General features: G+C 43.8%; 2 protein-coding genes across 2 annotated transcripts in view; both read left to right on the top strand.

The window, feature by feature from the left end:
- ndnf (neuron-derived neurotrophic factor) overlaps nucleotides 1–10,592 on the top strand; it is an 11,599-nt gene extending 1,007 nt beyond the window's left edge. The window contains exons 2-4 of the mRNA XM_085773484.1: nucleotides 5,386–5,580; nucleotides 6,024–6,148; nucleotides 8,436–10,592. Coding sequence (XP_085629610.1) covers nucleotides 5,387–5,580; nucleotides 6,024–6,148; nucleotides 8,436–9,832 — 1,716 coding nt within the window. The 5' untranslated portion in view covers nucleotide 5,386 and the 3' untranslated portion in view covers nucleotides 9,833–10,592. The remainder of the gene's footprint in view (nucleotides 1–5,385; nucleotides 5,581–6,023; nucleotides 6,149–8,435) is intronic.
- Nucleotides 10,593–21,176: 10,584 nt separating this feature from the next.
- Nucleotides 21,177–70,126, top strand: prdm5 (PR domain containing 5). Its single transcript, XM_085773483.1, has 16 exons — nucleotides 21,177–21,443; nucleotides 22,841–22,924; nucleotides 23,535–23,657; nucleotides 25,264–25,432; nucleotides 25,549–25,726; nucleotides 27,174–27,266; nucleotides 27,400–27,521; nucleotides 28,052–28,131; nucleotides 31,273–31,357; nucleotides 32,510–32,667; nucleotides 33,161–33,254; nucleotides 37,035–37,195; nucleotides 41,018–41,111; nucleotides 55,108–55,193; nucleotides 64,666–64,770; nucleotides 68,228–70,126. The coding sequence occupies exons 1-16, from the start codon at nucleotides 21,345–21,347 to the stop codon at nucleotides 68,390–68,392; spliced, it is 1,896 nt and encodes a 631-aa protein (XP_085629609.1). The 5' UTR covers nucleotides 21,177–21,344; the 3' UTR covers nucleotides 68,393–70,126.
- Nucleotides 70,127–72,089: the final 1,963 nt, after the last annotated feature.

Here is a 72,089-nt window from a genome sequence, read left to right as displayed (position 1 = left end):
ATAGAGGGGGAAAAGTGCAGGATAACTGTTGACATTATGAGAATTAGAATACATCTGCCCGACTTGTTTTAATTAAAGTGAAACTGCAGGCAGATTAATGACAGTTCGGTTCATGTTGGCAAGTTGATTCCCCCCCCCTTCATCCGGTCCATGTGAGCGCCGTGTTTTTCCTCTCAGTCGGCGTCTAATGAGAGACATACCCGGAGCGGGGATTTGAATAACTGTATTTAGTAGCGGGGGTGAAGCCACACTGCCTCCCTTCTTACTTTCTCAGGAGAATGAATCATGAACAAAAAAAAAAAAAAAAAAGTCTTAAAATGGGAAGGTCTGCGTCGCATACCGTAACTAAACCGTGATTTGCATATGAAAACTCTCCGGCTGAAAGAATTCCGCCAGTGTTGCTATAGGCCGTTTGCGTCCAGAGCGGTGACAGGCTTCAGCGGTGTATATACAGTCTCCTCCGCGCTGCCCCCTTTGTTGCACATCCAGAGTCACTGCTGGAAGATTAAGGACGCACGTTTTTTATTTCCTTGTTAAATTATTCATCATATCCACACCCCTTACACTCCCTGTCTCCAGGGCACATTCATTTTTTATTTTTTGTGTGCAAAGCCCCTCATTATGCTCCCCTCAGATGGACACAAGCAGAGGCAGGGCTGCTGAACAGGCTTTCTGTGCTTCCCCCCCCCTCTCCACCACCACCATCATCATAGCACAACAGATCCTGATTGACTTATTTCCTACCAAGCAGCCAGGGCATGTTGCATGTGTGCCCCCCGGATGATGGGGCGGCAGCGGTGGGTGGATGACTTTCCCATGGGGCATTTGCTGTTTTAATCTATAAAATCTACCCCCCCCCCCACCTCCTCTCCACAGCCACAATGCCAGCACATCAGTCAGAGCCACAGCCACCTCCGCGCCCGCCCGCCCTCGATTCTATTAGAAAATGCAAAAAAGCGGCCCTTGCGACCTGACCCTCCTTCATAGAGACATTCCAGGATGCGGTGCTGAATGCGAGCTCCAGAGATGGTCTATAGAGGAGGAGGCGGAGGAGGTGGATGGGTGGGGGGAGGTAGGGGAGGAGGAGGAGGAGGGTGAGAAGGGAAGGAAACTGGGCTCTCCTTCTCCCATCACGCTATTGTGCCAGCTTCGGTGGTTCTGATGATGTGGAGAGTTCAGAGACTCAAACTGTGAGTGATGTTGTGGATGGCGAGGAGACAGGTCCTGAGCGATGATTTTTAGACTCACACAAAGAGTGGAGCGGAGGAATGCCATGGTTTTGGACACACAGAGAAACATATGGACATACACACACCAGATAAAAATCTCCGTTGTTGGACCGGAGCCCTCACCACAGTCTCTACCAATTCATTAATGAGCTGTTTAGCTCTCCAAGAGCACCAGACCTGCTTTTGGTTTGGCCTGCCTATAGAACAGGTCCAGGTCCTGTGTGGTTCCATCCTTGGCTCTCAGCCCTTCATATACTCCACTCACTCCAATCCCCACATTGGCCCTGAAGTGACAGCAGTGATGGAGCTCTCTGCTGAGGACCCTCCATAAATCTGCCTTCAGACTTCCTTAAAGAAAACACACAGAGGCTTCAGGCCCTGCGCGCCGCTGCCAGGCGTCTTGTTGGGTGGAATCCGAAATGTCTCTTTATTTGTGTTGAAATTAAACTGTCTTTTATTCCCTCCCGTTCTGTTAATGAGCTCCATGTGGCAGCAGGCAGGAGGCTTATCCGTCCTGACAAGGAGCTGGAGGGAAGGAGAGGGAGCCCGGTTAAACAAAGTGAGGAGGGAGAGGAGGAAGGTCAGGGCGAGTTTGGCGCGCCCGTGCACGAGCATACACGTGCACACACGGGGGGATGTGGCGTGCGTGATCAGGTGGATGAAAATTGTTGCACGTAATTGATATTTGGTTGCTTTAATCATCGGTGGGTTGCGCATGATTTTCATTTTTGCAGCTGATTGATGTTGCTGAAAAGATTGCGTCCATCTGGGAGATGTAAAGACAATAGTGTGAACGTTTGTTTTTTTCCCTTTTGCACATGATTTGCTTGTAATGACCTCAAATTAGAGCGGGGTCAAAGCTGTTATTTGTAGAAATTGAAACGAGGGGACGCCATTCCTCAGATCAAACAACAATGGGGTCATTTTCTCATTTTTTTTCTTTCTTTTTCTGTGTAAGATTGATTCTGTGTGAGTCCAAGACAGCCATGGAAAAGAAGATTATCACTATTTAAACCACTCCATTCGCTCTTTCATGTCATGTCACACAGCTCTCCAGATCCCACAGCACTGCCAATTAGAATTTACAGGATGTTTTCCAACAAAATGCTTCATTAATTTCACTGAAAACTGAAACAACAACAACAACAAAAAAAAACTCTGAATATGTAGATAAAAAAGATAAAAAGCAACGGCAGACCAAAGTTGACAAGACTGTGGGTGACCTTGCCCTAAAATTATCCCTTCCTCAAATTGGGATCACACAGTCTTCCCCGTTCTAATTAAACATTCAATTTTATTTGTTCCAGATGTAGCTTTTTTTGATGTGTTTTTTTTGGTGAGGGAACTCGCCCGCATGTAAGAGCAGATCCGGTGTGAAGCTGTGTGACCGTGTCCATGCAGCTCCAGACCGGGGGGGGGAAACTGCAGTGTCCCCGCACAGCTCGGGCGTCCTCTCTCGGGCGGCGGTGGATGCTGACCGAGTGGCTGTATGGGTGCATGCTGAGTGGACTTCAGTCATAGGGTTTGAATCAGTAGTGTCACATGTGAGGAGCACATTGAAAGCACACATAAAATGTGCTAATGACAGTGGTGATAAAACCCATTCTGTGTGAGTGATAGGACACATTATGTGTAATGACATCAGTGTGGTGGACGCAGGCGGCCGGGGGGACGGGGGACAGGGGGACGGGGGGGGAGCGGATTGGCTGCGTCCGCGCCTGTGTGGTGTTTGGGGATGTTGGAATGAAAGACAGCTCTGAACAGCTCTGTACATACCACCTCAGAGCTGTCTTGAGTATTAATAGACATGTCTTTGTTCTGACTGACACGCTTCTGAAGTGGAATGAGACAAGCAGAGGCGATAAGGATCTCCACTCTCTGTGTGAGTCAAACCTCAAAGTACCACTTAGGCGGCTTTCCTTTTGCTCTCTGAAGTCTGGCAGTACAACGGGAGGCTGGTCCGAGACAGCAGCAGGGACAGAGACACTGACAGGAGCTGTCACGGGCCTTTCCCCTCCTCGCATGCGCTCATAAAGGCCCAGAAAGTAGAAATGAAGCCGTGTTTGCGGTGCGAAGGTCCACCCCTGGCCTCTGGTTTTACTTATCTAACTGTGTGCTTATGAAGGCTAACAGAGGAGAGAGGGTGTAATGAAGGAGTGAAGGGGAGGGCTCGGTGAGTACAAGTGCGAAAGAGAAAGGGATTATTTGTTGATGAAAAAGCCGTGATCAAGGGAAGGAGACAGACAAGGGAGGGTGAGCAGAGAAAGGGAGAGGGGGTCATTAAAAGGACACCATCTCGCTTGCAGTAAATGGCAGTAAAGTATCTGGCTAATCTGCCATCATTACACTGATTAAATCACCGGGGATTTGGCGTTCCCATCAGCTGCAATCAATGGGGCAAAATCAATAGACAGGGGATACGTGAGAGGCTCTCAGCCACGGTCAGCTGCACCTCGTCCCGAGCCACAGTTCCAACCACCAAACACTTTTATATTAGCGTCAATAAAATTTAAACGACATGGATTTGGGGATTTTTATGTTAAGCGCTTTATGAAATAGTGTGGTTCCCTGGAGCTCCGAGCAATGTCTTTTCCTTCACACGTCTGTGTCTGAATCTAATCCACCCCCTCCTCCTCCTCCCTGTGGCCTGGAGTTCTCATTCATTCTCCATTTACTTTTTGTCTCTCACTCATTGATTCGCGCACAGATGGTGTGCGGGTCGTCATCCAGGTTTAACGTGAGATGTTAATCGAGGTGAAAGCTTCAAGAAAAACAAGGGAGGAAAAAACATTTAAACATGACATAGCCTGTGTGAAATGTGTAAAGAAATTAAAGTGAGTGCTTCTTAAACACAGTGTAGATCTGCGGCCAAAAATAACTCATTAAGAACAATTTTTGTTTTTAGTCGAAAGGGAGAAAAAAAAAACAACGAAAAAAAGAAAAAGGCCATTCAGAATTTCCATGGCAAAACTGGATGTTTTGGCCACATAACTGTGGCTGATATGAGCCGTCAACACTGATTGCCATTACGCATTAAAAACAAAGCTGCTCTTGGTTGTTTTTGTGCTTGGAGTTTTATGAGAACTGATATCACTCTTTGGAAAATTGGAGTTGTTACAACCAGCGCTTGGTTAGCTGTGATTAGTATGTCACAAAGACTCAAAACAGGGACAAACAGTGACCCTTTACAGTCTGTTCTCATGGTTTCATTGAAAAGAAATAGACATGTTGGATAGGAGTCAATACCGCTCTCTTTCTGTTTGCTAAATAAGAAAACTAGCATTAGCTTGGCTTAGTAATAATAATAACTTCAATTTATATAGCGCCTTTCAAAAAATCCAAGGTCACCTGGGGAGAAAAAGAAAAAAAAGGAGAGAACTAGATGACCAATTAGCTAATTAGCATTAGCTTAGCATGCTGCCCGTCCAGATCCCCTAAAAGTTTCAGAAATACACAGATTAACCTAGAGCTAGGTAGGCTAATAATAATAATAATGGATTGGTTTTATATAGCGCCTTTCAAGATACCCAAAGCGCTTTACACAAACCATTATTCATTCATGCCAGTGGTGGTAAGCTAGGTCTGCAGCCACATTCACCTTCCCTTGGGCGGGCGCATGACGTCTGCCCGACTACCCATTTCTCCGACCATACATTTCTTTATTTTTGCGTCCATTAGTCCGACCTCCCACTTCTCCGACTTAAGTAGCCCTAACCCTTAACCTTACCCTAAACCTAACCTTAACACTGTAGAATGGGTAGTCGGAGAAATGAGCCGTCGGACTTTTGGGCAGTCGGACTGATGTATGCTCCTCCCCTTGGGCAGACTGAAAGAAGCGTCACCACCACCAAACATATTCATTCATACACATTCACACAAGGCAAGGTGGATAAGGTGTCTTGCCCAATGGCAACACTGGGGATGAAGTGGGACCTTCCGGTAATTGGCCAACCCTCTCTACCTCCTGCGCCACCGTCGTCCCACAAAAATAAAAAACGAATGATTCACCGATAGGAGGAAGGGGCAAGAAGTTAACCAAGGAGCAATATTTTGCCACAACTTGTAGCATATCACTCTGTAGTGATCATCTCAGCAACTGGACCTGAAATCCCACAACGAATGTGTTTGTTGATGCCATGTTTCTTTTATATTTCAGAATGAGGCTGTGTAAAGGCTGGAGCACGGTGCTGCTGGTGCTCCTGGGGCTGGGAGCCGTGGCCCAGAAGCTGCCCACGAGGGACGAAGGCCTCTTCCAGATGCAGATCAGAGACAAGACGCTGTTCCACGATTCCTCCATTATCCCAGACGGAGCCGAGATCAGCGGCTACCTCTTCAGGGACACGCCTAAAAAGTGAGTGCTCCTCAAGGCAACGGAGGCTCTAGAGTGAATCCTAGTCATTACAAACTGTTTACATGTTGTTAGCGGAGCAAATAGGGGTCAGTGGCCCCCATCTACTACTGACTGATCCATAGCATCGCTGAAGAAAACATGAAAGTTGCTGATGGCCACTTACTGTAAGCAGATAGGAAACATCAGATGTCGCTGTGTGTAACCTGATCTATTATGTTGATGCAAAAACTAAATAATAGATGAGAAAGTCGCAGGAGTGTAAATGAGCGTCTGTCAGCTCAGAGGGAGAGAGAGTCCAAGGTCAGCGGAACAATGGCAGAGCTGGACGCTTCGGTCTCAAACAGTCTGCTCCTGCCCATGCACACACATTATTTAGGATCACGTCTCACCGTGATGAAACATGGATTTTGTGGGGTTCATATCTAGCCCTGTCATTTCCACAGGTACTACTTTGTGGTGGAGGAAGACAACACACCCCTGTCTGTCACGGTGACACCTTGCGATGCTCCTCTGGAGTGGAAACTCACCCTGCAGGAGCTGCCGGAGGAGGCCAGCGCAGAGGGATCAGGTATAATTGACATCAGGCAGCAGTGGAAGAGGTTAATGACACGTTATGTGGAAATATCACTATCCCCCACACACAATTAACTGACGCAGTGATGTTAGGCTTTGTGTTTTGGTGGGTTTTAATTAAGTCACAGTCGCAGTGTCTAGTCTGACCACTTATGATGTCTGACTCGGCCCAAGCTGACGTCTATAATTTTAGAGGAGGGCTCCACTCTAGTCAACCTACTGAATCAAAGCCATTACATCCCTTTACTTAAGCCGTCTTGGTCTTCTAAAGGTAAATCCTGCTGCTCTCCGTCTGTCTGTCTGTCTGTCTTCCTTCCTCTTTTCCTTTTCCATCTTTCTCTCTTTTTTTCCCCTCTCCACTCTTTCTGCCTCACATTAAAACTTTCTCCATCTGGAGGTTGCCCTGTCAGCACAGCAGATCCTGCCAGATGACTAAAGCAGCGGTTTTGAGTGTAGATGTGTGATGTGAGCATACATTTGAATGTCAATACAATGAGCACCTGCGTATGTGTCTGTGCTCTTGTCAAATCCAATGTTACAAAAATGATTTATTGGGTAGTTAGGCCGCTGGAGGCTGCCCCTCAAGAGGAAAGAATTCATCCCGAGCCGAGAGAGTAACGGCAAAATCCGGACCCGACGCAGCGGTAGAAGTGCGACTTAAGTTCAGTTGGGTGAACTTCCTCCCGTCCTTGCTGCTCTTTTTAGCGAAATGTCTCTGGTGGGAGTAGATCTTTGAGCATTAATTTTTAGTACATCACTGAGCACACTCTGGTCGACAAACATAATATTATGGTTTCTGGCTCAGGCTGCAGTAAGAGCTCAGACTGTCTCTCTCTCAGCGAAGCTACAAGGCTCCTCTTTTTTAGCAGAGCTTCACCGGAAAGGCCGAGTGAATACTGGCCTGTGATCTTTGGGGATGTTTGGAGTGAAAACATGGCTGCAGCGCGAGGGGGGGCTGGCTAATCGTCCGTGAGGCTTGCAGAGCTTCATCGTGACCTCACAGCAACAACATGTTAAGATTTCTTTTTAGTGTGGGTGGAAATTACTTTGCATGAAAGCCACAAAAGAAAAAGAAACAAGGTAGAAAAATACAGTAAAAGGTCACGACTAAACATCTCAACATATTCGGAATTGTAAGAAAAAAAAAAGTTGGATGCAATGTGGAGCATAGAGCTTACGTACGGAAGCGTATTGCATTCACTTTATTTTTTGGTTTGTTTTTCGGGGTAATTATTTCTGTTTTTCTGACTATTTTTTCTGTTTCTCGTGGTCATTTTTTTCCTCTTGTTTTTCTGACTAATTTTTTTCTGACTTCACGAGATTTCAAAATCCCGCGAGAAGCTCCCACCTGCAAGTAACGTTTAACCGCTGCAGTCAAGCCTGCACTTCATCATGGATCTATCACATCTTAGATCCATGAGACACATTGTTAAGGATTTTTATTCAAACTCCACTTTGGTACAGGTTCCACTATTGCTTTATTTTCCAGACTGACGGCTCGAACACAAGCATCAACACACTTTTCCCGGGGCAAGCTACACACGTCACATCCGGGAGCATATAACAAACATCCTTTAAAATAAAAATACTACTCATAACACAATGAGTAAAGGTGCTTTCTTTTACATTGCTTAAAGCAGAAGTAAGCGATCCGGTCGTTTTGGCTAACTTTTTGTCAGCCAATGGAGTTAGCAGTCCCCGCCCTCGTCATGGATCTATTGGTCCTCGTCCCTACGTCACCACATTCACGTGCATCCCTTGGCTGCACACACAGCCCTTCATGCCGTTCTCTCTCCTCATTGGATAAAGCTTGTAGGATACAAGGAAGTATACAAGTAGTTTTCTCCTCGGCTTACAGCAGAGCAGAATGACTGACAGACCCGTGTTTCGGACCAAACACTCTACGTAAGTGATTGCTGTCGGAAGATATAACTATTTAAGACTTATATTAACACAAACATTCCACTTACTTCTGCTTTAACATACATCCATGGATATGCTCCACAAAAAATACAGTCTTATTTTTCACTGTGTTCCAAGTAAATTCAGATTTATATTGAAAGGAAACTGCAGTCTGATGTAGCACCTTTATTTTAAAATCAATACGTTACTTGCAGGTGGGAGCTTCTCACGCGATTTAAAAATCTTGAAAATACGTCAGAAAAAAATGACCACGAAAAACAGAAAATAATTACTTAGAAAAACAGGATTTTTAAATTATTATTCAAGTGAATGCAATACGCTTCCATACTTACGTTGTGCGTGTTGGGTTTTTTTTCCAGGAGAGCCCGAACCTCTGGAGCAGCAGAAGCAGCAGGTGACGGTGGACGAGGGGACGGAGCTCTTCAACTACAAGGGGAACGACGTGGAGTCCTACGTGGCCACCAGCACGCCCTCGGGCCTGTACCAGCTGGAGCTGCTGTCCACCGAGAAAGACAGCAACTTCAAGGTGTACGCCACCACCACTCCGGAGTCTGACCAGCCGTACCCGGAGCTGCCCTACGACCCCCGCGTGGACGTGACCGCCCTGGGCCGCACCACCGTCACCCTGGCCTGGAAGCCCACGCCTACCGGCTCTCTGATGGGCCAGCCCGTCCAGTACTGTGTGGTCATCAACAAGGAGCACAACTTCAAGAGCATGTGCGCCGCCGAAGCTAAGATCAACAACGACGACGCCTTCATGCAGGCTCCGAAGCCCGGCAGAGACTTCAGCCCGTTCGACTTCATGCACTTTGGCTTCGTTCCCTCCGACAACGGTTACGGCAAAGACCGGGGCCTCACCAGTAACAAGATCTCCCGAGCGTACGCGGCCAAGCCCAGAGCGTCGGACATCCAGAAAGTCTGCATCGGCAATAAGAACATTTTCACCGTGTCAGACCTGAAACCGGACACGCAGTACTACTTCGACGTGTTCGCCGTCAACTCCGCCACCAACACCAGCACGGCGTACGTGGGGACTTTCGCCCGCACCAAAGAGGAGGCTCGTCAGAAAACGGTGGAGCTGAAAGACGGCAAAGTGTCCGACGTCTTCATCAAGAGAAAGGGCAGCAAGTTCCTGCGCTTCGCTCCCGTGTCGTCCCACCAGAGGGTCACCCTGTTCGTCCACACGTGCCTGGACGCCGTGCAGGTGCAGGTGAGGCGCGACGGCAAGCTGCAGCTCTCGCAGAACGTGGAGGGGGTGCGGCAGTTCCAGCTGCGGGGGAAGCCCAAGGCCAAGTACCTGATCCGGTTGCGGGGCAGCAGGAAAGGAGCCTCCACCCTGAAGGTCCTGGCCACCACGCGGCCCAGCAGCAAGCAGCCTTTCCCCTCGCTCCCGGAGGACACGCGCATCAAGGCCTTCGACAAGCTGCGCACCTGCTCCTCCGCCACCGTGGCCTGGCTGGGCACGCAGGACCGCAACAAATACTGCATTTACCGCAAGGAGGTGGCCGATAATTACGGCGAGGAGCAGAGACGCCGGGAACAGAACCAGTGCGCCGGGCCCGAGACCCGCAGGAAGTCTGAAAAGGTCCTGTGCAAGTACTTCCACAGCCCGAACCTGCAGAAAGCTGTGACCACAGAGACCATCACGGGTCTGGAGCCTGGCAAGACCTACCTGCTGGACGTTTACGTAGTGGGACACAGTGGCCACTCGGTGAAATACCAGAGCAAACTGGTGAAAACAAGGAAATACTGCTAAATGACTCTGCAAAGAATAAATCTATTATAAATATATATATTAAATAAGTTTATTTAACTCTAAGTGATATTCTACTAAGGAGTGTATACAGACTGACTACTCACACAGCTGATGGGCCTGTGGCAGTGACTGAACTGTTTGTAGAGAGAGATATCAACCTGTATATTTATGTTTACATTTCATTGTGGCACGTCTGGGTGGCCCATGGTGTGAGCTGCTTTGTTACCAGGCTTGTCGTCATCGTGTCGCCCCCCCCCCAGGGGGAAGGCAGAGCTTCAAAGAGAATCATCTTTCACGTTGTATGTTTTCTTTGTTTTTCTGCATGACATTTCGCTTTTGTCCGTCCGTTATTTGTCCGTCGCTTCGGTTTTTTCTTCCAATCACGTGGAGCGGAGGAGATACAGTAGCCGCCTGTATTATATTATATAAATCTCCCACTGCATATTCATCACATGTTTTTTTTTTAGGAAGAATTTAAATTATTTTATACTTTTTCGTCTCTTCTTTTCGATCATCTGCTTTTGTTGATGACAAATAATAACTGTTGCGAGGAAATTCCAGTTTTACGAGGAAGTTGTCGTAGTCCAGACATTCCCTTGTTATGTATCTCAGCCAGTGTTTGCTCTAGAGCCCATCTTGTAAATGTGTTCTGTGCTGCAGATCTGTGTTATTATCACTGTATCGCTGTGTGTGTGTGTCACATGTACAGAGTTGTCCTGCCAATATTCATGTACATAAACACTAAATATAGAACAAGTAATCCCTGTGTCACCCTGGGTGTCATGTTCTTTTGCCAAGCCGTTAACATCACAATCATGGCTCAGAGATGAAAGACCACACTGCGTATTGGGTTTATAGACTCAGACACCCATTAGGGTATGAACATATGAGCAGGACTTGATACTTGGGAGTGATTTTATAATGATAACCTGAGCCCCGAGGAATTATATGCAACATGACAACAGAGGATGAACTCTTTCCAGGAAATACCCTTGAACTTCTTCTCCCAGATCAAACAAATGGTGGTTATTGCTCCACGAGAAAAAAGAAAAAGAAAAAAAAAGTTACCTCTTGACAACCTTGCTTGCGGTCGAGTCTCTTTCAGAAGGTGTACAGTAATAAATCAGTGCGTCTTTGCAAGATGGTCCATGTTCTCTTTGTTCCCTACAGATTCTGTGGCGTCCTTGCGCAATCTAAAGACATGTGGTCTAATTGGTGACACCAGTAGTTTAGGTGTGAGCATGAATGGGTTTTGTCTCTTTGTGTCTCTTCCAGCGCCAGCTCTGATTGGCTCCTGTTTCAATGGATAAGCAATTTGGCTAATTCTAAACATTCATAGTGCATTTCTTTATCTCTGCTAGAGGAGATAAAGGGGTTTTAGCACTCTACCTAGAGCAGCTCCCGCATATGAAACTTAAACCATGCTATATGTTTCAGCTCTTTACAGTTTAAAGAGTGTAGACCATCTGTTTCCCATGGTCCCCTTGTGATCTCAGTTTTTCTATTAAAACAGTCATGATGGTTGCTGCTCTGAGCACAGATCTCCCTAAAGATGGAATACAAATGTTATTGATTTGGAAATTTGCATTTCATACATGGGATCCTGGGTTGATCTCAGGATCACAATAAGAAGGAACAGGTCTGATAAAAGTCACATGTTTGATTTAAGAGTCAGGGCACACATCATTGAAATAACTCTTATCGGGATTTGCAGATATAATGTGACATACATCATACATATATATTGTAACAAATTTAACAAATAATTTTCTTATGTATAGCTTTTTTTATATGTAACTTTTCCGACAAGAGAAAATATAACCTGTCCTCTTTAAATGACAAACATCAGGGCTTTGCTGCTATAGCCAGTAGTCTATTGTTGTGTAACTGATTAATGTGTAATAGTAGTGTTTTATTTCAATGATAAAACCACTGTAATTAACATTTAAACAATGTTATGAAGCCAGTGATCTAATTCATTAGCTAGAGGATTGTCAAGATAATGTTTGCTTATATGGTTTGTTTTGTTTTTCCTATACTTAAATTGAAGAATTAGATCTTTCCTCATTATAATTGTCAGTCTTGTTTTAAACCAAATCAGGCTGAATGATGTCACACTAATCAGAATAGCTCAGTGATTGCACAACTTATGGAAAGCTTTTGAAATGATACCATCTCAGAGTAGGGGAAAAAAGCAGGTGACACTGAACAGGCCGCAATCTCCACAGCAATCTCCCTGTTCACCTCACCTTATGTTATTTTAAGTGCATATACTTAAAAAACAGGTACCAAATTTGGAAGAAATGGGTGACTTGCGATACTATTTAACCATTAGACTCAGTTAACCACAAATAAGCAAGGAGAAAAGCCAGACACACATCAGTGCACATATCCACACGTTCCAATTAGGAGCAGTCTCAGGTGAATGGAAATGCTCTCTCTGTTGTGGCCAAGAAAAGCAGCTGTTGCTCGTGAATTGCCGTGTTTCCATTCCTGACCTTGATTTCGGGTAGCAGCGGTCCGATTCATCGCCGCGACTCACTGTCAATCAAGTGCTCCTGGTCAGAGGAAATGCAGCGAGGCTCCACCTGGCTCCCATTAACCTGCTGTTGCCCTGGAATAATGTGGAGGGGCTTCCACCGAGCTGTGGGAGCGTCGTGGATCTCCCTGTAAACCGCCTCTAATAAAGCTGGTCCGGCTCTGCCTAACATGTTATCCTGCATGTGTGAATGTGATCTGCCATGAAGCACTTGACTTTTTTTTTTTTTTTTAAGAGTCTCCTGCTCTTTGGTCAATTCAAGAGGTCTTGGATGGAAAAAATGTGGAGACATTTCTGTTTTTACCAGCATGCTCCAGGAGATCTCCTCATAAACACTCACGCAAACATACACATACTGTACAGAGAAGCCTCTATGCCAGAGCGAACCATCTGCAGGGCTGTCCGTGTTTATCTTCTGCGTGGTAATGAGTCAGTGCTTTGATGTATGAGTTTTGTATATGTGTGTGTACATGGAGCGGTGTAAGGAGTGCAGACAGACATGTTGTGGGTTGGTAAGTGCTTCATCTGTCTCACCAATCATTAGATTCCGGCTGATGTGAGCCCTCGTTAAAGACCAGGGCCTGAACAAATAAAACACATGGTGCTTATCACGCCTAACTGAGGCTGAAAAATAATCACATTTATATATACATCTCATTATGTTTATACACACTTTACTTAATTATAAAAAAAAATCAGTGGATTATGGAAAAACAGCTCTAACCATGTCAGAGATCTAATTACGTTACAGTTTATTAATGTGGGAATACTGTTGACTCTCTTGTGGAGATTTTGATTTTTTGAGAGGACTGATACCACTGTCAGAGGCAATACAGGAAGGAGCAAAGATGGAGGAAAGAGACTGTTAGCTCAGCTTGGAATCAGATGGAAACAAGTAGCCCTGCTCTGTCCATATAGCAGGACCAAATCATTCAAACAAACAACACATTGTGGTTATATGGGGAGTTATGTACCACACCAGTTACTTCGGTTATATAAATGAATGAATGAATTTTTATTTTCGTGTCATGCCACCATTGTGGCCCATCCCATATGGGATTACAATACACATTTACTGACAAATCAAAAACTAGACAGTCCTTCCTGTTGGTATTACCTGCCACACAAGTGTGACACATAGTAAATAAACAATTTAAGATTACTTTCACTCATCTTTGTCTCATTGCCCAGACCTTTTCAAGAAATAAAGAAAATGCAAATATTTTAAATTGAAAAAGATGTTTTAGCTTCTCAGCATCGTCCAACCACACAAATTTGTTATTTAGATCTACCTTACTAAACAGTTTTTGTCTTAAGTCATAGAAAGGACAGTATAACACGCAATGCATTTCATTTTCCACCTCTTGGATGTCACAAAGTACAAATTCTATGTTATATATTGTATGAGAATACAAAACAAGGCCATGATTTGAAAATACAGCGATTAATATCTGCACCAAAGACAAGCACCACAGTTGCAGCTGAAACTGTTGCTAACCTACAGTATATCAATCGTTAGACTAATATGAGGAATTTAAGAATCAGAGTATGATAATTGAGAAAAGGGAAAATTATTGTCAACAGAAGGCATACATTTTGGCGCTTTCATCTTGGCAGGAAGTGGATCACCATGGAAACAACCTGCATGTTTAAGGTTCATCCAATAGAGGAATCTTCTCCTGGAGTCTTAACACTGGTGTTGGTGATGAGAAATGAAGTGTAATGATGGGATGCATGCCTTCATCAGGAAAACTTATATCAACTTTAAGCAAACAAGATATAACTCTAAACACTATTAAAAAGCTGGGACATGGGATTTTTGAAAACCGAACCTCGTTGTTTTTTTTTTTCTTTTCACATTTGCAGTCTTTGAGCTGCTCTGGGTGACAGATTCTACTGTGTGACCTGTTTTAAAAAAGAAAAATGATGGTTTAAACCATCCAGAGTTGAACTTCTACCAAAGGTAAAAATGAAGCCTAGCAGCATCCTGAAGCTCAGTAATTAACATGCTGTATTTTGCTTGTTTGATCTTATCTTTTATTTTGTAGGTTTTTGTTAATTAGTCAGCCTTTGGGGTGCTGGTAGGTAGATTGTTTTATGTTTGGAAAGAGACAAGCTAGCTGTTCCCTATATTCCACATTTCATGTTATGCTAAGCTAACAATAGCTTCATATGCTACATATAGGAAAGCAAATAGCGTAAGTGTAGTCCCCAAAACATGAAATTCCTGGATGTTAAAAACTTTCACCACTTTCATAAAATAGACGTGGAGCATTGAGAGAAAGATGAACTGTTGACATTTCTTTCAGGAGGAGGAGCCCTCATTTTGCAAAGGACTGTAGAAACTTGGCATTTGTCAGCATGCTTTGTGCATGTTTGTGTGAATGCACTTGCTGCTCAACTTAGAGCTGAGTGACACTTTTGGACAGGGATTGTGAAAAGGGAGCAGACGCTCCAACAGAATCCAAACAGAGATGAACAGCAAACAGACAGACACGCCGGTCGGGAGGGGGGGGGGGCTTTGAGTGTGACGCCTGTGGCGGAGAGAAGTAGTGAAACGCTGTTATGTGTAAAATGAAGGGCTCCTGCCATCTACCAGGTTGGTATGAGACTTGAGGGCAGTTAAATTAAATGATTCAGCCATACACTGGTGGCACTGTCTCAGAAATCTCCAAAGTAAACACTGAGTAATGAAATTATGACGCTTTGAAATTTCACACACGCACAAAGAGAGGGAGCCCCGGCTGGGAAGCAGAGAGGAGCAGACCGCGATGAAAATGACTCCACTTCAGCGGCTCCAGGGATAGATCATTGTTGAGGCTCAGGTCCAAACCAGCTCTACATAACTCTCTTTTAGCAGAGGGACACGCAGGAATCGGAGGCTTTCTTCCAAACCCATCCTGACCAAAAGCCCATTCCCAGGAAGGGTGGAGAGAGGGACCAGTGGCCCTCGGGCATTGCCCGTCTCAGCCGATCTCCATTAGGATAACTCAGGCAGTGAAAAAAAACAATGGCTGGCTCCTGAAAAGGGCTTTCATTTAATCCTGTTGTATATTCAACAGTAAGGTCAGTTATATTAGCAGACATGGATACGACAGCTATTTCCATATCCTCTGCACTTAAGGATGTCTAGATAGCATAGCCTTGTGTGTTTGTGTACTTGTGTACTATACGCTGCCATCACCCCCTCTCTCCGGAGCTGTAGGGGTGGTCCCCCTGCTCTCTTGTGCTCATGAAATCGCTTCTAAGTGCCTGTAATTTCTCACGCTTCATCAGCACTGTAATTTCAAAAGGGTTCCCTCTGAAGACCCTCCTTTAGCGGCGACCTGGGGTTGTCAAATGAAAACATTATTTATCCAGTGACCTCGGAGCTTCAGGAAATGGTTTGCTGGCTATTCAGCGACAGCCTTGAAATAGGGAGCTGCGGTGAGGGACTGCAGGGTTTGTGAAACATGAAACAAAAGGTGGTCTGGCCCCTCAATCTACAGTATCAGGTTTGGGAGATTTGAGAAAAATGCACACACATCCATTTGGAAAATCTTGTATGGAACCATTTGTGTGTTTGCCAAACTGAGGTTTTCCTCCAGTGAAAATATTTACTTTGAAAAAAAAAAGAAACTCTGAAAGTATTTATTTCAATGCAATCCATTCCTTCACCATGTCCTAAATGTGGTTTCTGTAGTTTTTGGCCCAACTGGCGGTCCAGCCACTGAGTGGCTCCGCTCCATGACTGGGTACTTTCAGGTTCAAAGTCACGCTCCTGTGGGGATGATGAGCTAAACGTCTTGAAGAGAAATCTTTATCGCGGTTGATGCTAGTCCACAATACGTCATTGTCTGCTGTTGCCGCTGCCGGTTTGTGCGTGTGGAGGCGTTGTCATCAGTTGGTAAGGCGAGCGAGTCATGGAAAGCTTCTTTCACTCACACATGTGTAGAAGTGAGAAATGGTGGAAGAAGAATAAGCAGAGCTGGAGATGCTGCTCGCTGGTGTCTGAGGGGATTACTGCATGTCTGGAAGAAATCTGTAGCCACAATAGCTGAGCAGCTCTGTGGATGCTGACGGCCTGTCGGTGGTTCACTGTGAAGTCACCCTGACATTTTACACGGGTAGAAAAAAAACATGTTTTTGCGGAGAGCAAACTTGTGCGTAGTTCTGTCTGACTCAATCAGCTGATCTGCATAGTTATACTGAGAACTTGTGTGTAGGAATAAAAGGATGAAATGTTTCAAAAAATTAATTAATTAATTTTTCATGAGGACATTTCTTAGTTTGGTTGTTTTTTTCCAGCATTTTTTGGATCTTTTTATGCCTTTAATTGACAGGACAGTCAAAGAGAGACAGAAACTGGTGAGACAGAGAGAGGGAATGACATTCAGCAAAGGGCTGCCAGGGGAATCGAACTGGGGCCACTGCACATGGGGTGCTTGCTCAACCCAGTGAGCTATATGGGATGCCCCTCTTTTCTTAAATTTTATTGGGAGACCCCGTCCACAGCAGCCCATCACTACCTAACATGAATGACCGTTTTACTTTTTATCCAGTGCTATCATCAGAACAAAATGTCAATTTGTCCATTGGTTTTGCTTCCAGCCTGCACAATGACACTCCATCATCCTCATCCATCCATCATCTCCTTTTAATACCAATTAGTGTGCTGCTGACACAGATGTAAAACCCAAATGTTATGACAGTCATTGTGAGCATGTTGCTGTGCTGATGTTAGAATTTATTTAATACCGCCATGCAGAGAGCAGGGGAGACTGGGGACAGTTGCAACACTTTTTACATTTCTCTCAGTTACTCAGATATGTGGACTATAGGCTCAACTTTTATAGATCAAACATACATGTGTCTGCTAATTAGCCATGCCATTTAAAGATGGTTACATATGACACATCAATCAAAATATTTATTTGAATGGAAGAATCCAGACGTTGCAACTGACCCCAAACGTGGGGACAGTTACAACACAGATCAGGGATGGTTGCAACATATTAAACATACATGACATTTCACTAATTAACTTTTGATTTTTGTCTCAATAAGCATAGTATTCCCTAAAATATGCCTTGTCTTACAATATATTTATAGTATTATTTATTTATTTAGTAATATTAATCAAAGAACAGTTGGAGTTTTGTTTTGCGTAGAAGAACATACGCTTTGAGTCAACGTGCAGAAGTTACCAGTGGTATTAAAACTCAATAGCTCAGTATGAGACCAGAAGAATGGAACAATTTGCAATACAAAAAACTTTTCTTAAACACGTAGGCTACTCTACTTTTGGATAATTTATTCACTATATGACATCAAATAAATTGACTTTTCTCCAATTTTCATAAGAAAGTATGTGGTTAGTTTCCTCCTATATAACAACAGATAGAACCATAATTGAGTATTTCACTATCAACAAGTTATTTGGGGAATTATTTATCTTTAGCATTAGTCTCTCATGGTTTAATATAATTGGCTGTTCTGTTCATCCTGAGGAATAAAATGGATACATTGTGCCTGTTTTAAGATACCAATGTTTCATTTTATACATTGTGTTTGCAAATGCCCTTCCATATAATTAAATGCTAACCATATCATTTAATAGTCAACAAAACAGTGATTCAAACTAGGTAGGTTTGGATTCACTCATACAAAAGGTCAGGACAGTGACAAAAATACAGCTCATGAAAAAAGCTACTTTACCTCCAAAACAACTTTGCCTCAGTACAAGCAGGAGTAGATGCTGAATATGTCTTCTCTATTCTTGGTGTGAAGAGGGTCTAACTGTGCATGTGCAGTGTGAGTCTCATCACATGCATCACTCATCAGCATTTCTGATTTGAGAAATAAGGCTTGTTACAACTGTCCCTTGTTGTAACTGTCCCCAGTCTCCCCTATGTGAGAGTTTGAAGCCTTAAAATCCACAAACACCAAAGACCATGATGCATCTTTGCAGACCAACACAGACTGTCTACAATCTAAAAAAAAAGGCCAAATCTGTGCTATCATCCTGCCTTGTATTGAATTTCCTTGTTGAGCAGATGACTCCCTTTGTGTGTGTATGTGTGTGTGTGTGTGTGTGTCCTTTGTGCAGGTGTTGGAGATCAGAGCAGGTCTGGAAAACCCAGGGATCTTAGTGAAAGCTGAGTGAAAGTTAATGGGTTGGAGGGTCCTCTGAGGGCACAGGGGGGAAAAAAGGGGTCGTGACATTTAATCGTCCTGCCCCGACAGGCCAAGGCTCTGACAGAGAGGTCAGGGGAGACAGAAATGGACCAAGGAGGACATGGGTGGGGTGGACACACACAAAGGTCCTCTCAGTCTAGTGATCAGGCCTGTCACCCAGTAAGTCTCCCTGTAACCCTCTCTCATGGCTTAACACAAATACGCCTGGAACATGACTCCCAGCCGCCGATGACACCATCTCAACAACAGGGGCTGGTTGGTGGGAGTCCCTGCTGAAGTTCTGATATATGGACTCTCCTTTATAAACAGCAGCCTGACAAAATCCTTGGAAACACCATCTCACTGACTCTGATGTAAACATACTCATCATGGTTTAGTCTTTGCCATAATTGTCAGCTTTAAGTCTGGACCGGTCCTGAAGTCGCTCAGCACAGGACAACAGGAAGCCACTGGCATAAACACCAGCTATAAACAGGATAAACAAAAGCTACGTAATGCTGACACTGCTGATTAAAGGGGGGGACACGTTTGTCGAAGAGGTGTCCAAAACAGATACACACAAACAGTGGGTGATTAGAGATAATGCTAATCTCTCTGTACAAGGTGAAAGTCAACAAATCAAGGGGAGTCAAGATAAAAGAATGTATAACGTGAGTTGTGCAGGAGGCTAGATGGTTTCAGCATCATCTCACAACTATGTGAACCCAGATTCTCATCTGAAGCACTCTGGATACTGTTCTTTCTAAAGTTTTTGAGATTTTAATTTCTCAAAATAACCTAGTTTGGCATAGTTCTCAATTATTATGGAGTTATGGATAAAGACACATGGAAACCTCTGCAGAAGAGATCAACAGATGAAACAAAAACACTGCATTTTGTGATATTATATTAAAAGGATAGTTCAACATTTTGGCAAATTGGCCCATTGCCATAATCCCTATAGTTTTAGGAGTAGGTTTGTTACCTTTAATTGACAGTGCAAGCTATTTTTAGAAGGGCGGAGCAGAGCCGCAAGCTGCTTGGAGCTACGCTGCAGAGGCTAATGGGATTTCTTGGTTTTCCTCATCAAACTCATCAAATACACAATCCAACAACTTCAAAACGCTCTGGTGGACAAGCTGTGACCTGCACATTCACCACACTATGAGATGATAACAGAACGTTACAAGACAGAGTTGTTTTCGAGGTGAATTCATGCAAAACCACAGATGCGAATTCGGGGGCAGTTTTCCAGCAAGCAGTCTCTGCATTTGCCTCGAAAACAAACAACTCTTGCACCGGCAATTAAAGGTAACGTACCTACTGCTAAGACTATATGAATAATGCATGTCAATGGGGAATTTTGCCAAAATGTTGAACTATCCCTTTAAACATTTTTATTATTTTGGGGGTCTGGCATTATGAAATGTTGACCGGCGTCAGTGCTTTGACTAAGTTTGAGCACCGACTCGTATAATAAACGTGGTGCCAAACTTACTGGGATAAGTTGATGTATACATGTCTACATCCTGTTTTGTTTTATTTACATATAGTCTGCCTTGATTTAAGGTTCAGCCTGGAGGGTTTGGTTCTGATGGTTGTGGAGCAGCTGGCTCCAGACCAGAAGAACCATCTGTTCAAGCAGCTCAAGATTGTTGGTAAATTGTGGTTTCTGGCCTGCTGAGCAGAAAGGGTCAGTCAGATCTCTGATCCACAGTGGTTTCTGAATTAGACAGAAAGACAAGTTTGAGCCAAAACACAACATATTCTGAAGTTTTGGTGATTAGTGGTGAAGAATGAGTGTTTTACAGAGAAATTTGAAATTTTTCACTTCACACAGACTATGAAAAAAACACTAGTAAAAGTGTAATGACAATGGAAGAAATGAAAACAAGATGGCCTAAGAAGCTTGTGAATAGGGGTCCAGTCACCACATGCAATAATACGATTTCAGCCACAAGAATTTTTAAAACTCTGATTTCTAATCCAAAGTTATACTGAAACTCCCCAAAAATGACATGAATGACAAAAATGACAACATACAAAAACATCTATCCCATCCACTCAAATCTGAATTACTACATACAATAATAAATTGTAAATGAAAATAGTGGCCTATGTGTATTTGTATGTGCCTATATATTTTAATGAAAAAAATACAGAGATAGTGACATATTTCTGTTAAATGTATGTCTTAACCTTTTCAAGCTGATTTATTATAATCTTAAATGTGAACAGATCAGAAGATATGACACTCAGTAAGTAAAGTGAAACACTGGAAAAGTGGGTCATTATATTGGTGTTAATACATGACTTTTTTCCCCCTGTCAAATCAGTATTTCAAGTAGAGTCATTATTGTTGTGATGATATCATTCATTCATTCTTTAATCAGCACTCAACTCATGGGGGCTCCATAGGATGGGGAGGGGGGAATCGACAAACTGAAGAAAATCCCCTTAAACTGAAATGTTAGTCATCCAGTGTACAGTTCCTTACATTACACGTGTTGTTACTTGAATACAACTACAGTAACCACTGCTGCGTCGCCGTGCCCCTGTACTGTACAGGCTGGGAGAGCAGCCTGAATGAAACACAGGCTGGAGTGTAGCGCCACAGTAAAGGTAGCTTCTGGTTACAAACTTTGGACCAATCAGGACGCCGCTCCGCTTCCCTGCTGCAGGAACTACACAAGTTTAACCTGGACCGCTCCACGAAGAGACTCTATCTGCTCTAAATTCAAACCGACCATGCTAATTCCCTCCCGCTGACACATTCGGTAGTCAACTCATTGTCATTGACGGAAACGTTTCCGAGTAATGACAATGTTGGGTATGTATGTGCCAGACAGATTTTCCCTGAAATCGTCAAAGGTCCAGGATGGAATCGGTCTGTACACGGCGAGGCGAGTCAAAAAGGTTTGTTTGTTTCTGGCTGGGCGACTTTGTAACCGAGTGTACACGCGGGAGGCGTTTAATGTTGCTTTTAAGACTTTTCTAACCGTTGTAAAGACGTTTTCTGTTCGCCTCGTTCCTCATAGTCGCTGTCAAAGTCTCAGCTTGAAGCCAAGGCTCCTCTGACGTGAAGTGCCACGTAGCTGCACTTACTCCAGTTGTTTCTCTCGCTCACTGCTCCACTGTGTATTCAAATAATGTATAGTGCGAACACACACTATATATGACGGTTACATTCACGTAACAGCTCGCGACTTTAAAAAAAAACGCATTTTGGCTAAAGTGAATACATTCCGCTGTCAACACATATGGACAGGTCATATACAGAGGTATACTGTAGTGACACGTCCCTGAGTATGCGTTCACGTTCAGGAGGTTATTGTCAGTTAAATCAGAGGCGCTGTAGTAAAACATGATGAGAATGGACGTGAACACAACATTTTGACCACGCCCCCTGACATTTTTTTTGGCAATTCTGGAGAGTCAGAGAGAAAAACATTATCCTATAACAAGGAATCTCACATTAAAGGGATAGTTCAACATTTTTGGAAAATTCGCCTATTGCCATAATCTCTTATAGTTATAGGGGTAGGTTCCTTACCTTTAATTATCGGTGCATGTTGTTTTGAGATTCACGAGTGAAGAGATGCGAGCTGCTCCGTGAACACAATGGAGGTGAATGGTACAAGGTCCCCTGTTCATCAAAACTCATCAAGTACATAATCCAATAACTCAAAAACATCCTCGTGGACAAGTTGTGACCTGCACATTCGCCACGCTATGAAATAATCATGTATTATTATGTGATAATACAAAACATGAAGGAAATACTTGCGCTTCTGAAATCACTCTGCCCAGCAGCCCTGTCTGAAATGCAGTTGCGGCTATGCATTTGCCTTGAAAACAAGTCTGTCTCGTAATGTTACATTATTACTTCATAGTGTGGTGAATGTGCAGGTCACAACTTGTCAATGAGAGCGTTTTGGAGTTGTTGGATTGTGTATTTGATGAGTTTTGAGGGACAGAGGACCTGCACCGTTCACCTCCATTGTGTTTGCTGAGCAGCTCGTGTCTCTGCCCCGCTGATCTCAAAACAACATGCACCGATAATTAAAGGTAATGAACCTGCTCCTATGACCATAGGATTATGGCAGTAGACAATTTTGCCAAAATGTTGAACTCCTATCCCCTTATAAGAGGAGTAGACCTACCCACCAGCCATCCACCATTTATCTGTCCACAGTGTACAACACCCACTGGAATCATGTATCATGTTTTTAATATAATTCATTTTTGCCTGCTAGTTTGTTTCACAGTGAGTGTCCTGATTTGAAAGGTGTCTCCGTCTCTTTGTTTTCAAGGGAGAAAAGTTTGGCCCGTTCGCAGGTGAGAAAAAGCTGCCCAGTGAGCTGGATGAAAGCTCCGACACCAGGCTGATGTGGGAGGTGAATGCACACACACACCCTGCCCTGTTTCTGCAGCACTGTACACATGTGACAGTTCAGGTTTTAAAGGTCAAAGTGAGTGCACCGTAAATACTGGTTTCTATAGATGAGAAGGACATAAATCATGACACTAATGTTTAACATATAGTTCTGTATCAATTATGTTTTGTATTTAATAACAGAGTAATAGTCTCTTTGCAGATTGTGTTGCAGTGTTAGACACATCCTTTATCACTGGACAGCTGTAAGAGAGACACAGCTACTTGCATACGTGTCCAAATGCATTCCTCATTTTTCTCTGGTATAAAAAAACAATGACTTATGTTGCAGATCAATTAAGCACACTGTTTAATTTAAACTGTCTCTCATGTTGCTGGGAGCCATTGATGGTAAGCGCTTAAAACAGATGCTGTGATGTAGTTATCTGTGGCTGCCACATTGGGAGGTACAGACCTGCGCACATGATAAGGTGTTCATACGTCAGGGCCAAACACACTTTGATGTACAGAAGACGAACCATGAAAGCAACAAGAAGAGAAGAAGGATCAGCGTTTTACTTCTGTCAACTCACACAGTCATTGTTTGTTTGGTTTTTTCCCCCCTCTCTCAGGTCCGTGGTAGTAAAGGAGACGTGCTGTATATTCTGGATGCCAGTAACCCACGCCATGCCAACTGGCTGCGGTTTGTCCATCAGGCGCCTTCACAAGAGCAGAAGAACTTGGCAGCCATACAGGTAGATTTCCTCTCAGTGGACAATGAATCCCTCACACTTCCTTAGAAGAAAGAGGATGAGATATTTTAAAGACTTAAGACGTTTGTGGGGGCGGGCTAATTATTATTGGCTGGGATTACAGATGAGTCTTTGTCTTTTATATAGCTGTTTGATGATGTCACAGTTGTAAGCTCACGATGTGACCAACTAGGTGTTCCTGGTCTTGGTCTTACTTAAGTATGGCTGTAAAGAACAAGCAGCCCGAAAGACCAGGTCAAAAGAGCTGGTGAGTTTTTTACTCTGTACCATGCCCCAGATAAAGGGTTTAATCTCATAGATAATATAACTATGAAATATGTTATAATATAATGAGGGTGGTCTTACATGGGTAAGACAAATGTGCCAAAATACCAACTGAACTGAGGGAATTCTTTATTTCTAGAACTTAAATACTTAAAAAAAAAAGATGTACATCACATATCACTTTGGTTGCAAGTCTGTTTTTATCCAGATGTTTAAACAAAATAATAATAATAATACATTTGATTTATAACGCGCTTTTACAAGTGCTCAAAGATGCTTACATAAAAATAACGACACAATTAAAATACAGAAACAATGAAGAATAACAACACAATTAAAATACAAAAAGAATGTGGAAGATCAAAAGGAGATATTAAATCAGATATTGGTAAAGTGTTGTATTAACTGGTAAACTGGTAAAGTATTTGTATTATTGGTACAAATATGAATTGTGTGTAAAATTGGACAAAGACATACTCACTTTTCTGTTTTGTGTATTTATATGTACCGTATGTATTTTAGAGACACAATGTTTGTGATTGTTAATTATTGTAGATCATTTCTTTGTCAATTTGTTAATTACAAAGGCCTCAAATGCAGTTAAAAAGCTCATGATAAAAAGTATTATAGTGAACAATAATGCATTGGTAGCTGAAGTAATCTAATACAGTATATAAAAAGTATAAGTATACAGACACATATTCACACACACTGACACGTGAACACAACCTTAGTGCATTTTGCTCCAGTTGATTTACCTCTTGCTTGTGCAAAAGATTAAAAAAAACTGTTCTGTCATGGCTGAAGAAAAATAGAGGTGGAATGAGGGGAAGATGAACATTTAAGGTTGCAGGGCCAAGTTACCTCCATTAATACACACATGCTCGCAGTGATTGGTTGTTTAAAGGTCATCTATGTGGGTTAAAGCTCTGTGTTCCATCAGCAGTGACATTTATTGTGCAGCTTTCCTCTTGTTAATCATTATTTATGTATATTTAGAATCCCATAGGTAAAACAAAATGACGGTTTGATTTTATTAGCGTGACCTTTAAGAACAGCCGAGTTAATGACAACATTTTTAAGGGTTTGAGCTTTTGACCTGTGGCCTCGATCAGGTCATAACAGACTTTTGTCTGGGTGTAATGAGTTCAGCCTTCACTTACTCACTGTGCATTGCCGTAAATAGCTCAACTTGCACTGAGCAAGAATACTTTCCTCGTTAGCTGCATTCCTGTCAAATTTGTGAGGTGCAGTCCTGCCACTGCTCCATGTCATCGTTAGCTTTGTGTTATTACTCAACATCAGCCCTGTTGTTATCTCTCAGGACGGAGAAAACATCTTCTACCTGGCTGTAGATGACATCGAGACAGACACGGAGCTCCTAATAGGCTACCTGGACAGTGATATGGAGGAAGAGGAGGAGGAAGAAGAGGAGGAGATCATCAAGGATGAGGACGAAAATAGTAAAGACAACAAGCACATTGTTGAAATGGGTAAAGTCAAATGAGGTCTCCTCATTTCAATGTTATGAAATCACAATCGCAGCTAATACTGATAAGTCACAGGAGTTATAGGAGATGTTTGCCATGTGTACCACCTCTCTCTCCAGAACTGGTTACAAAGAAGGAGGACCACCCCTGCCTGCTGTGTGAGAGCAGTTTTCCCAGTGAGGAGATCCTGGCTGCCCACCTTCAGAGCCTGCACCAGAGGCCCAGCACTGAGGAGAAGGAGTTCAAATGCAGAAACTGTGGCAAGAAGTTCCCCATCAAACAGGCTCTGCAGCGCCAGTGGGTTCACAGCTCTGCTCCTTTACTGGCCACGGAGCTGTTTAATCTTACTTTCAGTTTCTCTGTAAGCTTAAAGCTCAGGTTATTAAAAAGTGGAAGAATCAGTTCAGTAAAAAAATATGATCTAACACTATGAGTTAATTTGAAAAAGCAGTTTAATGATATTCTTGATTGTTCGATATTCTTGATTATTCGTTTTAATTCAGAATGAGTAAACTAGTTTTGGGAAATAGTTTTTTTTCCGACATCACCACACTGACGCTAAGTTGAACTTAGTCTGTTCACTGTTTTTTTTTTTTAAAGTCCATTTTTTTTGGCTTTATTTGATAGCTCATAGTGAGATAGACAGGAAAGGGGGAGGCAGAGAGAGGGGGAATGACATGCAGGAAAGGTCTGCCCGATGCGGGATTCGAACCTGCATTACCCCCTAGTCTGTTCATTGTTAAGTTGGGGGCTGTAGTCCATTAGCTTAGCTCAGGCTAGCCTAGCTCTCCATCTGCTAGCACCTCTAATTAATGAAAATCTATGATGCAGGGCTCCAGACTGCCCCTAAATGGGGTCAAAAAAAATATCATCTACTCATGCATGTGCAACCAGTAAATTTGCTATTTTTCTTTTTAACACTGGTGAAACGTGAAAGGGGTAATCCAACTGGAAGGGGGTCATCCCTATGTTCCCTGGGTCCTATGTTCCCCACTTTGTATGTGACCGGGGAACATAGAACCTTTTTTTAGAAAAAGGGTTTTATGTTCCCCGCTTTTCATATTTTTATCTATTTTTGAGTGAGAAGTGTAATTGTCCCATTGGTTGGGTTTAGGCAATGGGAAAGGAGTTGGTTAAGTAAAAAGTTAGTAAAAAAGACCAGCTAGAGGCCAGACAGGCCAGACAGGCCAGATAGATAGAGTCCAGATAAGTAGAGAGGGAACATAGGTACGCTCCTGGCTCAAAGAATCTGGAATCTGTCTTTACTCTGTCAGGCCAACGTGTGTCAGGATCATGAGTGAAAAGGTGAATAATGAGAGAAATATGAATATTTGCACCCCTAAATTTGCTGTTTGCACTCCTAAAATTTTAGGAGGGAAGGGGTAACTGTGCTCTTAGTATAAAAAGTTAGTCTGGAGCCCTGTGATTTGTCCTGGTTCAGTTGTTTTGTTGTCACCAGACTACTACTCACTGCATTTGGTGAATAAGTGGTCGACACATAACCTCTCTCATTTACACTTTGGATGAAACAAAGTAGATTTTGTTCCATTTGCACAGAGCCAGCTAAGATAATCTAAGATTAGATAAACTAATACAATCACCTTCTGCCTGTAGGGTTTACATACTTGCATATGGGAGTAGTATCAGTATCACTCACTAACTTCAATCCAGACAGGCCATCACCTTGATGTGTTTCATTTCCTGCTCGGTCCCTAATTTGTTTTCATTTTGAATCCTTCCTCAGTGTTTTGCATTGTTCTGAGTCACTGGATCCATCTGCTGACTCTAAAGCTCATCAGTGCTCCCTGTGCCACAACACATTCAGCTCAGAGTCCAGGTAACATACAGTCCAGAATGGGCATTTGTACCCAAACAAGGTTCCTAATATAGTACACATCTTTTTTGTCATTTGAAATGATTATAAAAACGTAACTCTGACTCCTTTCTTCTTCTGAATCCTGTGTGTGCAGTTTTGAACAGCATAAAGAAGCCTGTAGAGGAGACGCCAGGTTCATCTGTAAAGCCGAGAGCTGCGGTAAAAGATTCAAGAGCAAGGACGCGCTGAAAAAGCATAAAGGAAACGTTCACACAGGTTGGAGTCTCTCTTTTCCCTTCCACATATTCCTGTTTTGCGTAACATCATGTAACAGAGTTTATTGTCCATTAGCCTCAGCCCTGGAGGAGGCGCAGCATCACTACATGATGACCTCGATCAGTTAGAAATCTCTGCAATATTGAGACGCATCTCTAATTACTCGCGCTCCATAATTGCTGACCTGTGTGTTCTGGGGCTGCTCGCTCTTTCAGATAATTGGACTTCCATAGCTATTTATGATGGGATGTAGGGCAGTGGGGATCTGCACAGCTTCACACGTGAATCAAGTATCAACCCGAGATTAAGACATTCAGGAGTTCATATCTGGGCCTGTGTTTTACCAGTGTGTGTGTGTGTGTGTGGTCGCTGGATGTATGTCGAAGAGAAACCTTTATCCTGTGAAACTTTTGATGTGTATCTGCGCTGCGTGATGATTGTCATGAAATTGTCGAGGTGATTGCCCGCCCTCGACATCCGCTCCGAAGTTCAGGCGTGGTAATTTTCTTCTAGTTGTTTTTCTTTTATAGGAAGCTCACGGCAGAAACTCACATGCACCATATGCAACAGAAAGTGCTCCTCCTCCCTGAATCTACAAGAACACAGAAAGGTGAGACTCGACATGAACATCCTGCCTGTGCATTTCACACTATCACACCCGGATCCTCTGCACCGGCTCTGAGAGGATTTAACTCCACTAAGCTAGTTTTGCATGATCCATTTTTTAAGGCGATGCGTCTTTATTGCCGTACAGTGGAATCCATCACACTGTTTCTATAACCTAGACTCACCTCTTAATCTCTCCAGAGTTCACTTTGTTGAGCTACTCCCTCTCCATGTGAGGGTGTCTTTATGATCAAGTTGTTACAAATTTATTCTGGGTGACACCGAGCGCAGGGCTGGTTTCTTTTTCACTGGCTCATCCCACAGGTCCTGTGAAATTTAAGAGCCTGTGTTGGCAGACAATACGGTTTTAGCCTTGGCGTCGGGGATTCTCTCTCTTACTGATGGATTACAGATTTAAATGGGACTGTTTAAATACGACTTTAAAACATTTTCATACAAATATATATTTATATTTTGTTAATGTGAATTTCCAGTAAAAACATATGTTCGGTTCATGAAACCTTCTACAATTACCGTTGTAAATATCTATGAGGCGGCAGCTCCTTCCAGGTTAAATAAGTCTAATTTGTTCCATTTCAATGTGTGATTTCATTGTAAATACGTCCTGTAATATTGATTAATTATAATTATTAGCACAGTCAGTACGTGTGAGACCAAAAACAACAGGTTGTGTTGGTGGGAGGTGTTGTTTAAGGTACCGTTGAGACAATGAAATACAATCAGTTGGTCCAGTTGGAGCAACAGAGTGTGTTTAAACACTTATCAGATGTAAAAGTCACAGGCAGAATTTTTACAACCCTGGAAAGTTGTCAAGTCTCCCATTGACTTCTACTGAAGCTCGGACCAAGGAGAAACTCAAGCATGTGTTTCCTGTTGTGCCGCGAATCCCCAGACATCACAGGTCAGAGTTATGACTGAGGGAATTCACTTTAATTTCACTCACTTAGAAACAGATCAGGAATTAACTGTGTTTTGGAAGTAGAGATGTTATTTCTGTAGTGCATTTTCTTACTTCATTTAGTAGATAATTGCTCCACCAGAATTCTGAATCTGCAATCTGTGATCTCACTGTAACATAATATCACACTATTCGTTTGTTTCTTGTATCAGAAGCATGATATCATAGTTGGTGCAGAACCTCGCTTGATGATGTCACGATGATTCTAAAAGGCGTTTTCACACCAGGAAAGTCCGTTAGTTTTCTCGCTTTGGTCCGGACCAAATGCAATGTTTTTTGGATTTTTTTGTTGTTTGGTGCGCTTTGCTTTCACATTGCACTTTTTGCATGTGGATCAGAATTTGTAAAGAAATCCACATGTATGCTGAGGTCGTTCAATCATTGGTCAGAAACATCTGGGGCTGGGAAAGCAGGATGGAAGTAAACGATCATTGAGAGCTTGCTCGGGCTTGTTCTGATATATATATTTTTTCATAAATTTGTTTATCGAAACACATCACATTATGTTACATATATATATATTTACAAATAGATGTTCGATTTTTATTAAAGGAAACAAACAACAAACAGACATACACAACCAGTACAGTGAGCAAGAGCATTTAATACAACGTCAGTTTTACGATGGTGTTCTTATGATTTTTAATGAAGAAGACCTGCTGCAAGACGGCTGAAGAGAGCATATTCTCATGTGCGCCTACCATGGCATAACAATTATATGATTTATAATTATTATATATAATTCTAGTCATAATTAATTCCCACAATTCCTGACTATTAGAAGGCGTATGCTTTTTGCAACTGTGTCGGACCGCGGTCGGACCGCTTTCAGGGTTCGTTTGGAACCGCACCCAGCCGGGTCTCAGTCCGCTTGTTTGGTCCACACCTGAGTTGGATGGCTGTGTTGTATTCACACCTGGCCAAAAGGTCCACACCAAAGGGAGAAATGAATTTGAGTTTGTTTAAAGCGAACCATACAAGGCAGGTGTGAAAACGCCTCCAGCCTCAGTTTCTGAGTACAGGCTTTGATAGTTTCACAGTAATGATATAGAACCGAGACCTGATTTTCAATCACACTACACATGGACATCAACCTTTATACTGAATGGGAACTTTAAGGATTTCAGGTGATTGAGCTGTGAACAAATTGTTTGTGTCTTTTAGAAAAAGAAAGAATTCCAAGAATTTTTCTTTACATGTTTGTTTTGTTCTATTTAGGAGTTGTTGACTTTAGATCATGTACACTGTATTCTATAATTATTTCTAAGTTTACCATCACCTGTGTATGGTTTCACCCCAGGGAACACACTTTGGCTAATGGTCGGGCACTTGATTAGTGCACAGGTTGTCTCATTCAGTTTGTCTCATTGGTCGTCATTACATCGTTAGTCATTACATTCTTCATTCATTATCCCTGCTGGTAATTGTGACATTTCATTTTCTCCCGTCAACATCGATCATCCACATTAATGAATATTTCTGTCACATTATTTATCACCGGGGCTGCAACCGCAAACTGTTCAACACTTTACAGTCACCTGGACGCTGACACAGTTCTGCAGTTTCACATCTCCAGGGAGTTTTAAAATAGAAGTATGGAATATTCCTGAGTGGCCTCCTTGTGTCTCCATGTGCCAGTTCTGCTATTATGTGGCTCTTATAGTTGTGTTTTCCAATCTCGCTCTATTGTGTAAATTTAGGCCAGCGTTACATTACATTTGGAAGAGCTGAGTCCCGTTGAAACAAAGTGTTATTATAAACACGGCATAAATATCTAGTGTGTTCATACAGCCTCAATCAAAGACACTGGAACAGTCACTATTATTCAAGCCAAAGACCAATCAAACTTTCCGTAGTGACACATTTGTTCCAAAGCAGCTTAGAACTGCCATTATCACCATTTAGCCGAACAAGCTTTCGCAGGCGCAGCTGTGACAAGAGGAGCTGCTTTGAATTAGCATAGACTATTGTAGCTGAACGCCAGGGCAGCGATTGGATTTGAAAATGAAGGAGTTTAACACTGAAGCAGAAAAGGGATTGAAACTTTTCATCACTCAGCCGTAATAGTTGTTCTTCTGTCTTGAATGAAAACTGATGGTGATCTTTTTTTTCATGTCCCAAAGACCAAAACTTTTAAACCCCCTCTTCGCTGCTCTTTTGTCCAAGGTTCATGAAATATTCGACTGCCACGCGTGCAATAAGAAGTTCATCTCTACAAACCAGCTTAAACGCCACATGATCACACACTCAGGTAGGAAGACGCCGCACTGAAAACGTTCCGCTGTAACTTCATGCACCGTCTCTGTTTACCATGATGTATCTCCCTTAAAGGGATAGTTCAACATTTTGGCAAATTGACCCATTGCCCTAAATCCCTATAGTTTTAGGAGTAGGTTCGTTACTTTTAATTGTCGGTGCAAGCTGTTTTTAGAACGGCGGAGCAGAGCCGCAAGCTACGCTACAGAGGCTAATGGGATTTCTTGGTTTCCCTCACCAAACACATCAAATACACAATCCAACAACTCCAAAACGCTCTCGTGGACAAGTTGTGACCTGCACATTCACCACGCTTTTTGTTGTTTTTGAGGTAAATTCATGCAAACCGCAGTTTTTCGGCAAGCAGTCTCTGTATTTACCTCGAAAACAACTTTATTATCACGTTATTATCTCATAACGTGGTGAATGTGCAGGTCACAACTATTGTTGGATTGTGTATTTGATGAGTTTGATGAGGGAAACAAAGAAATTCCATGAGCCTCCATAGTGTAGCTCTAAACAGCTTGTGGCTCTGCTCCGCCGTTCTAAAAATAGCTTGCACCGACAATTAAAGGTAACAAACCTACTGCTATGACTATAGGGATTATGGAAATGGGCCAATTTGCCAGAATGTTGAACTATCCCTTTAATGTTTCTTTCTTTCTTTCTTCCTTTTTTTTTTTTTTTTTTACACATTACAGGACAGTTAGACAAGTACAGAACAGCATGGGACAAGGGGCAACAGAATAAATAAACAAACAAACTAGGACAGAACAAAACAAAGAGGGGAAGGGACTGAGCAGGCATTCTGGGGGATGTTGAAATAAGAAGAGAGTAGAAAAATATATAATAATAATAAAAAAGAAATAAGAAAAAGGGATGAACAGTGTAGAGTAGTGCTTGGGGGGATCAGCTCTGGATAAATTGTATAAATGGGGACCAGGTGTTGTTGTAGAAGGTGATATTGTCTTTTATGGTGATTGTAAGTTTTTCCAGATTTGAGTATTCAGTTAGCAGATTGAACCAATGTTTTATTATTAGTTTTGTTCTATCTTTCCAATTGAGTAAGATTATTTTTTTGGCAATGGTTGTGTAGATGAGGATGAATGTTTGAAGATGTTTCTCCCTTAATGTTTGTGTTGGGCAGAGAAGCGACCGTACACCTGTGAGATCTGCAGCCGCTCCTTCAAGCGCCTGGATCAGGTGACGGCTCACAAAATCATCCACAGCGAGGACAAACCTTACAAATGCAAGCTGTGCGGGAAGGAGTTTGCTCACCGCAACGTCTACAAGAATCACAAGAAGGTGATCACATGATAATCCACCAGTGAGCTAATTGTGTGTGGCATTGTTTTTTCTTTATATTCATCTGATTGGGATTTGATGTGGAGAGATATTCATTCATTCAAAGACACTTCAGATTTGGAATTGTTAGTCTGTCTGTCTGGGGTGTCAGTGGTGGTGGTGGTTATCTGTGGGGTCTCTGGCCTCCTCCACCCCAGAGGTTGGCTGTGTTTACCTTCGGGATTGAGGTGTCACTCAGATAGATGGGGATGGGGACGGATTTGGGAGGGGAGGGGGGGTCAGAAAAACAGAAGCACTTTGAACTTTAAGCCCTTTGAGCTGCTTGTCCTCATCAGGTCAACAAACCAAATAGGCTGTGGAGCCATACCCATGATCCTCTCACATCAACATCCACACAGTGAGGCAGGAAGCCCACCCCTCAACACACACACACACACACACACACACACACACATACGTTATAGACACTGAGGCCTCTCTGCTCTCTCTGCAGACCCACTCTGAGGAAAGACCCTTCCAGTGTGAGGAGTGTAAAGCGCTGTTCCGCACGCCTTTCTCGCTACAGCGTCATCTACTCATCCACAACAGTAAGTATGAGTGTGAGTCCACTGGTGTTTGTTTTTTATAGGTCAGTGATTCATCAGTTTATGGACAATGAAATAAATATTCAAAACAGTTCCACACAAAGTTAATGTATTCTTAGTTGGATCGTTTTGCAGTTGTTGGATTGTGTATTTGATGAGTTTGATGAGGGAAACCAAGAAATCCCATGAGCCTCCATAGTGTAGCTCTGAGCAGCTCGTGGCTCTGCTCCACCGTTCTAAAAATAGCTTGCACCGACAATTAAAGGTAATGAACCTACTCCTAAAGGTGTGTTCACACCAGACTTTTTATTTTTGTCGCTGTCGCTCGTATCGCTCCGAAAAAACGCTCCAACGCTCAGCTGCAGTCGCTCGTCAATTTGGCGCAGAGCCACAGACTCGCATTTTCGCTTTGATGACGTCATGCCCACTGCCATGTGTCTCTGTTTACACCGGCACCACCGGAATTACGGCAGCCAATCAGCGCTGAGCGACGAGCGACTGACGGCCGGAGAGTTGGGATTTCTCATCTTGAGCGTCGCTCCGAGCCCCAGCGTTTTTTCGCCTGGGCGATTAAACGCTCAATCGCTCGTTTGCATTGACTTAAAGTAACATTGCGGAGTTTTTCGGCCTTAAAATAATGTTTCCAGACTCACTGCAATGGTAGCCTGGGCCGGGTCGCGTCGGCTGAAACTGCACTATGTAACTTCCCTGCACGGGTACGAATCACCGCCCCCCTCCTCTCCCCTCCCCTCTGCGTCGGAGAGAGACGTGGTGGGTAAAAGCCACACAGTCTCCTTGCATGTGGGAAATACTGTCCTTTATTAATGGGAATAAACGCTGGATGCGCTGGCTGATAAGTTTCGTTTTCGTTAAGTTTCGTTTTTCCCACCAGATGGTGGAAGCACTGAGCTGAAACTCCGCAATGTTGCTTTAACATGTAAACTCGTCGCTTGTTCTAAAAACAAAAGGTCCGGTGTGAACGCAGTTTAAGACTATATGGATTATGGCAACGAGCCAATTTGCCAAAATGTTGAACTATCCCTTTAAGTGATATTCTCCCTTTATATCTCTTGAGAAAATCACCCACTTGTTGTGTGTCATAAATTTTCATTAGCGTCCAAATCATCCTCACATCTGTGGACATTTCCGTTTACCATACAGACCATAACTCTATCAAACATCTCAACAAGGACACATTAAAGTTGGACAGGTCGTCCCAGGTGCTCCGGTCTGACTGAAACCCTCTCCTCAGACGGCCCAGCCTCAGCAGGACGCAGCGCCGCTCCTCAAAACGGAGACAGATAACAAAGAGATTGTACAGCTCAAGGCATTTCCTGCCTCTGTCTCCGGAGGCAGGCCATATAATACCGGCACTCGTATGAAGTATCGAGTTCTGGAGTATGTGGGGCGGGAGGATTGAGTATGAGATTTCATTGTACTGCAGGTGAGAAAATGGCCACATGCCATGGAATAAGTGTGTCTGTCTTTGTGCGTTAGCGTTGGGAACAGGAGTTGGCTCTGTAGCGATGGCCCACGGTGAGAAGATGAAGCACAGCTGTTGTGAAATGTTCAGGTGAAATCAAATCAGAACCCTTGAGTTCAGGAAAGAACATTCTTCCATTTAAAAGAAAAAAATCTGTCTGCACGCGTTCCCAGTCAGTTTCATCAAACTGTTACCATAGTGTAAAAAGAAGAATTTCACATCACAAACAATGTAACAATCAGTGGTCAGATTAGAGGACCTGAATAAATCAGGTTCAGATAATTAGTACAGTAAACAGCGGGGTTTAAAATCGAATTTCAGATCCTGAGAAAAAAAAATCCTGAGATTGATCTTTTAATGTATGCCATTTCCTGTTTCCTGTGTTAGTCGGCCGAAATCACAGACCAGCATGATCACAAATCTTGCACACGATCTGTGATCACGCTGCTGTTTACATTTTGTTGTATCCATTCACTGCTGAAATATGCACGTTGACTGCAGTACTAGAATTATCACCCACAACTGTACTGAAGAGTCACACTGTTTTGCCGTTAGAAGTGTGCATTAATGTAGCTGCTTTTGTGTCATTTTTTAATGTAATTATACATTTTTTTTTATAAAGCACCAGGTTAGAGAGTTCCATCTTTGTACATTTGCAACATCAGTTCTGTGAGAATCTCTTTCATAACCAAGCAAAATTGTTATTATTATTATGTAGAAACAGAAACATCTTCAAATAAATCAATATCAAATCAATATCGAATCGAATCGGGACCTTGTGAATCAAAGTTGAATAGATTCAGTAAATCCGTAGCGATACCCAGCTCAGTTTGTTTCATTATAATTGAACAGAAAGAAGAAGACAAATTGCTCTGCTGATTAGAACTTTAATTATGGCCTCATAATTCTTACTTTAAATAAGCCTATCTCTAGTCAGCTGACGGACAAGGACCATTACTGAAGTCACTGTTGAAGAAAATCTGAAGACCTACATCAACTGAGGTTGATCCCATAATTGAACTGGGATCAAATGTCAGTTGGACAAGTCTTTAAATAATAGTATGATCCTGTGTGAGTGTGTGAATCTTTAGTATGTGTGTTAGTGCTCACCACTGATTTCCTGAATCGATTCATTCATGAGGTCCCGGTATGATTCAGTTTGGATTGTTGGAGATATTTCAGGTTCTTCTAACTTGGTGTAGTATTATAAATATCCATGTTTACATGATGAGTGGTGACATGATAAGTTGCATTTGCATTTTTTATTTTATTTTCCATGACCAACAGTTTACACATGCATCTCAGGAAATAATAGACAGAGCAATAATAAAGCTTTGCTCTTGTCCAGCTCTTTACTGTCGTCATAGTTTATAAATCCTAAATGCAGCCGCTCATTCGTCTTTAGACCTGAACCCCTGGTGGAAACACATCTGCCATGTTTTTTCTCACATGACCAGATCTAGTTGTAAAAGACTAAAAAGGGGTCACAGCTTCACACATCCACAGGAAACTGTAAAAGACCTGAAAAGATCAATCTCAGGAGTATATGGATATTGGATTATTCAGATGAAGATTGATGCGAGTCAGAGATCAGATCACAGTTTCCCACCGGGCCCTACAACGTGTCCTAATGCCAGACTTCACTGCAGCACCGTTCCAGCTCTCACAGTGAACCTCAGTGTTTTCTCCTAAGCTGACCATCATCGGCCTTGGTAACAGGAGAACGGGGCGAAAAAGCTCGTAACCACTTGCTCCCACACCGAAACACGCAGTCTCTCCAAATTACTGTGTGGAAATGGAATGATCTCCATATAATGGAAACAACCACTCTTCAACAATAGAGGCTGTTGTATGGAGGCAGAGAGCAGAGGCGTTAAGGGAAAACATCAAGCTGCACTCTGAGAACAGCTGAGACTGTCTGAGTGCTGTCTGTCTGCCGCTTTCGCAGCTTTTCAGGGGAATGATTAATAAAATAGGACATTTTTCTTTTACTGTAAATGCGGCAAACCATTTATTGTGGAGAGGAAACATACGGCGGCGGAGTTTGTTTTACCAGTTGCCCCTGAGATGTATTCACCTACAGGTACATGATAAAAGACTTTTGTTTAGCAGACCGCCGTTTGGAGCTTGTCTGCCGCAATGAAACACCCTCTTTTGTGTTTTCCCCCCTGCCCACACAATCGTCCCCCGGTGAAATTGGGTCCCCACTTGCTGTGCGTGATGACTGTGTGTTTAGAGGCACAACAATAGATAACTGGAAATGGCTCTCACAAACAGACCTCTATCTCCCCCGGCTGCAGGTGAGAGGACGTTCAAGTGCGACCAGTGCGACGCCACTTTCAAGAGGAAGGACACGCTCAACGTCCACATCCAGGTGGTGCACGACGGCCACAAGAAGTACAAGTGCGACCTGTGCGAGAAGGCCTTTGTCACGCCGTCCGTCCTCAAGAGCCACAAGAAGGTGAACGGAAAAAATAAAAACCTCTCTGTTCGTTTTGTTTGACTGTTCCAAAATAATTGATGAACCCTGAACCCTGTGTATTGCTGACAAAATGATTTTGACCATCTGCATGAATATAATTCCTATGGTCATGCTTTGTCATTTTAGAAACAAATAAGTTATATTTCCTGAATTGATTATAGATTTAATATCTTTGGGGTTTGGACTGTTGGTTGAAAAAAACAAACGACCTATTGTAGCCTGTACATTGAGTTCTCATAAACTGTGGTGAATGTTCCTGTTTTTACAGGACAGTGATTCATCAGTTTATGGACAATGAAATAAATATTCAAAACAGTTCCACACAAAGTTAAAGGGGAACTATGCAAGTCCGCTCGCTTTTCCGCTGTTTTGGTTACGCTCCTCTCGCCCATGTGCATCTGTTTACAACGAAGCCGGCGAAAAATCAATAAATGGAGCAGTGGATAACATGAACAATGTTACGGCGTGTATGTTTGTGTAGTCTTAAGCTGGTGGCCAGGTACTACACTGATGTTGCAAGGTTGGTTTTCAGCCATGAGACGCCAGGTGGAAGACAGGGATGGTCCGTTCTCACTAGTAACAAGTCACAAGTCATGTAGTTAACTATCAGAATTACTCTGGAGCTTTTTAATTAAGGCAAAAATGTAGCATAGCCACGGGAGAAATCCTCCTTAGTTCCTTTTTAATGTATTTTTAGTTGGATCATTTTTAAAGCACTTTTGGCAGAAATTGCATTCAAGAGTTTACATTTAAAGGGATAGTTCAACATTTTGGCAAATTGGCCCATTGCCATAATAGGTCCGTTACCTTTAATTGTCGTTGCAAGCTGTTTTTAGAACGGTGGAGCAGAGCCGCGAGCTGCTCAGAGTGTGCGACCTGTGTAAGGAAGGCCTTTGTCACGCCATCCGTCCTCAAGAGCCACAAGAAGGTGAACGAAAAAAAAAAAAAAACCTCTCTGTTGGTTTCGTTTGACTTTTCCAAAATAATTGATGAAACCCTGAAAAATTATCTTCTGTATATTGCTGACAAAATGATTTTGACGATCTGCATGAATATACTTCCTCTGCGTTTCGAGTTAAAGCCGCAAGTAAATTGCACTAAATTACAGCATTTTCCATCATCAATCTTCAGCTATCAAACTAGATTTAGACGGGGGAGAAATGACAGGCCAGCGTTTACTTTGCTAACATGTTTCCATTGTTTCACATCCAGTCTTATAAAGTGATGCAGCTAACGTCTTGGAAAGTCAAACCTGGCGGAGACATCCATCTTGAGCGTTCCTGCACTCGAAGGCTCGGAAATCAATTCCAATGTTGATTAGAAATGGCAGTTAGTCCATTAGCTCCGCAGGGTTTCAAAGCCCCAAACAGATCTCGCTGCAGATTACCAGCCCTAAATCTGACAACGTCCGGTGTGGTTATGGATCAAGATTGAAATGAAACAGCTTCTTGGCACAGGGCAAAAGAAAAAAGTCTCGGAGGTTGCCTCAGAACAGTAGGGCCGAAGACAGGCATGTTGAACCGTCTCGCTGCTCATGGGGTCTGGAGGCTGCTGGGAGATCTGGCCTTGATCAAAGTCAGGTTGCAGAGGAGAGAACAACTTAGTGGCTGTGTTTACATGTGCTGCGTAACCCTGCTCTTGGTAATACTGTTGTCCAAGTCGTATTTAATCTCCATTTTCATTCTCAGCAACTGTTTGTCTGTGCGAACTTCTACCCTGGAATATTCACAAACCCTCCTCATGGTCATGTTTGAAACTGAAACACAGCTCTGTGCACAGTCATGACTTCTTATCTAGACATCTAGAATCCAGACCGATCCTGTATTTTATTTATTTTTTAAATTTTGTATTATGATGCCTATGATGCCTTTTTAGGTCTGAAGTGATTTACACTCTTGATCAATCTTCTCTTTAGGTTTTCAGTTTTGGAGCTGTATAGTGAGCTTGAGGTGACACTAGTGACACTAGTTATAGTTTGTTTCATTCAAATCTAAATCCATAACATAAAGATAAGGAAAAACAAACTCAAAAACAAGTTAAACAGCCTTCGATATTTGTTTGAATTTCAAATGGATCATACAGATGAGTCCACTGAGCCTGAATGGAGAGAACTTATGTATGATTTTCTATTGAAAGGTTGGAAGCTGAATGACATGTTGTTGTTATTTTCGTTGTTGTTGTTGTTGTTGTTGTTCTTCTTCTTCTTCTTTTTCTTCTTTTTCTTCTACTTCCTCCTTTTCTTCCATAGATATATATACTGTCAGTATATATATAGTATATATACATCTATGCTTTTATTCGTCTTCCTTTTCTTCTTCTTCTATTTCTTCCTTTTCTTCTTATTCTACTTCTTCCTTTTCTTCGTCTTCTTCTATTTCTTCCTTTTCTTCTACCTCTTCTTTATCTTCTTCTATTTCTCAGCAGTGGCTGATGATGAACAGTGATGCTCTACATATCTGGGCCTGAGTTGTTCATTGAGAGCTTTTGTGTTACAGCGAATGCTCTCTCTTCAGTCGGCCTGGATTTGTGTTAATGTGAGAGGGGGTGTGTGTGTGTGTGTGTGTGTGAGTGTGAGCATGTATGTGCATGCATTGTATGTCTTGCTCGTCTCACCTCAGTCGGTGCTGAGAGAGAAGAATTCACGATGAATGAAAATTACAGGGTTGGTTCTGACTCGTTATAGACGTACTCTATTTATTCAGCCATGTATAAAACTTGTGAAAGCTGCACACAACTCCCAATAAACTGCTCAGGTATGATGTGGGCCGGGATGTTCCTGTGTGAAAACGATACATACCCTGTGGCTGTTTGGTGGAATACAAAACAAGGCTCTCGCTCTCCTACAATTAGCGAAACACGGCTCGGTCTGCGACACACGTGTTCATGCAAGTGGATTTATTTGTAGGATTTGAGTGCGTAAGCATGTGTTTGTTTGTTAAAATGTGTACATATGTGTGCGTGAGTGTGTGTGTGTGTGTGCGCGTGAACGGTGGACGGAGCCTTTGTAACTGAACACCCGAGGTGTCAGAGTCACACAGCGGGGTGATGGAGGGACGGATGGGGGCCCGGTGAGGAGGTGTTCCTGTATTGTTGTACTTGCTGTCGAAACTGTTGCTTTAACTTTGAGCTTTTCACACTCACACTTATTTCTGGGCATTTACGACGGGCCGGGAGGTGGAATTCAGAGTTTCAAAAAGGGAGAAGAGGGGGGGGCGGGGGAGGCAGCAGCATACTCTTTCCACATGCTCTTCTTTCCCCGCTTGCATGTGCACCCCAGAAGACGAAGAGGGAGGAGGAGGAGGAGGAAGAGGAGGAGGAGGAGGGGATGGGGCGGTGGATGCATGTGTGCACCCTGGCCTTTCTGCTCCTCGGGGCCTCGGACCCTGGTTTAACTTGGATGGTCTGTGGTCTTTGATCCTGCCTTCAGGGCAGCTCATTGGATCAACTGTCACGTGAACATGTGCATCTCCATTTACTGAGTCCATCACTAGTTTGTGGTGCATTATGGGGGGATAGTATATGGTTTGCTCTTTACCCAATTAAGAAAATCTACTAAAGTGGCCCTTTAAATCAGAGCGTAGATGCTGCAGTTGTTTTGAATTAACAAAAAAAAAAGGACCAAAGTCGTTTGAAGAGACAATGTGATGAAGCTGGTTAAGGTTAACGGGATGAGTGTATGTCCCGACATGGAAGTCCAGCTTTCACCAGTGATCACATTTACCCTGAAATGTAGTGAGGATGAATGCTACAAATACTTTTCCTAATCAACCACACATGTGCTTTATCATTTCTCTCCTCCAGACACACACAGGAGAGAAGGAGAAGATCTGCCCGTACTGCGGACAGAAGTTTGCCAGCAATGGTACGCTGAGGGTCCACATCCGCAGCCACACAGGTCAGTGGTCCCGTCTATGACGTGTGTGCATGTTGGTTTCAAAGGGTATACACCAATCAGGTATAACATTCTGAGCACCAACAGGTGAAATGAATAACATTGAATAACACTTAATGATTTCACCTGTTAGTGGGTGGGATATATTAGGCAGCAGGTGAACAAAGTTGATGTGTTAGAAGCAGAAAAATGGGCAGTGTAAGGATCTGATCCAGTTCTCCAAGGACGACTGGGTCTCTTTCATGTGGGCTGTTCCCGGTCTGCAGTGGTCAGGATCTATCAAGAGTTGGTCCAAGGAAGGAACAGCTGGCTGCAACAGCACAGTCTGTAACCATGTCTCCATCCACTTGTCGATCGAATTATCTTGAAATCGATAAAGATATTAATGTGAATAACGCCGGCTCAAGTGTGTTTCCATCTCAGACCTTAAACCGAATAAAAAGTAATGACGTCTGTTTTGCGATCATATTGCTGCATCGAATTGTTTTCTTGCAATTTAAGGTGTTTCCATTCATTTTTTATACTAAATCGCAAAATAAAAAGACATCCATCCTTCATCTTTAACCGATTGTCTGAGGTCAGGCTGTGCACAGGCCCAGTGTGATGAGCAGCTGGGGTCGTTGCCTGGAGACCACTGAGCCATACGCACGCCGGCCAAGTTAAGTTGGTAAATAGGCAAGTTCTAGGCTATAGGCTGGTGCTTATAATGCAGCATGCTTGACATCTAAACACCACTTCGATGCAGATGCACTGCATGTTAAATGGAGGCGGTGGTTTGTGATCGGCAGCGCTTTCAACAGTTCTGGGAGATGGTGACACTTCACATGAAGCCAGTCTGTCGCCTGTTCACCTGCATCTTTGTTTACTCCTGTTGTGTTGATGAACAGCTGGAATACGTAGAAGAATTTACAGAATTTACATAAAACATAAACGCAACTCACATTTATCTGACACAGAACTGTTTCCATCAGCATCTGTCGCATTAACTTTGTATCGATCAAGAGAAAATCCGATGAGATCGACCATATTAACTTTTTATTGATATTCACAACATTTAATCGAGTTTTACTGTTTCCATAAGGCATTTTGAATTCCATATTGCTTAATGTGAATACAAACGTGTGGATGGAAACATGGTTTGCGTTTCGTATTCTCGTCTGTCGGGTTGGTTAAAATGTCTATTTAATGTTATACGGACGGACTGTGGAAACAAATTTCCCTGCAGGACGGTAGAATGAATCTGTTGAAGTGGCCACAGGCTCATTGATACACTTTGGAGAGAGAAGGCTGGAGTTCTGATAGAAGCTGTCAGAACACACAGTGCATCACAGTTTGTTGCATAATGTTATGCCTGATCGGTGTATAACCAGTTCGCATTGGATCAGTCAACTCAACTGTTAGACAAACTTTATGAGCAGTTATGTTGCAGCACTAAGCAGCAGGTGAGTGAACACAAGAGGTTTGCAACACAGACAGGGGTCAAGCTAAGCTAAGAGGCTATTTCCATTTCATGTTCAGTGTACATGCATCACAGATGTAGAAAATGTCAGAAGAGTGGAGGATGAATGAGAGGAAGCTTTCCCTCTTTTCATTAGTAATTAACAGTTTAATTACTTCGACAGCTCAGACACTTTTGACGTTTGGAAATCACGTTAGCTCTCTGCATGAAAAACACTGTAGTGATGCTTTAACCTTGAAGCTTTTATAATGTAGAAAACAATCAGTTGGATTGTGTAGTTATAGTGCATCTGTTTTGTTTTATCACTTGGAGAAAAGTATGAGAGCTTCATTCCCAGCAGCTCTGGCAGCGCTACACCTGCACTTATTTGTTGTTTGGCCCGGAGTTTCACCAGAGGATTAATATACACGTCTGTTAGCTAATTAGCTCGACATAGCAGCGTCTTACATCAAACAAATGGGCGAAGGTCATTTTAATGTTAGAGAAATCCGACAGGTTGCAGCGCTGCCTGTGCCAGTCTTTGCTCAGCACACAGAAATAGAGCCCTGAATGTTCATTAAACTGCCTTAAAGTAGAAAGCAACACATTCCTGCGCGTCTCCCTACCAACAGACTGCTGCAGAGCCCTGGCACGGCCACACACACACTTCTTGGCCTTTAAACTTGGTCGCTGGGTCTTTCTTTCTCTCCGTCTCTCTGGCCTGTTCCTGGCTGCCTCCCTCTTTTCCTCACTCCCACTTACACTTCATCTCCCTTTCCTCGCCTTTTTCCCCTCTCCTGTTGTTTTTTTGGAGTAGAATGCCTCAGTTTCCTCTGCTGCTTTTCTGGCAACTCACACATACACACACACACCTGGAGATGGGATTTTTTTTTTTAGTTTTTTATTTGGATTGTTTAGTCCAGGTGTAGTTGTTTCATTAGCTGCAATAGTTCCACACCTTTGGGCTCCTCCACACTCTCCAAATAAAAATGGAATTAAAAACTTTAGCCGTATTTGAAGTAGAGCTGCAACAATTGATTGGTTAATCGCACAATAATCGATTATTAAACTAATCGTCAATTAATTAATAATCATTCAAATCAAAAATTTTTTTTTTTAAAAAGAAAAATAGTCAAAATTCTCTAATTTCAGCTTCTTAAATGTGAATATTTCTGTTTTCTTTATTCCTTTATGACAATAAACTGAGTATCTCTTTGGTTTGTGGACAAAACAAGACATTTGAGGATGTCATTGTGGGTTGCGCAACACCGATTGACATTTTTCAACATTTTTTACAAATTTTCTAACAACTAATCGATCATGAAACGTTGAAATAATCGACAGATTAATCGCTAATGAAAATAAAGGTTAGTTGCATCCCTAATTCGAAACCTCTCAAACTCTCCCTGCAGGTGTAGGTTTGTGCGTTCATTTGAGTGGTGCTGGTGGGTGGACGGTCCATTTACAAGCCCATACCTCACTTTGTCAACAGTGTCCTGTGTAATCGTGTGTGAGCTGTGAGCCTGTATGTGTGTATGTGTTGTTGTACATGTGTATGTGAGGAGGAGCGACCGACAGAAAAGGGAGAATGTATACCAGTGTGAGCGGCGGAGCAGTCTGATTGTATTTATATAGAATAAACAAAAGGGAGGAATGCTGGGGGAGGGGTGGGAGCCGAGGGGACACCTCAAAGAAAAGAAAGGAGCAAAGAGAGAAAAGACCACTCCAAGAAAGCATCCAGCCGGACGACCCTTGACCCTGACTGGCTGTAAATCTGTCCCCTCATTCTATGGGCCGGGGTTTGTTTGTTTGTTGTTTTCCGTGGGAGGGGGGGAAATGAGCTCTTGTGAACAGTGTGAATTTCTTTTTTCTAACCTGACAAAACTCTTTGTCATTTTGTTCTCATGTAGCTCATCTGTGCATGTGTCAAATGTGACATGTGTAAATCATATAAGAGCCCCGTTAACGTGAGGATAACTTTAAAGAGGGCTAGTTTTTCTGTCAGTGAGCTCTTTAAAAAAAGCCCACCAGTCGGGGGTGGGCTGGGGGGGGGCTTTAAATCGACAGCTTCTCCCGAAGGCAGACAGGAAAGCTTCATCTTGTTTGTCTTCCTGCTTCTCAGGAACAAGTCTGCATTGATTATTTACCTGCCAAACACGGGGGACTTTGTCGGGGATTCCTCAGAGATTTCCTCTCCCTCATCAATTTACCATCGGACACCGCGGGGCATTATGGGAGAAACGGGGCGAGGTGTGAAAGGATTAAAGAAGAATTTGAAAACATCAAACTGAAAAATATTGAGTAGCTGGTGAGAGGTGTACTGTATATTTGGCTTGGGTTTGGTTTCACTTTAATTTGGTTAGAACATCATGTAGAGCTCAAACAAATTAGGCAGGCGTCATCTTCTCGGAGAGCAGGCTTTATGAGTTCACCGACGACCCGTAAAATGTGAGCCGTCAAAAAAAAAAAAAAAAAAAAAAACTTGGATGAGACTCTCGTTTTGAGTTTTTGGACCTCGGCAGTTATGATGGATGTTTCTATCATTTTCTAAATTGTTCTTTTTGGCCGTGCGATGGAGCAAATGCGTCCTTCTCCACATCAGAGCTCAGTGAGAGCAGACTTTCCCACCATGTGTGCCACGATGTGGTAAATAACCGTGGTGGGGTCATGAAAATTATTTGTGCCAAGGGAAATGTTGACAGAACCCAGTGCCTGGCTGTCACACTGACATCATAGCACATGTCATGTTTGGGCACGGCGATAAGTGTAAACCCATGAGCTATGTTACAGCTAATTGTTGTGGGACTTTAACCCTTAATGCTGATTTAGTGTTTATGTTACACCATGATTCAAACCTCCACATTCAGACTTTCCTACATGCGGATAAACAATGGAGCATTTGTCATGAACGGAGTTAGTCGTCGATAATCTTCCTCATAACCAACAAAGCGAGGCTGTCATTTTTAACAAGCAGAGACACGAGGCAAAGCAAAACAAAGAAGCAGCAGCAGCAGCAGCTGTTTTTCGATGTTCAAGACATTATATGTTGAATTTAAGCGATAAAAGCAGCACATAGACAGCACCCATTTTCACTTTGGCTGTCTCCTTTTTACGAGAGATGCTATAAAAAAGGTAATCTCTGGCTTTAATGAGCCACTAAAGCAATTTTAGTACAGCGCTTCCATTCAGTCAGCACACTTACAAGACATGGATAAAAAGAGAAAAGTCGAGACTGAGGCAGGACGCTGAGATTTCTACATTTTTTATCTGAAGTTTAGATTGAGTTTCCACCGGATTTAAACAGAAAGATGAGTAAATAAATGATATACATTAAACAGATATCAGGGGAACAGCTGGCGGTGCTTATTTTAGCCTCGGTCGCTATAAATCACAACAAAGTGATGTCATTTAAAGGGCGGAAATTAAACCTCAGACTAATGAAAGCAGCGTGAGCAACACGTAAAAGGAGTACGATTTATGTTTGTTTATCGTTTGTAATTTGTGTACTTCCAGTGGAGTGGATGCGTTAATGCACTTTGAAGTTGATTTAAGATTGTTTCCTTTACACTTTGCCACATCATTCTTTTAGCGCTTTTGCCAAATTTTCCACCTCAGATGTTTCTTTTGTTATTAAATATGAACAAGTGGAAAATGTGCACAAATCCTACATTTCCCATAGTGCAACTCGATAGTCTGGAATGTGCATTATCTAAACAAACACCCCCCTCCCCTCCAATTCAGAACAAGTCCAAGTTCTCACTGACCCACATCACTGGCTAACCATTATTTTATTGTGGGGTTATTATACACAGCAGGTCATTTACATACAGGCCAAAACCCACACTCTGGTTTTCCTCACAGAGGTGGAGGAGGGAGTCGGTTTGTAACTTTTGGACGACCGACGACAAGTAAAATAGATCTGCCTCTCCGAGCTGATGGCTTGTGTTACAACATGTAGTATTTTAACATCAGTAAATCACTGAAACACAATTCACAGTGTAATCCAACGAAATTACTTAATTACTTAATTTAATGACCGTGCTGGGAAACACACAGTCAAGGTGCATTATCTAAATTGCTGTAACTGCGATTGCTCTCTGGCACTGTTCTTTGTGAGAATATGTTTTTCAGCGAGACAACCAATAAAATGCAGGCCATAATAATCAATACCTCTATTTTTAGTGTATAAGGCACTGTTTTTCAACCTTGGGGTCGGGACCCCATGTGGGGTCGCCTGGAATTCAAATGGGGTCACCGGAAATGTCTAGTAATTGATAAAAATATTTAACTAATTATTATTCTTTTTAAATTTAAGATTAAAAACACCACACATAATCTTCAACAACTGTATTCTATGCTTTCACTTTCTCAACAATAAATCGGGTTCAAATAAAATGTAGCATATAAAAATATCTGAGCTGATGCATGATTGACGGCTGCGATCACGTGACTGCATGTGATCGGGGGTCGCCAGAAATTCGTGGCGTCAAAATGGGGTCATGAGCCAAAAAAGGTTGGGAACCACTGGTACAGGGAAAGAGAAAACAGACAGTCAGGATACTAATTGTATGAACATGATACAACCGTGATTTCACAAGAGCAACTGCCCCAAAATAGAAACACCAAATCTGTGTACGCACTGATGACTTTGTGTCGGTCATACAATCTTGTAAAGCAAAATCATAATTCTTTTTTTGGGCGCGGTGCATATGCCTCATTTGGACTGAGGATTGTGTCAGGTTCTGCATGTGTGGTAAGGCTCGGTGCATAGACTTGTCTGATACAGGCACCTTCACATGGGCGAGTTGAGGAGAATCGTTTGAGGAAGTGGAGAAATCTACTGAGACCGAGGGCCACGATGGAAAGGTCAAGTGTAAAAGTTGTTGGGCGTTCCTACTGCATCATCAAAGGCGATCCCTTATCATCTCCCGCGCCGCTGCTATCACGTTACCCCCGGCAGGGCCTCTGTCGGCATGCGGCACAGGGACGGAGAGCGGAGAGGGCCACTGTTTGGCTCGAACCGGAGGAAGCCAGGAATTAATTTCTGACGGACTACACTAATGTCTTTCAGACCCCGGAGCCCCCGAAGCTACAAAGCGCTCTCCGTAACACGAACGCTTTTGCGCGGCATGGGCAAGAACGACAAAAAGCCGACCATCTGCTAACCAGACACACGGGGCCGTACGCACACACATACAACACACAAGGGGTGCCAAACGGATCGATTAGCAGACGAGGAGTGTGAGGGCCACAGCGGGGGGGGAGACACCAGGGGTCAAAGAGATGGTGTACTGTTTCAGCACATGCTAAATCAGTTACCATCTCCACACACATAAAGCCCTGGCTCAGTGGTGCAGCCACCCCTCATAATCCCCAAACAATCTGGCTCAATCTGGAGTGGAGGTTTCTAGTTACAGTCACACTCAGCAGAACAGACACTAAGCCCCTCGCATGAATAACACACACCCATGTTGCAACACTGTTACTACTTAGGTTTCTAAGTAGTATTTGTTTATTTCCTGTTTCGCTAAGGGATTGAGTTGCTCTCCTTTTATTATGTGCAGGTTCAACCAAAAGGAAAATCAGTGAGTGGGAACTATACATGTTGATATTTATGAATGACCTCTTTCAGAACATACTTTTTTTTTTTGTTTTTTTTGCATTTTACCAGATGAGGCACACAGATCCAAACCAAGAGTGTGTACAGTAGGTTAAGTAGGTGAGAGCACTCACTGTTAGCCCAGTCTGCTAGCTAGCTAGGTGTGGTTTTCCACGCTGCGTATTAGCTGACAATAGCCAGCTCCTGGGAGGGATGTGATCCAAGCCACAGAAGTACATTGGCACACTGCGCTCCGGCGCTATTAGCACACTAATACCTTCTCCAGGGCTCCCCGAGGCTAACGCCGGCCCTTAACCTGATACCACACATGCTACACAAAACATAGGAGTCGCTCTCATCCGTCTCAAGACACATCTGGGACTCAGATTTTTCCTGTTTGTCAACAAAAGGCCTTCCTAGAGGCTGAAGAAGCTACAGTACGGAGGGGGATTTTGGGCACATGTCTCAGTGTGTGTAATCAGTCCACATATGTCACATTAACCCTTCCTACGCCAATGCGAGGTAATGCGTTTTATGACTTTGTGTCATAGCACTGCTCTGAAACCCTCTTGTGTTGGGGGGGGGGGTTATGGTGGGTTTACACATGGACTTGTCTGTGTATCTTCTACATAACAGCTGTCGTAGCCACAGGCTCTCTGGACATGAATAACTGTTGTAGCTGTTTGACAATTGAAATTTGGAGCAGTGGTCAAGCCTGAGGTACCAGGGTCAGCTCCAGCCTGTATGCCCTTGACCATCTGTTTCCACAACGTAACTTTTAATGAAATACATAAAACGGTCATTAAATTTGTACCTAACACCTCCAGTGTAGCCTTCACATCTCTATCTGACCACACTTGGATTTAGAGAAAGAGAAGAGAAATATTCCTCCAACACCGTTGATGATATTACTCGTCTCTCATATTCCCCAGATGGATTTTCTGATGTAATAAGCATTTTGCATTTTGAATCCCAAGGAAACACAGCTAATTAACCTTATTACTTAAAGGGGCAAAACATCTCCCCCATCAATAAAAATGACTTGCTCGCCTGTTTCGACAATTAGTCTCTGAAGAGAGATTATGTGACTATGAAGCAGATAAAAAATGAGATTATTGCACTGAAAGGAGCAGACACAAATGTGTAGCTGCAGTTTTCATTAAAATATACCGTGTGTACTTGAAGGCACATATTCAGAGGAGAGTAATAGCTAATATCATTTAATCCCCTGCTCTATTTTTAGTTTTCTGGACACAGGAAGTGTATTGAGTTTGTTCTAGTTTCCTGATAAACGGTGCGGCTATGAAATAAATTATAAATTAATATTAAACCCAGGTTGTTTTTTTTCTCTTTCATACTGTACTTCATCGTCTGAATCTTTCATTTCAGCGTGGTTATATAGGTTACCTCATATCTCTTCTGTAGATTAGTAATCAACTGCGGTGATCCTATCTGGCCCGGTAAGCAGATCCATGTGTCAGCCGACCGGTTGACTGACAGCCTGTCACTTCCTCTTCGTCATCAGCGGCGCACGCTCAGATAGGATCTGTAGGAGTTTTGGCTGGACTGCTTTTGATCCAACTGGGATAAGCCACATCGCCTCTGATGTGCTCCTAAGCTGTTGGCCAGTCGTAGCTCAGATATCAGGCCACGAGCCGCGGCCAACACAAGCTTTGCTCTGCAGTGGAAAGTCAGCGCACATCAGAAAATGAACGACTCGGGTCGGAGCGGTAGCCAGGTCCGATGTGCATCAGAGCAGGGAGGATGATGTACTGTACCTGTGAGGTGGAGCAGAGTCATACCTCAGAGCAAGGGCGTAACTTTGGGTTAATCATTGAGGAGGGGGGGTAAAATCTCTGCCTATATAAGGATTTTTTTAAAGCAAAAAAAGTCAGTGTATACAGTATGTGTCCTAATTATTAAACCTTTATTTTAACTTGAGTGCCATTCTAGTAGGGATGAAAAGTATGAGGGCTGCTTACCAATAAGGGCCTTGAAAATAAACATATACCACTGTGGGGAAGAGTGCAAAATCATTAAAGGAGACATACTATGCTCCCTTTCCACAAATTAAAATAGTCCCCAGGTGTCTTAAAGACATGTCTGTGACACGCTTTGGTCAAAATACCTCAAGGATCAAACATCACAGCTCTTTTCATCCTCTCAAAACAACCCTGTTCAGAACAGCTGGTTTCAGTGCCTGTCCCTTTAAATGCAAATGAGCCACTGCTTGCCCCGCCCCTTCTACTGGTACCAGGTAGGGGTGGTATTATGCAAATTTGAAACCTAGTTACATCACTGGAAGACAACTGAGGGAACAGCTCATAAAACCACATGGATTTCAACCTAGGGAGCCTGAACATTACAGATTATTTGTCAATATTCACATTTTGGTGGCCAGAAGGCAAGACAAACACCCAAATATATGTTAAAGAGCCTTCAAAAAGTGATATTTCCATAATATGTCCCCTTTAACTCTGATAAAGGACAAGGCTAATTTACCTCTTTATTTTGGTATTCTCATATTCATTACAGTAGTAAAAGCAGGGCTGTAAACTAACGGTCGCCACTCGCCAAATGCGACTAAAATATTCCCCTGGCGACTTAAATTTGGAGGGCTACACGCCACGGGGGCGGGTAGATGTTTGTCCTGCTTGTCCCGTGTTGTTGTTGTTGTGTCGCACTGAAGTAGCTCCCCCGATGACCCCGCTGTAGAAAACAGTTTCCCTCAGAAGCAACATAGCCTCACGCCAGTGTCACACGCGGACACCACGGAAGCGCTACAGCGCCGCGCTCCGCGTGAGCCGGAGCCCTCCCTTCCACACCAGACGTGCATTTCTCCGCGCCGGTTGACAGCGCTTTTGCCCCGCAACTGTGTGTGTGTGTGTGTGTGTGCGTGCGTGCCTATCTCTCTCGCGCTCACGGAGCTATGGACCAGAGATGAGGACTCAGTTTGCGACTCGAACTCGAGTTGCATACACAGAGACTTCAGACTTGACTAGTTGGACTCGTGTTTTGGGACTCGTGAACAATCATTATTATTATTTTTGGCTCGTGCCAGAGTGCAGCCAAACACAAGAGAGAGTGGGACAGCAGCTCCTCTGACAGCGCAGTCAGCTGCGAGTGAGTGACAGGTGACTGTGAATCGGCTTTTTTTTTTTTTTTTTAATAGCCTAGCCGCACCGTCCGTACAGATGAGGCACAACGTCTGTTGTCTGGCCCTCCTTCACGGGGACTAGCTGCTGCATAACTGGTCTGGCACATATCAGGCTACTGTAGGATAAGTTGTTGTTGTTTTTTTGCTGCGAAATATGACTGAAGGCCCGTATGGAAGTCTGCACGGGTCGACACGCCCCCACGAGTTGACTGAGCTAATTAAAAAATAATAATAACAGCAGTTCATCTGTCAGACACATGCAGAGGGGCAGAGCAGCCTTGATTCTAGATACAGTTTTTCTTTAAAGGAAAATTCATTGTGTGTTTTCATATTGCATTGCAATAGCCTATTTAAAGTGATCATAAACAACTAATAAATAGGTACTGTATGCTAATAAAGGAGTGATAATAATACAGTAAATGCTTTAAATTTCTTAGATTTAGCTGTGCAGTATTCTTAGTAGACCGGATAGCAGCAGATGATAGAAGGGTCATTACAACCAGAAGAGACAGGAGACTTTTATATTTTGGAGACTTGAGACTTGACTTGAACTCGTGACCAAAGACTTGAGACTTGATGAAGTCTCACCCCACAAAGACTTGAGACTTGACTTGGACTTGCAAAAAAAGACTTGCGAACATCTCTGAGTAACAGAATACAGAATAGAATAGAATAGAATAGAATAGAATAGAATAGAATAGAATAGAAGGAGTGTTTCGTTTGTTAGTTTTGCAATGTTAAGGTTTCCCAATTTGGAATGTTTGGATTATTCAATAAGATTACAATTTATTTGGCTTTGGCTTCTTTTCTAAGCATGTATTGCTATAAAATACTGTTATCTCAATGAAAAGTGCTGAAACTGATGTACTGTAAATGTAACGAAAAGAGGCAATTTATTATTTGGCCGGTAAAAAATGTCCTTGGCCGGTACATTTTTTCATCTACCGGTCCCCTTGGCAGGTGAGTCAAAAAGTTAGTTTACAGCCCTGAGTAAAAGGTATTTCAGTCATTTATCACCATTATTCTTAACACATTTTATTTTGTTGTTAAACAGTTTATTCTGATAGGACTAATGCTTATTATTAATGAATCGTAACACAACTTGCCACTGTGTAGCTATTTCTTACCAGATGAACTAAAGGCAGTTTGTGATTTAGGAAGTTCTGAGCACACCACACCTTGTTGTAAAGACCAAATTTGATTCAGGGAGAAAAGCGGATCAGTTCTCAGATCAGCTAAATCCTACCATTGCATTTCTCTGGCATCCCCCTCTAGCTTTACCTCCAGCCACTAGCAAACTATCAACCAGCTAACTTAAAGGGATAGTTCAACATTTTGGCAAATTTGCCCATTGCCATAATCCCTATAGTTTTAGCAGTAGGTTTGTTACCTTTACCTTTATTGTCGGTACAAGCTATTTTTAGAACGCGAGCTGCTCAGAGTTACGCTAATGGGATTTCTTGGTTTCCCTCATCAAACTCATCAAATAGGATCCAACAACTCCAAAATGCTCTTGTGGAAAAGTTGTGACCTGCACATTCACCAGAGATAATAACAGAAAGTTGTTTTTGAGGTAAATTCAAGCAAAACCATGGATACGCGCAAGGCCGTAGCTACCATTGAGGACACCGAGGTCATGACCTCGGTATTTTTTTCGGCCTAATGAATGGGAAAAAGAAAAAAAAGAAAAAAGAAAAAAGTATTAGAGAGGACAGATGGAAGGTGACTGGGTGACTCCTCTCTTGTCCAAACAATTCCGGTAGGCCTATAATGCTCTTGTTTATTGACGCCCTCACGTACGCTGGTGTTTGTTTACTGGTCGCGGGAAAAAAGGCAATTCATTCGGAAAAAGCGACCGCGGAGCCTGTGTGCATGGAGGAGAAGGCTACTGAGTGAGTTGGCTCTAGATAAACTGCTCTTTCCAACCAGTTGTTACACTGTAAAAGTTTCGTACATACGTGCACTTGAAGCGCTGTATTATTTCGGGACGGAACCTCATGTATGCGGAGAAAACAGCTGTTTAATAGCGTCAATTCAGCGCCGTTTACTGTCTGTGTCCTGCACTATGCACTAGTTGAGCTAAGTGGGGGAGAGCAGAGACCTCTTTCCTGCAGATACTATACTGAGGGGGCATCTACTGCACCGTCCATTCTTTCATCAACATTATGTGAAAAGCACAGTGACATGATAAATTTTATGTTTACAGACAGGGGCGTCACTAAGTTTTAAGGACAGGGGGGGCTTAGCCCCAGGAGATGCACAAGATGTGAGCATATGTGGTGCACAAGCACAAATATTTCACAAACAAAGACTGTGAAATTGTTTCTAAAAAATTTTGGACAGATTTAACAAAAAGCATACGGTGTAAAGTTTAGGCAACCATTAGTTTTATTTCAGTCTTTTTTATTTATTTATTTATTTATTTAAAGAAAGCTAAGACCGGTGAGATTACTACAGACATGTCTGGAGTAGGCTACAGTAGAAAATGTAAATTTTTCATCTCTGCCTAGTAAGAATACTAACAAAAATCACATTAGAGTAAAATCTACCTTTGAATCATGGGATATCAGGCAAATGAATAAGTAATGTGTAGGCTAACTGTGTAAAAGTAGGCTAGATGCTAAAAAAATGAACCTGAGCAATTTTGCAGCTGTTTTATTATCAGAGATACGTATGTCCAGGTGGAATTTGACCTTTGGAAAACTAATTAGGCTATATTTCACTAATAGCCTGTGTCATAATAGTCACTCCATCCAAATACAACTGTTTTTGGCTCATTTTGATTTCACCTAGACCTCTTCATATTTTCCCATTCAAAGAAGACCATACAACCGAAATGAAGTTTGACACCAATATTTTACTAATAAAAAATATGCATAGAAATGTGAAATACTACATAGCTAAACAACGTGAATAACCAATTATAACACAAACCAAAATTTGCTGCAACAAGGAGCAGTCAGATGTATGCTTGTGGTAACTATAAGGAAAAGCAAACAAACTTCCTGGGCCTGTTTCAAAGTGAGGAGCTGACGCTCCAGAAGGAAGTCACCCAAAAATAGTAGGCTATAGCTATGGTAAAAAAAGAGTGCACACTTCACCCTAGAAACCTGTTAATCTTTATGTTAACAACCAGGACCTTCACATTGCATTTCAGACTTTTTTCTTTCGAGCTGGAATTAAACTTTATAATATAATATTTTTGCTACTCTGTGGCTGCTACGAGTGTGAGGAGCTAGTCTCCTGTTTGTAATAGATGGTGTGTTCTCATCAGAATTCAGTGAAGTTGGGTCTTCTCTGGATGATCACTAGTGATGATAATATCATAAAAAATTCCATTAATCTAATATGATGTGTGTAGTTTTTATCTGTCAAAGTGCACCAGATTGAAGCCTTTTAATATAAAATTGCCCCAAATTTCTGACGCCACCCCCCCGCGCACCACGACTATGACCTCGGTATTTCAAAAATCCTGGCTACGGCCCTGGATACGCGTTCCCATCGTGGATGAACTATCCCTTTAAGACAGCAATTCACCTGCTAACTCAATGATGTGACGTCACCTCCTTTGGACAGTGGTTTCTCTCCTTTTATATGATGAACCAACTATTTGAAATTGTTTGTTGGCCTGGTGGTTCTTTTCATTATGTTTCTGACCATATTATGGACTTGACCAATTATGATTATTTTTGGGGGGAGTTGTAACCCTCTTACACCTATGACCTGTAGGATTAACCTGTTCAAATGAGTATGTTCCCATGACTCTGTTGTGGTCTCATGTGCAGTTATGTCTTCTGTTCCTCAGGTGAGCGTCCGTATCAGTGCCCCTACTGTGACAAAGCATTCAGCAAGAATGACGGCCTGAAGATGCACATCCGCACACACACTCGTGTAAGTTTGAACCACCTCAACGCTCTTGTTGGTTTTAATGTTGTACACAGAAATCTTTTTATTGTATCAGAGACAGAGAGCGGGAACACTCAGGGTTGTGTTGTATCTGGACAAATAGAAACACAGACCTTTTTAAACGGTGACATGGGCTCCTCCAGTTATTCCCTGACTGGGTCTTACCAACAAACTGGGATGAGCTACAAGCTGATTGGTCAAAAACTGATAATTTCTCCACCACATAAAGTTATAAATGACACATTCCCTTTACATTTCAAACAATATATATTTTTTGTAAAAAGTAAATATCTTGTCTGATACCTTGGTCAAAGTTTTCTGAGAGCTCAAGTCTCCTGGTTTCCCATTCCCATTTTGCAGGCTGCTGCTTTGTTTCCCTTTTTCACTCTAAAACTGTAGAAAACAAAAATAATACACTGATGTGGCTTAAAAAATTGAGTGTTTCATGTTTAACTTGATGCCTTTGCGATCATCTCATCTTCCACTTGCTGAACTGTTCACATTAACAGAAATTTTGACCAGAGGTGCCCAAACTTTTGCATGCCACTGTATGTGTGTGTGTGTGCTGTACAGTGATTAATGCAGTGTTTTTCAACCTTGGGGTTGGGACCCCATGTGGGGTCGCCTGAAATGTCTAGTAATTGGTAAAAAAAAAAAAAAAAGAAAAGAAAAGAAATTCTGATAAATAATATTTTTTCAACTAATTATTATTGTTTTTAAAATTCCATCCATCCATCCATCCATTGTCCGCCGCTTATCCGAGTCCGGGTCGCGGGGGCAGCAGTCGGAGCAGGGATCCCCAGACTTCCCTCTCCCCGGACACTTCCTCCAGCTCTTCCGGGGGGACCCCAAGGCGTTCCCAGGCCAGCCGAGTGACGTAGTCACTCCAGCGTGTCCTGGGTCTTCCTCGGGGCCTCCTCCCGGTGGGACATGCCCGGAACACCTCACGAGGGAGGCGTCCAGGGGGCATCCTATACAGGTGCCCGAGCCACCTCAGCTGGCTCCTCTCGATGTGGAGGAGCAGCGGCTCTACTCCGAGCTCCTCCCGGGTGACAGAGCTCCTCACCCTATCTCTAAGGGAGCGCCCCGCCACCCTGCGGAGGAAACTCATTTCGGCCGCTTGTATCCGGGATCCAGTTCTTTCGGTCATGACCCAGAGTTCATGACCATAGGTGAGGGTGGGAACGTAGATCGACCGGTAAATCGAGAGCTTTGCCTTTCGGCTCAGCTCCCTCTTCACCACGACGGACCGATACAATGACCGCATTACTGCGGCCGCCGCACCGATCCGCCTGTCGATCTCGCGCTCCGTTCTCCCATCACTCGTGAACAAGACCCCAAGATACTTAAACTCCTCCACCTGAGGCAGGAACTCTCCCCCGACCTGGAGGGTGCAAGCCACCTTTTTCCGGTCGAGAACCATGGCCTCGGACTTAGAGGTGCTGATTCTCATCCCAGCTGCTTCACACTCGGCTGCAAACCGCCCCAGTGCATGCTGAAGGTCCTGGCTCGAGGGAGCCAACAAGACCACATCATCTGCAAAAAGCAGAGATGAAATCAAGTGGCTCCCGAACCGTACCCCCTCCGGCACTTGGCTGCGCCTAGAAATTCTGTCCATAAAAATAATGAACAGAACCGGTGACAAAGGGCAGCCCTGCCGGAGTCCAACACGCACCGGGAACAGGTCTGACTTACTGCCGGCAATGCGAACCAAGCTCCTGCTCCGGTCATACAGGGACCGTACAGCCCTCAGCAGAGGGCCTCCGACCCCATACTCTCGGAGCACCTCCCACAGGATGCCACGTGGGACACGGTCGAAAGCCTTCTCCAAGTCCACAAAACACATGTGGACTGGTTGGGCAAACTCCCATGCACCCTCGAGCACCCTGCGGAGGGTGTAGAGCTGGTCCAGCGTTCCACGGCCAGGGCGAAAACCGCATTGTTCCTCCTGAATCCGAGGTTCGACTATCGGCCGAATTCTCCTCTCCAGCACCCTGGAATAGACTTTCCCCGGGAGGCTGAGGAGTGTGATCCCCCGGTAGTTGGAACACACCCTCCGGTCCCCCTTTTTGAAGAGAGGGACCACCACCCCGGTCTGCCAGTCCAGAGGCACTGTCCCCGACTGCCACGCGATGCTGCAGAGGCGTGTCAGCCACGACAGCCCCGCAACATCCAGAGACTTGAGGTACTCAGGGCGGATCTCATCCACCCCCGGTGCCTTGCCACTGAGGAGCTTCCGGACTACCTCAGTGACTTCAGCTTGGGTGATGAATGAATCAACCTCTGAATCCTCAGCCTCTGCTTCCTCGACGGAAGGCGTGTCAGTGGGATTGAGGAGATCCTCGAAGTATTCCTTCCACCGCCCGACGATATCCCCCGTCGAGGTCAACAGCTCCCCTCCTCCACTGTAAACAGTGTTGGCGGAGCACTGCTTCCCCCTCCTGAGGCGCCGGATGGTTTGCCAGAATTTCCTCGAGGCCGACCGGTAGTCCTCCTCCATGGCCTCCCCGAACTTTTCCCAGACCCGAGTTTTTGCTTCCGTGACCGCCCGGGCCGCCGTCCGCTTGGCCTGCCGGTACCCGTCAGCTGCCTCGGGGGTCCCCCGAGCTAGCCAGGCTCGGTAGGACTCCTTCTTCAGCTTGACGGCATCCCTTACTTCCGGTGTCCACCACCGAGTTCGGGGATTGCCGCCGCGACAGGCGCCGGAGACCTTACGGCCGCAGCTCCGGACGGCCGCGTCAACAATGGAAGTGGAGAACATGGTCCATTCGGACTCAATGTCTCCAGCCTCCCTCGGAATCCGGTCAAAGCTCTCCCGGAGGTGGGAGTTGAAGACCTCCCTGACAGGGGATTCTGCTAGACGTTCCCAGCAGACCCTCACGATACGCTTGGGTCTGCCAAGTCTGACCAGCTTCCTCCCCTGCCAGCGGATCCAACTCACCACCAGGTGGTGATCAGTTGACAGCTCAGCCCCTCTCTTCACCCGAGTGTCCAAGACATACGGCCGGAGGTCAGATGACACGACTACAAAGTCGATCATTGACCTCCGGCCTAGGGTGTCCTGGTGCCACGTGCACTGATGGACACCCTTATGCTCGAACATGGTGTTTGTTATGGACAGACCGTGGCTAGCACAGAAGTCCAATAACAAAACACCGCTCGGGTTCAGATCGGGGAGGCCGTTCCTCCCAATCACACCTCTCCAGGTAACACTGTCGCTGCCCACGTGAGCGTTGAAGTCCCCCAACAGAACGATGGAGTCCCCAGTTGGGGCACTTTCCAGCACCCCTCCCAGGGCCTCCAGGAAGGCCGGGTACTCTGCACTGCCGTTCGGCCCGTAGGCCGAAACGACAGTGAGAGACCTATCCCCGACCCGAAGGCGCAGGGAAGCGACCCTCTCGTTAAGTGGGGAGAACTCCAACACATGGCGGCTGAGCTGGGGAGCTATGAGCAAGCCCACACCAGCTCGCCGCCTCTCACCATGGGCAACTCCAGAGTGGAAGAGAGTCCAACCTCTCTCAAGGAGTTGGGTTCCAGAGCCCAGGCTGTGCGTGGAGGTGAGCCCGACTATCTCTAGTCGGTACCTCTCAGCCTCCCGCACGAGCTCAGGCTCTTTCCCCCCCAGCGAGGTGACATTCCATGTCCCTAAAGCCAGAGTTGTCGTCCGGGGATTGGGTCGCCGGGGCCCCCGCCCACGGCTGCCACCCAAAACACACGGCACCTGCCCCCTATGAACCCTCCCGCGGGTGGTGGGCCTACGGGAGGGCGGGCCCACGTCGCTCGTTCGGGCTGCGCCCGGCCGGGTCCCGTGGGCCAAGACCCGGCCACCAGACGCTCGCCTGCGAGCCCCGACCCCAGGCCTGGCTCCAGGGTGGGGCCCCGGTAACGCCAGTCCGGGCGACGTACACTTCCTTGCTGTTTTCTTCTTCATAAGGGGCTTTGAACCGCTCTTTGTCTGACCCGTCACCTAGGACCTGTTTGCCTTGGGAGACCCTACCAGGGGCATTAAGCCCCGGACAACATAGCCCCTGGGATCATTCGGGTACTCAAACCCCTCCACCACGGTAAGGTGGCGGTTCAAGGAGGGGTGTTTTTAAAAAAATTATAATTAAAAAAAAAAAAATTAAAAAAAAAAAAAAAAAAAAAAAATGTTTTTAAAATTATAATTAAAAACACAAAACAAACAACTGTATTCGATACTTTCACTTTCTCGAATATTTTATTTATTTGTTTTTATTAACCTTTATTTATACAGGTAAAATCTCATTGAGACCCAGGGTCTCATTTACAAGAGAGACCTGTTGTGTATATATACGTATATATAAATAGAGTTCAAATAAAATGCAGCATATAAAATATCTGAGCTTGCGCATCTTGATTGACGGCGTCACCAGAAATTTGTGATGTCAAAATGGGGTCATGAGCCAAAAAAGGTTGGGAACCACTGGCTTAATGTGTGTTAGAGCGCTGCCTGCCCTCCAACCCTCCTGGTCAGAGAGAGAGGTGCAGTAGGAAACATGGTAGAACATCACAGATGGACATCTTTATCAGAAACAGAACTTTTATATTGTAATAATAACAAACAGGAAATCTCTTTCCTACTTTCTCCAGTGCCCAGAGCAGAACCAATAACCTACGGTGGTTTCTGTCAGAGGATGAAATTTGCGGCTCAGTAATTGTTTGATCTCGACTCCCATGTTCTAATATTCTTCAGAGGCCGAAACAAAGTTTGATTGAATCTCTACACACTTCATGCTGCCTTCGGATGCACACATAGCCTTCATGAGCTGAACACGTACTGTAAATGTAAAGTGGTTGAGTCAGAGCTCAGGGTGGAGAGAGGAAAAGGTAGGTGATGAGGTCACATCCTGGGCCGCGACGCCCTGTTCGTTTCCGTGCATCACTTCTAAGTTCTACACAAGGAGCGCCGCTTTCCATGAGCTCTCAGAGAGCATCTGGATGTGTGTGTGTGTGTGTGTGTGTGTTGGTGTCCCCTCTGATGAATGAGACTTGATATGTGTTCCATCATACATTTCCATCACCACTTTCTGCTGCTATGACTGTGACAGTCACGGCTTGTCAGCGCCGTTAATTTCAAAGATCTGTCCCGTCTTAACGCTGTCCAGAGCACAGCGCGCCGCTCTTACAGTCAGCTGATGATGGAGGTCTCCTGCTCAGGTCCACGTCGCTCAGTGGGAACAGACAGGTATAATTTTCTAGCGAGCTGCTGATTAAACTGACTGATGTTTGGTTCCTAATGTTCCTGGATCTGCCTTTGCTCACTTCGCCCTGAAATATGGGCTGAACAGTTACAAACAGCAGAGCCAGATGAAGTCACTAAACAAATGTCGTTTGGCCGGAGCTCACTGTTAATGTACAGACGATTTGAGATGGACGAGTTTGGAGTTTGTGTGCTCTTACCACAAACCACATCAGAAGGGGATATTGAGGGCCGGTACTTTTTTTTTCTAATATTATTTAAATCTCTGATGTCACTAGATGTGGATGTATCTATATTATATAGGCCTACAGTTATTAGAATTGATGTCAGAGGTTCCATCTTTTCTGGTTAGCCGAGAAGTCTGTCTGAATGTTTTTTCGTACGACAACATGTTGAAAATTAAAAAGTTCAAAAGAACCAACAGTAATTTGTTGGAGGGAAGTCAAACACGACCCATGTAAACACCGCACCACTTGGTAGAGCTGATGTTGTTCCATCCACAGGCCTCTGTGGTCTGATCCAGGCAACGAGCCAACAGGTGAATTAGGTTTAATGTTGTGTCAGGAATTAAAAGGTTCAGTGGTTTACTAATGATCAGTAGATAGAGATTTCATTTCAGGTCTTTGTCCGCAATAGAAAAGGGAACAATCAGCATTTACGCTCTGGTCAAATGACTCCACAGTAGATGTGGTGGGTGTCATCATCAGTCATGGAAACACAACACTGAGGTGAATCCCCACATTCTCACCCCTGGGATATCTGTCAGAGCACACACACACACACCTGTCACCTCCAGCACGGTGCTGTTAAACCAGAAACACTGCGGCCACACCGTTAACAAGAGAACCAATCAGGATGAGATGTGACACATCCATCTCACCTGTTTGCTCGCCGGCTAGCAGCTCACTGTTTGTCCACTTGTAAGTGTTTGTGATGACATCACTTCTTGCAGATGTGAAAACAGAAAGGTAAACTCGACTGGCACTAGAAACTTGGAATCATTTTTATGCCTGGATAAATTTGCTTTTAATAACGGATTTTCCTGCTAATTTTAGTAGGGAAAGGGTGTAGGCTACACACTGGAAAGAGTTACAGACTGAGTTCAGACTCTCAGACAAGAGGGCGGACAGTGACCTTGCACAGTGTGCACTAGATATAGTTACAGACCAAGAGTGTGTAGTCAGATCTGTGAGGTCGCACATTGGCCAGAAGTGCTACTGTATGAGCTAAATATCGATTTCCCCTTTTAGCATACACACATTAATAATGCTAACTTGGTGATGATCAGGTATAATGTTAACCATGCTGTCAGTCATAGAGGAAAATAGTAAGTTAATATTAAGTAGCTATGTTAAAAGATTTGCAGGTATTTGGTCTCAGATTCCAGGTCTGATCTGACAAAGATAGTAATTCAGGGAACATCATACATACAACATACAGTAATGGAAATGCATTCAGAAGAGTCTCTAGATTCAACGCATTAACTAAGAAGTATCACAGTGTCAGGGTGGCAACAAAAATCAGTGGCTCATTGAAGTCTATGGGATTCATCCAAGATGTAAGAACCAGAATTCCGTGGCAACCCATTCAGTGGTTTTGAAATATTTGAAATTGGACCGCAGTGGGGGAGTAACCTTGTTGTTAGAATGGCTAACATGCTAACAAGGCTAAAAACTGTCTTGACATTGATTGCTCCTTGATTTCTAGCTGCACACTGAATTCTCATAGGCCACAGTTGCCACGTTTACATGTGCGTTTTACCCACAATCTGATTATAATCATTCTGAATGGAAATTTCAACTTCACGCGAAATAAATTGATCAGATTAAAACCTGCGTGTACATGCATCAAGCAACTAATCAGAGTAAATTCACTGTGACATGCGTACTGAAGTTCTGCCGGTCAACTTTGTTGAAAACGGTAGAAGAAGAAGAAGCTTTTCCCTCTGCAAACAAACACTGTCCTGCTCCTTCGCTCGCCCCTCTCTCTCCCCGTGCTGACCTCCTCTCTCCTATGTGCCTGTTGCTGATCCTCTGATCAACATGGACCTAATAGCCTGTGCTGCAATTGTTACTTTTGTTTCTAGTTTTCTCTTTAATTAAAGGTCCAGTGTGTAAATTGGGGTTGAAAACTGTGATATCTTTGCAGCGCGTGCTGGCGGCAAAAAGGACAAAAAAACACAGTCTTCGTTGGTTCATTTATGAACGCGAAATGCGCGGAACGTGCTCTCTGGCTGGCTGGATTTTCCATTTGGGCTGCTGTACAAACATGGCGGCTCAAGATGGTGACGCTCTCTAAAGCAAGACCCATGCTATATGTACTGTATAGAATGTATGTGTAGAAAGTCTACAAAAACCAAACAAATTTTTATTTTATAACGATTATACACTTTTACAAATATATTCATGGGTAGTATATTCAGATTTTGCCAATAAACCCTGCCAATTATTACACGCTGGACCTTTAAGATGCAGCCACAGCAGTTTATTCTTCCCCTGCGATCTCTGTGAGGCTGCTACAGCAGGACCCTCACATAACAGCAACACTTTATCTTGTGCAGTAGAAGTACTTCGATCAGATTAAACGTTTAGATGGATCTTGCGCTGAAAATCGACCGGCATGAACCACCCGTCTTGATCTGAAAGAAATGTCTTTCTGAATGAGCCCGTTCGGATTAAAATTTTCCGATCAACCTTTTTACATGAGGCAGTTTTGTTTGAATCAGCATTTATTCCTATTTCATGGGATTTGTGATTATTTGTGTCCATGTAATCATCATGGCTATAGTGACTTCCTGTTGTCATGCTGCTTTACAAATACCCATGTAGCTAACATGACACCTGAGACGTGAGGCTCTTTTGGAGCGAGTAAACAGAACTCCGTCTCTGCTGCAGCAGAGGACGGACAGAGGAACGCGCGGGTCAGAAGGCCAGAGGGTGAACAGCTGCTGAAGAGTGAAGGTCACCAGGTACAGATGTTCAATGTTACCGGGGTCACAGCGATGCATTCTGGGTCCACCACATGTTTACTGACCTTTGACCTCCATCCGCTCATAGTTCCCTTCTTTCTTTTTTTTTCTCCTTGTCATACAAGAACTGTTCTAACCTTATGGAAAAAGAGGTGGTCCTCGTTAAAGCAGAGGAATTAAGGGGGAATTTGCATTACACACAAACCTTTGTTTCCTCTCTCACACACACACACACTGCTTTATTTCCATTGTCCCCCTTTATTCTGCCACATGCACACAAACAGTTGCATACTTAAAGCCTCTCACACACATGTGCCTGCTCACATGCACACATGCAGTGAACCTGATCTTTACTTCCTTTTGTATCCCGTGTCACTGGGCACTTCTTGCCCCGCCCACCTGATAGCGCCTTTCCCAGGACCCTTTACTTCCTGCATTCACCCTGTTCCCATGACAACTAAGCTTTAAATGGATAGAGGCCTTTTTGCTATCAGGGCTAACTTGTCAAAAAAACAGCTTCGTGGCAGAGCCGCACTGGGAACCGACTCCCCCGCTATCTTCACGCTTCTTATTTCTCCTCGGGTCTCGAAGGTGTCGCCGCCGTTTCCCCTCTGACCGTCTGACACACCCGCGGTCCACCCACTGTGGAACTACACACACATTACACCACACGCGCGTGCAGTGCAGTGTTTTTGTGAAAACACACCCACGGCGAGATATGTACTTTGACTGACAGCGAGGCCGGCCCTCCGAAAGGCGCAGAGGAAATGTTCTTTGGTAAACTGATGAGGTGTGGAGACAGAGGAGTGATATTCGACATCCCCAGAGTGCCGGGGTCTCTGATACACGTTCAAAGGGATTTTCTGTGCCATGTTTTTCTTGTTCCTTTGAGGTATCCATGTGTTTTTGATGGCCCCTAACGCCGGTCATTTCCTCCCTACTGCAGGAGCTGTGCAATCTTTAATTTCACATCTTCATAAACTCACAGGGAGAGAGAGCGCCGGGGTGTGAAGGCAGAGGGTATCAGTGTGCATGTGTGCGTGCGTGTGTGTTAACAGGCGTATTTCCACATTTCGTCTCGTGTTTTCCACTGTGCATGTCTGTTTGTTTTTACTCGTGTGTGCGTGCACATGTGCGGCTCATTACAGGTTTTTTTTTGTTTCTTTCCCTCTTCCAGGTTTTGTCCATATGGGACGGTATTGTTTTGTGTTTATTGTTCTGCTACGCACAGACAGATGAAGTCCTCTCTTTAACTCTGCTCACTGCAGGAGAAGCCTTATAAATGCAGCGAGTGCAACAAGGCCTTCAGCCAGAAGAGAGGGCTGGACGAGCACATGAGGACCCACACGGGAGAGAAGCCTTTCCAATGTGATGTAAGTGCGGACCTGCTTCCGTCGTGCCTCCAAACCAACCTGTGCATGCCCTCCAGTCATGTGTGTCTGTCTGTGTGTGTGTGTGTGTGTGTGTGATGGCGCTCTGGCTCCGGGCCAGATGTGGGGAAGAGTTGGGGGAGCTGCTCAGCCAGAGGCAGATAGTGATCTGGGTTCTCTGGAGAGGCCGAGCGGGCTGATCTCACGTAAACACATTGAGAGGATCAGAGGGAGAAATTACCCCGTGTTTATAATACCGCAGGAGTAATAATTATTCTCAGAAATTGGGGAAGGGACACACAACAGAAGGTGCTGTTTATGTTTTAAACAAACTTTCTCATTATCACTATCTCAGCCATGTAAGCCCTCCTCTATATACATTCAAAAACACCCCCACACACACACATATATGTATATGTATATACATATATATTTCATTTCATTTCATTTCGATTTATTCCATTGATGGTTTACATACTTCACACGGTTGCAAAGATTAAAAAGGAGCAGGATGAAGAAAAACTTATAGCTATAACTTTCTATAGTTATAATTGCATTGGCTTAATGTCAACACCAAAGCTATTTCAAAAAATGTAAGATGATGAAAACTTTAATAATAACAAGTAAACAAACTTGCAAAATAGCAGTGGACACAGCTCGTCTATCTATCTTTTCTTTTTTCCCTTCTTTATATATACATATATATATATATATATATGTGTGTGTGTCTGTGTGTGTGTACAGTTTGTTTTTTTGAGAAAGCCACAGCTCCATCTTAAAGTCAAAATCATATGAAATCCTATCCAGCCCCATCTGTATCTGTAATATAAACCCAAGGAACACTTACCACAAACTGCTGCAAAGGATTCTGGGCAATAATGGTGCTCAGGCCACTCCTTCTCCTCTTGAGTCAATCTGAACACAGACATAGCACATTTTTAATATTGTATCAGTGCGAATTACCCCCCATGGACGTCCTTATTCCTGACACCCACTGTGAATAAATGTCCATAAATCTCGATATCTCAGAACAAACACTACGGCCGTTAACTCCCAGACGCGCCAGTAATCCCATAATAGTTGAGTGTCACTTTGAAAAGCCCCGAACATAACCCGAGAATATGTTTCTTAATTCCATAAATCCATCACCCAGCTCTGAAACTTCAGACTCTTTTATTTTTTTAGCTTTAACATCCTAATAATCCTCGATCTGCATCGGCATCTTAACCAGCCAATATTCCTGGATGTTGTGTAAGACCACAGGATCACTGTCAGCGAAGCATCACCACAAAGAGTCTCGCAGCCACGTACAGCGTTCATCTGGATTCTTCTTCCCCGGCTTTATAAGAGACGTTTTCATGTAAATAATTCTCCCCCCACACTATTGAAGATAATACAAATAGCATGTGGACTTTAGTTTGGGTGGATTTTTGAGTCAAGACAGATCCAGCAAAGCGGATCCAGCAAAGTTTTCCAGACAAAGTAAGAGGGGCTGTCTAAGCAGCCTCTGTCAGAAGAGTATTAAGAATGCTGTAGCAGCATCCAGTAACATCTGGGTTAGGATGAGACATGGAGGCCTTACTCCCATCAGCTGCCTGTCACTGATTCACGTCATAGAATTCAACATACTTTACTGACACCGGATCAGATTTGGAGATTGTCTGAGCTGTGTTTCATTCCACTAGATCCACTAAATCCACTCAACGTGACAGCACATCAGCATCAGCATCCAAGTTACCTGGTAAACTGTTGTGACTGTGGTTCTGTGGAGGTTCTGCTGTTTTGTTTTTCTTGTCCTCAGACGTAAAAACCCGTCCGTGTGATTTTCTGAATGTAATTCGCGGCGCTGAATTTCTCCTCCGCGGATGGAGAGAGGAGGAGACACGCTGTGATTCCTGAAGCAGTCTGTTAAACTGCAGCTGAACGCCAGCCAGTGGCGGATTATCGTGATTGATAGAGGATGATGGAGTCATTTGTACAGTGTGAAATGGCTCATTTATGATGGATGTTAAGTTGCATGCATTCCCGCTCTTTAACCGGTGGAGAAAAAAAAATAAAGGGGATTTCTGTCACCGAGTACACGTGGTGTGATTTACATATCCCTCCCTGTGTCCGGCTGCGCCTGTGAGAAAACTGAGGTCCGCTAACATGATCAGAGATTAAACTGACCCTGATGAGTTTTTTTGGTTATAAAAGAGTCTCATATTAATGTGGATGAATCTACATTACCCACACTTGTTAATGGGTCCATTGTTGATAAATATATTGTTTTGTCTTTATAGTTATTTTGTTATCATTATCTAGTGGTCGGCTCACCCAGCATTTCCTGGTTTCCTGGTTTCCCGGCGGGTCATGGGAATAACGCCGCCGAATCGCAGTTCTGTCAGGACCACTATGTCAAAATAATTAAGTAATAATAATTACTTGCACAAGTTTAATTTGGCGGTATGGTACTGTTCTGGGACCCCCTGCTCTTCCACGCGCTTGCGTGGAAAGCCTGAGGCAGGAAGAGCACCTCCCTGCCCTTCACGAGCCATCATGAACGGCATAAGCAGGGAGCGCAGCAGCAAAGAAAACCCAGACAGAGCAGAGCAACCAACATGACAATGACAGGAGGAGCTGGGGTGGAGGTGGGTTGCAAAAAGCCGGCAGAGTAAGCAGCAGCAGTAAGGGAGGTGACGTCGGGCTAGAGCAGTTTAAATAGCGCGCTCTGAATGCAATTCCCCAATAGGAAGCGGCCACGGGGAGTCAGCTGAGCCATCAGCTGATCTGCACCTGTGACGACAGTTACACTGTGCTGATTAAGAGCTTGACGTCATGGCCTGCCAGAACTAACGCTACGCTTAATTTTATGGTCGGAACTACGACGGTATCTGATCGTCTTCCAACCTCCAACTTTCATTCTTGATCAATAAAAACATTCTTGGCAAATGTTTTCACTTTCATCGGTCTTGTGCCGGCCCAAGAATTTCACTGTGCGCGCGGAGGCTCATGGGAAATGAAGTGTGAAAACACTTTGCTTTCCAAAAAGTTTCGGTGCCTCCATGCGCAAGATGGACAAAACCAAAAACATTTGCCATTAATGTTTTCATTGATCAAGAATGAAAGACGATCAGTTACCATCGTAGTTCCGACCATAAACGGTGATTCGGTGGCGTTATTCTCATGACCCACCGGGCAGCGTCTGGGAAGCCGAAACTAGGAAATGCTGGGGGAGTCGACCATTAAATAATAATATCAAAATAACACAAATAAGACAAAACAATATATTTATCGAAAATGGACCCATTAACAAGTGGGTAACGTAGATTCATCCACATTAATATGAGACTCTTTTATAACCAAAAGCAAACTCCTCATTGTCCCTTTAAATGGTGAACTGAAAAACTGAAAGCTGAGTCAAAATGATGAAAAAAAATATAACCTGTGTGTGTGTGTGTGTATTTTCTGTGGTTTTCAGGTGTGCGACCTGTCATTCAGCTTGAAGAAGATGCTCAGCAGGCACAAGCTGACACACAACCCCAACCGGCCGATGGCGGAGTGCCAGCAGTGCCATAAGAAGTTCACCAGGAACGACTACCTCAAAGTACACATGGAAAATGTCCACGGGGAGACGGAGAGCTAGAGGGACCAAATATCCCATGTCTGATGCCTCAGATAAAGCTCAGCCTCATGCTCCGCGCAGCCGGTACGGCCTCCACATACTGTACACACAGATGGATAGATAGCAGAAATGTTGTTATTAGAGATACATGCATGGAAAACATCAAGGAAACATTGACTGTACATTTGTACATTTTTTTTGTCATACTGTTTAGATACTGCTTTGAAAACCCGAACAAACAAAAACTCTACGTCCGTTTGATCAGCTCCAGAGCTGCTGCGTCTGCTCACGGGGGGACTGACCTCCCGCCTCCCGTCCTTCTGACTTCTACCCAGTGTTACTGTTCATACTGTTACAATCTGACTGACCTCTGTGCTGTTCCACCTCACTGTCCAACCAGCTCAAAAGAAGACGCTGCCTTTATTCACCTGCGCTCCGTCCACTCCACACACTCAACACATTTCTTCCATTTCACAGATGTTCTCCTCTGTTCAGACATGTTTACTATTTAGACTTCGTCAAGGCCCCTAGAGGACACTTTAAAAGCATGCTGTTCCATTTACCAGTGCAGAATATGAGGTATTACAAAGGGGACAGATGAACAGCAGATTGAGAGGGAGATCTGAAACAGCTCACAAACACAATTCTTTGTTTACATGACAGCCAGAAAGTTTACAGGCTCCCTCTTATTGAAGAAGCGCACGATGCTCTTGTAGCATCATCGGACACGTGCATTAACCCCCCCACCCCACAAAAAAATAAGTCATTCCACATTTCAGATTCACTCTGAAACAAGAAGGGTGTTGTGTTTTCCATATGATTTGCTGGATAGCTGTTGGACCTCCAGCATTAATTTAAGATGACCGGGTTCAACTCGTTGCTTCCTTTCCCACGACCTGTTGTACGAAGAGCGCTGGTGTTGTTAAGTGTGTTACTGTTTCTGTGTCACAAGGTTTTTTGGGGGGCAAGAAGAAAAAAAAGAAAAAGAAAATCCAAAGTACTGTTTGTTGACTTTTGTGACAAACCATTTTCATATGAAGGGCCCCGGCCTTACACTGTGTGTGTTTACATTGTTTTTTATTAATGATCGTTCAAGTAATTCAGTATTCCATGTATTTCAGCAGAAGCTCAACTGTTCTACATACCCACAGTCCTTTGCTTCCTCATTTACTGCCCCCTTCTGAGTAATGCCCAGTTCTCCAGCTGTGTAATTCCGCATCTGTCGACTGTGAATTGTCACTTCACACTTTGGTGTTTTGAAATGTATAAAACCTCGTCACCTACCAAACATCCATTTCCTGCGCTTGTTTCTAATTATGTGTTTGTGAACTGCTGATGTCGGGGCAGAGGGGGGTGGGGATGGGGGGATGGGGGGAGACACTCTGAGAGTTGATTAAAAGTGTTCACTTCTCCTTGTTCATCTATAACGCATATTCTTGGGTTGGCAATGTGAAGGATAATTAGTTTTTTTCCCCGAGGCCACAGTCACCGCTCGGCTGATCTGTAAAGCCACATACTAAACGGCGCCTCTGATGGTTTCTCTCTGTGGATGCGGGGACTCTCTCATGTCCCGTCCCCCCTGCAGAGACGCTCTCTGTATCTGTACCTCAGGATTTAAGTCTGGGAGAATCTCACCGCGGTGAAGCGGAGTGGGAACGCCGCGACTCGTTCTCATCGTCGCTCTGTGAAGTTTGTCAAACTGGGGGCTGCTGCTCAGACTCAATAAATCTTGCCATGTGTGGTTTTGGCTTCCTGAAAAACACATAACGATTGCAATATGTCTATCTTCACTTCTTTTTGAGTGTGCGCTGTTTGTTTAACAATTAACTAATTAGGCGGGTATTCATGTTAGATTACACTTCGGCCTTACTGCTCGTGAGGAAAATCGAAACCTGCAGGATGTCCCAGCGCTCCTGTCAGCCGCCGTCAGGCCTCGGTAGACCGGGAAGACCACTCCCAGTTCACATGCGGTGGGGTCCAGACTCCCAGTTCTAGTGATGTGCGATTCATGAACGAGATTCTTTTTACTGACTCGGGAGTTACGAGTCATTGTCTCCATTAACTCATTCACTGACTTACTGCTACTACCGCCAGCTAACTGCAAAGATACATGCCATACAACCGTTATTCTAACTGCAACTGCGTAAATGTATCAAGCTATTTGCTGTATTAGCGTCTGCCCTGAGCTGAGCTGTATCACAGGTTGATACAGAAAAAGAAGGATTGACTGACCCAGTAGCTCCAGCTCATGCGATCGTAACGTCTGATGATAAACTACAACCGTGTTGCTGTCTACAGTTCTGCCCCCATCACGTGATTTGACAGTTGAAAATCTTTATTGTGCACTGTTGTGGAAATTCGTCTTTGGCCTCAAAAATATATAATACACACAGACAAGACTACACAGCACATACAATATACATTTAGAAAATTATAGATTTTGACTAGGGATGTCACAATAACTTGTTTTCGTGTCATTTGTAAAAAAAAAAAAAAAAAACTATTAATAGATTAATCACTTGAATATTAACAAAATTATTTTATTATTATTATTTTTTACATTTATTAAATTAGTAATGCAATTATATATATATTTTTTACTATTTTTATTCGATTTTACACATTCATAGTGTTGTGAAATTAATTAATGTATAATAATTGATAATCGTAATACTGTGATTATTTCTCTGACAATAATCGTACCAAGAAAATTTATAATCGTGATATCACTAATTTTGGCATGTAAAATCAAAATCGTAAGTGATGATAGCAAAAATCCTCATTGTTTTCTTTGACTGACTCAAGTGACTCGAAAACCCGATTCACTTAAGTGAGTGACTCATACAAACTCGAGTCAGTAAAAGGAATCGAGTTTACCATCACTCCCCAGTTCACATGCGGCGGGGCCCAGTGGGAGCCGCTCCTGGTTTTTCCGGGGTTACCACCGCGCAAGGGCGTGGCCCCGCAGCCAGCCAGCCGCTGCAGCTCGTGCTGCCCGCCGCCCGCTCTGTAGTGGTGAGGCCTCTGCACCATACTGACGCACTCTCAGATACAGTGGCGTTTATATTGCATCTTGTAAACAGTAGTAGTAGTAAGGGATTTCCAACAGTGGAAATTCGGTGTCTGCCACATGTCTTGTCTGTCCCGAAGCAGCTGACAGGTCAGACTGGGTGCTGAGACGTCGCTGCTTCTCATTACCGCTCTTCTCTCTGAAGCCGGAGTGTGTCCTGCCTGTGACTGTTCGCTGTCTCTTGCTTTTTCATTTTTAGTCTCATAACATTTGATTTTCTCTTGGGACTTTCCCAGTGACCCAGTGATCTCGTCCTCCACTTCAATGACTTTTTTTTCTTTCTTTCCCCCCTCCTTTGCATGCATCCCTGCCTGCATGTGTCTCTCCCTTCCCTACTGGGTGTATCACGCCAAAAAGCTCCAAGTCAATGTGTTTCTAATTACATGTTTTTACTGTAAGCCCCAGTTTCCTGTGTTGCCTCCACATTTGTGAGTGTGGCCAGACTGGGGCCCCGACCAGCGTCCACAGAGCCGAACGCCGGCCGGGGCCCCCGCCCACCGCGCAGGAGTATCATTACCACCACCACGGCCCCGGGTTTTTACGGCAAACCGCTGTCACGTTAGGAATGACACAGGCAGCACGCTTGTCTGACCTCTGTGTTTGGCCGGGCGCTGCCGTAGCAACAGGTAGCCGCTCGCCTCCCTCCCA

This window comes from Trachurus japonicus, chromosome 4, assembly GCF_045865225.1.
Source record: "Trachurus japonicus isolate A0001 chromosome 4, Traja_1.0".
Taxonomy (NCBI): Eukaryota; Metazoa; Chordata; class Actinopteri; order Carangiformes; family Carangidae; genus Trachurus; species Trachurus japonicus.
This window is presented reverse-complemented; position numbering and strand designations above follow the sequence as displayed.

Bases quoted from the DNA above. Each gene is read 5' to 3' on its own strand.
- prdm5 (XM_085773483.1), top strand. From the start codon at position 21,345: ATGACAATGTTGGGTATGTATGTGCCAGACAGATTTTCCCTGAAATCG. The intron at 25,433-25,548 runs GTAAAGTCAAAT...CTCTCTCTCCAG, and splicing joins CAAGCACATTGTTGAAATGG to AACTGGTTACAAAGAAGGAG. The intron at 25,727-27,173 runs GTGGGTTCACAG...ATCCTTCCTCAG, and splicing joins AAACAGGCTCTGCAGCGCCA to TGTTTTGCATTGTTCTGAGT.